Source organism: Zootoca vivipara, chromosome 6, assembly GCF_965207765.1.
Source record: "Zootoca vivipara chromosome 6, rZooViv2.hap1.1, whole genome shotgun sequence".
Classification (NCBI taxonomy): Eukaryota; Metazoa; Chordata; class Lepidosauria; order Squamata; family Lacertidae; genus Zootoca; species Zootoca vivipara.
In genome coordinates this window covers 52,876,382-52,945,025 of record NC_142589.1, presented here as the reverse complement: position 1 = coordinate 52,945,025, position 68,644 = coordinate 52,876,382, and the positions used below count along the sequence as shown (strand labels likewise).

The following is a 68,644-nucleotide window of genomic DNA, read 5'->3' as shown; positions in this document are numbered from 1 at the left end:
ATAGACAAGGGGGCAGCACAGCTGGGCTGTTTCTTTTCTTTCTTTTTTTTAAAAAAGTTGTAATTTAAATATCAAGGTTTGCTTTAAAAAAAAAAAGAGAAAGCAACACCGTGAGACAAAAAGGGGGTTCTAATCAACCAGAAGAAACATCGATGAGCATTTCCTGATGGTTATTTTACACATGATGGAACAGCATCAGTGAGGCTGGCCAATCCAAGGTGGGCGTCTGTTGCCGATCAGCTGAGAAGGAAGGAAGGAAAGAAGGAGCAGCTGCTGCTGCCGCCGCTGCCACAGATTGTCCCCATCAACATCATCTGAGCTGAGCTGAGCCAGGAGAGCTGGGCAGTCTGGGGTGGGAAAGAGCTGGCCTTGTGCTTATTCAGTCTCCTGATGCGGACTGGGATTTGGGGCGGGAGGCAGACAGGCTCTTGGAAGATTCAGCATGGAGGCATCTAGTAATCCTGCAGCAGGAAAGAAGAAGGTGGCAGGGCATCAGTACAGCTGCTCCCACAAACAGCTACTTCAGAATCCCACCACACTCTTTGCATTCAGTGTGCGGGGAGGGAGGGAAATTTAGCTCAGCAGGGGCGATGTCAGAGAGAAAGGCAGATTTAAACGCTGCCTTTGGTGAAAACATGAGAACGTAACAGCCTGCTGGTTCCGGCCAACGGCCCACCTAGTCCAGCACCCTCTTCTCACAACGGCCAACCGGATGTTGCAGTGGGAAACCAGCAAGCAGGACCCAAGCATAAAAGCAGCCTTCCCTCCTACGGTTTCCAGCAACTGGGATTCAGGATTACTGCCTCTAACTGTGGAGGCAGAGCACAGTCATCATGGCGAGGACAACCCTTTCCATGAATTTGTCTAATCTTTTAAAGCCACCCAAATTGGTGGCCATCCCTGCTTCCTGCTGAAGAGAGTTCCATAGTTTAACTCTGTTTAGCTGGGTGAAGAAGAACATCTTGAAGCTTAACCACTTAGACCAGGCATCCCCAAACTCGGCCCTCCAGATGTCTTGGGACTACAATTCCCATCATCCCTGACCACTGGTCCTGTTAGCTAGGGATGATGGGAGTTGTAGTCCCAAAACATCTGGAGGGCTGAGTTTTAGGGTGCCTGACTTCGACACATTGCCCTCCATTCATTAAATGGAGGATGAGTAGAGGAAGGATTCACCCCTTAGTGAAAAGATGGGATTTGTCTTAACTCCTCATCCACCCTCCCCATCCCAGAATTCTGCCCCTGAAAGGAGAACTGGGTGGAGAGGGAGGGCAGGAGATTGAAGGTAGGCATTCCGAGGTCAGAGGATGATACTTACAGCTCGGGGCTTTTTGTTCAATTTGAGATCAATCCTGTAAGGAAAGAAAGAGAAAGGAGCTTTCAGATGAGATTCAGGGAAAAGTCAGATCAAAAAACCAAGCCACAGAACGTGGTTAATTTGTCCCCAGTTGCCAATTCAGCCAGGCCAAAGCAGAATCTGCCCCCACCCCAACAACATACCCCAACCCTGCACAGAAATGCAGTTTCTACCCACACAATCAGAAGGAAAAATGAATTAGAGAGTTAGCCAGCATCCATAGACTGAGTTAACATGTCATGCGCTATGTTAGCATGTTAAAGAGTGCAGCTCTTTTGAGGAGAGAGCGGATGTCAGATTGAAAGAGGATTTGGGCTACCCCAGCCAAATCAAGGCCTTGTTTCTCTGCAGAGGGGTGGAAAAAAATGCCAAGTCCAACATGGGCCATTGGCTTCAGAAAGCAAAGCAAGAAAAATCAAGTTTTCAAAACCCCAACAGAAGTTTATCTGCTTTTTTAAAATGATGTAAAGGAAGCGGAAGAAGGAAGCCGATTGAATATTGCCAAGGCTATTAAATAAAAAGTTACCTCCAATGCGCTTTTGTCTGTATTTTAAAAAACTTGCCAGCCTAACCTAATATACATACCTACAATTAAACAGATAAACTATGGGTTAGAATAGCTTTGACCAGGCATGGCGGGAGGGAGGAGTAGGGGGTGGGGAAGGGAAGAGATGAAAGCGGGGGGGGGGGGTTGGTGTGGAGAAAGGTCTACGGACTATGAACACAGCACAAGAACTAAGTCAAGTCAAACTTACTCAAAGTCATAATCAAACATGCCAGACGGGCTGAGGGGGGCAGCATTTGAAAGGAAGAAAGCAACAGACATTAATATACTAAGGAATTAAAATTAATTAGTCGATTAGCCACCCTAGCAAGTTTATTCAAAAATAAAAACAGAGCCAGTGGCAGATGATCCGAACCTCAGAATAGGGCATCTGATGACCAAGCACCAGCCTTTAAAATCCCTCCCTCTCTCCCCCCACCCCACTCTCGGCCTCTCAGCCTGGCACCCCAAAGATTCCACCTCCCACCCCGCAAGCTCTGTGGAGCATTCCTATGGGGCTCAAGGGGAGAAGAGCTGCAGGGGGAGGGAACAGGCAGGTGAGGAGGAAGGATGATTGGGGTGGGGGGAGGTAAAGGCTGCTCTTAAGGGCAGAGTAGCAGTGGGTGGGAGGGTGCTGACACGGGAAGGTGGGAGAGCAAAGGCAGGAATAAGCAGCACCAGAACAGATTCGGTCCCATTCACGCACATGCCAGCCTCACTCACAAACCCCAGTCTAGAATCTCGGGGGGGGGGGTGGGATTTTCAACAGACCGGTCAAACACAGCATGGCTATGAGACTCCCGATCCAGAGCACTCAGGAGGGAAGGGAAAGCCTGAAGCGCCCCACAACATCAGTGGTTTTTAAACGGAGGTCGGAGGGCCATCATCTGTCGGGGACTCCTACATTGCAGAGGGCTGGAATCCTTGGGAACCTGTCCAGCTCTATTAACTCTGTGAATCTTTGATTCTACCCAGCTGCCAGATATTCTGAATGATGTGAAACTGTGGCAGACTCCCATTTTCCACCCCTCGTCACCCTTTCCCACCACCTTTCCCACTTTCCTAGATTGCAACCCCTATGGGGCAGGTTCCTGCCCTCTCTTACAGAGCAGATGGGGCTATGCCAATAGCCATAACATGCTGTAGTTAGAGGTGACATTTCACCTGCATTTTCCATCTGACATCTGAGCTGAACGAAGGCCTCTTTCCTATTTGGAGTTGGGCCCTTGGCAAACCCCCACTAATTTAGGAGCACCCCTTGCTGTGGACCTGAACTGCGGACCTGGGGCGGCTTCTTTTTTTTACCTGCAACCCAGAAATGGGTTTGCTCAAGAGGGTCAGCATGGAGCAGTGGTGAATCAAATGCCCGGCTCCGAACAGTGAGTCGCCGGGTGAACCATGCCTAACCTACTCCCAAGAACTGCTGAGAGGATAAGAAAGAACCATAATTGTCACCCTGAGCTCCTTGGAATGAAGAATCAAAATTTACTAAAATAAAGCTACATCCCTCTACTTTACTGGTGGGGAACTTTTAGTCCACCAGGTGACCCACCACACTGTTTTGGGTGCCGTTCCAGCAGTGGGAGAGCTGAGAAGCAGAGAATGATTGGCTCTGCTGGGACAGGCCAGCCCTATCGGGCCTCCTCTGCCCTCAGCTGTCACCTGCAGGCAGCCATTCCCCCCAGGCTGCCTCTGTGGGAGAGATGGGTACCAACAGGGCTCATTTCATCAGCTTTGCTAGAGGCCTAGCTCCATCAGGCACCTCCTGCTCCTGAACTGGGCCAGCTGGTCAATATAGGAACGGCTGTGCAGAAATCAACCAACTTGATACCAATCACTGACCAATGTCCTCCTCTTACATTGCTCCAGTACATAACATCAATGTGACCTGATTGGATGATTGCCAAAACAAGATGACACCTGATTGGCTCTCTAAACACTCATGCTCATTGGCTACATTCAAATGAAGGAACACTACTGCATATCAACCTAACAAAGTTGTGCTTCCCTTTTCTGGTTATTTGGGTATAACTTTTGATAGAATACAGGTAAGTGAACTTTGTTGCATTACATTCTTTATTAAATTATCTTTCCGTTGATATATAATTTCATGGTATTACTCAAAAAATAAATAAATAATGGTGTTATGAGCCATCAAACCTTGGAAATACACCTTTTCCAAAAAGGTTTCCACAATTTTGGCCACTAGTCTACGCTGCTCTGGGAGCCTTTTGGGCTGAAGTGCGGGACGCAAATGCTCCAAACAAAACAAATAAAATAAACCACGAATACCTTTCCCAGCCCTGGTGGCAGGTGAATCAGGTGTAAGAAAATTCAAGGCAAGGCTTGAGACCTAAAGCTGGAACCCCCTCTAAGTGCTCTGAACCCCAACTCTTCCTTTACAGGCAAAATGGGCTGGTTTTTTTAACGGAACATCATCTTCTATTGCCCTGCACAGTAACAGGAAAAGGGCAAGATTTTCCCTGTAAAGGAAGAGTTAGGAAGGCACCTTCTCCTGCTTCCTCTTCCTTTGCAATCACACCTTGAACATCCTATGACCTGACATGTATTTTTATTTATGCACAACAGTCCCACCCCACCTCCTTCCATCCAAGGAATTCAAGGTGGCATTGATTGGTTCTCCCTCTGCACATTTTATCCTCACAAGACCCCTGTGGGAACAGTGACAAGAGCACACACACACACACACCCCAAGGTAACCCAGTAGGAGCTTCATGGCTGAGTGGGGATTTGAACTCTGGTCTCCCAGGTCTTAGTCCACACTCTAACTCTGTGGTTCCCAAAGTAGTGCCCCTTGGGGAACAGTGTGAATCCTTAGGGGGGCACTAAGAGGCAAAGGGGTGGCGGGGTGGCGGCTAGAGGTGTAAATTACTCTCAGACTTTGAAAATCTCATATCAATGTAACAAGTTCATCAGTTTTCTTGAAATAAGCTAAATAGCATTAACTGGATTTTGAATAAATGTGCAATTAACTGTTACCGTTTTGAATTCTAGTGTGTTATTATCTATCTTAATGGGTCATGCAAATCACTATTCTGAATAATTCTTTTTACAGAGTAGGGGCACTGGGGATGAAGTTATGGAACCAAGGCAGCGGTGGCCTAAAAAGTTTGGGAAGCACTGCTCTAACTGCTGCACTGCACTCCCCCTGCCCACCTGTCAAAGTGACCCGAAAATCCAGTCCCCCAGCCCTGCTCTCTGCCACCAAGAGTCCTCTCCAACACCCACCTCAAAAGAAAGATTTGGTAGGATGAGACTCTCCTTCGTGGGAGGTTTTTAGCCAGAGGCTGGACGGCCACCCCGCAGGGGTTCTTTAGCTGTGATTCCTGCTTTGCAGGGGGTTGGACTAGATGTCCTTTGGGGGTCCCTTCCAACTCTACAATTCTATGATTCCAAGAACAAAATATGTGCCAAGCCATAGGGGGGGAAATCCTCTGGCAGGGTATTTGCCCTTCAAAAGGTGCCCTCTAAACCCCCCAACTCCAGCTCAGCCCACACACTTGGCCCTCGCCCACCTCACCTGTGTCGATTTTTGTTCTTCCGTTTTTTGTGGCTACTGTGGTGGCTGCCCGAAGTGGAGGATGCTGCCTTCTGGGGCTTCACCCCTTGGACGGAGCCGTCCAGCTCTTCCGCTTCTTCTTGGCTCGGTTCATTCTCCTGGTTGTGGAAGTCTGGGGAGGTGTCGCTCTCTGTCCCGCTGCCAGGCTCCCCTAAAGGAGGAGAAATCCAGGCACGCTTCAGAGATCTGAGAAACAGCTGCTCTCATTGGCTCTGGCCAGAAGGCCAGTCCCCAGGGGCCAGGAAGGAAGCCCCCACAGCAGGGGGGGGAGGCGCCTTTTGCACCCACACCTGTATCAATTTACTTTTCTTTTTTAAAAAAATCATTATATCTCTAACCTATTCTTATCTCAGAAAACTCAGAGCAGGATGGAAGAGTAAATAAATAAGAAACATGAGCAGATTTGGGTGATGCAAGGGTCGCCCTTCTCCTTGATGCACTAGCTTTCCACATGAAAGGCCTAGTGTCAGCTATATGTGCCAAATTAGTAGATATTCTCACTGGTCTGTTTTACTAGTCCTTATACTTTACACAGCAGAAAGACCTGCACATGCAGACAATGGATTCTATGTGCTATGGTCATCCAAATGATATTAATCAGCCTCGACTTACGTGAGAGAGCGTTCTATAAAAATCCTATGCAGATGGTACAACGTACCAGTGCAAATTGCCCATGTGATGTCAGAAGTGTTAGTGGGGATGTGGGGAAAGAGGCACCTTCCTCCACGCACGATGGGACTGCCCACAAGCATTCAAATGCTGGACAATTGGACCAAAATCTTCAAATATCCCACCCCACTGCAGCTTTATTTACTAAATCATTGGGAAGCTCTCAGGAATTCTTGATGCTAGCCCCCAAACCAGAAAACCTTGCAGGACCTGTGTCTTCTACTTCGGTATAAAAATATGTGAAGTTTATGGTTTGATGAAAAAAATAACTCATAAATAACTTGCTGGCAAATGCTTGGATGACCCTGAAAAACTGTACGCTGTTTGGTGGGATATTATATTCTCTTTAACAAATACAGGCACACGAGACTCTCTCTCCACAGCACAACATGAAATTCAGCTTTCTTAATGGTCTTAAGTATTCTACCAGTCTAATATTGGGTCTCAACTAGATATACTGCACTTTTTTTTGATACTTCTATTATTTTTATTGTATCGGTTTTTTTATAATTTACTTCAATAAAATATTTAAATTTAAGAAAAGCTTTCCACATGCAGGAAGCTTTTGGCATTCAGTCCTGCTCTCTTCCCGAGTTGGATTTCACAGCATCTGCGAAGTAAGCAGTGTGGGGACAAGTTCACAAGAGAGGAAGGGGCCGCAGCAGGAACTTACGTTTTTCAATGAGCTGGTCCTGAACTCCTGCCAGTGCGCTGACCGCCTAGGAAACCGAAAGAGACCAGATTGAGGAGGATTGTGGGAACTTCTGGGAGACTCCACCCCATCGCCGCCTTCTCAGGCCACTCAAAGAGGTGCCACATTTGGCTGGACTTCCGAGATTATGCCATAGGACAGGCACAGGACGTGAATCCCACCCCACTCCAAGTACCTGCCTACTTTCTATGCTTTGGCAGTTATCTCCCTTGAAAGGATCTCAGGTATCTTGGTGATGGGGGAAAGCTTCCTCTGCCCCAGGAGGGCTGGCATTGGTCCTCCCTCAGTGCTTGGAGGACAAAGAACAAACTGCACCTCAATAAGACAAAGTGTGAAGGAAGGAGACTGGGAGGACCCAAATGGTGTGTGTTGTGGGAGAGGGCTGGCCAAAACTGGGAAGGAAGAACTCCAATGCTTTTAAAAATAACAAATAAACGCAGAGTTTGCTCAACCTAAAAGATGTCTAGAGAAGTTGAGGAATCAGTTCAGTGATCTCTTACTTCAATAGGGGAGGATACAGGGAGACTACCTAGAGGAGGACCAAAAGTTGGGAGGCAGCAATGCTTCTGAGTACCAGTTACTGGAAATCCTGCAATATGCTTTCCACATGTTTGGGTGGAAGGAAGGACATAGGCCTCAGAGAAACAACACAGGCCACCCTCGCCCCCAGGTTGCACTCACAGCAGCTGATGTGACTGAAGACTTGCTGAAAAGGCGCTCGGCTTCTTTGAACTTGCGGTTCCGTCGGTCATTCTTGCTGTTAGAGTTTCTGGAAGCAAGAGAGGAGAAAGTAGAAGATAGAAACAAGTTTTTCTCCCTGACTCAAAGCACTAGAATTTGTGTGCCTTCAACTGAATATTTAGGACAGCTACACAGCACATTGTTAAACTATGGAACTCGCTCCTGCAGGAAGCAGTGCTGGGCACCGGCCAAGATGGCTTTAGAAGAGGATTAGGCAAATTCATGGAGGAGAAGGCTATGCACGGCTACTAGCCAGAATGGTTATGCTCTGCCTCCATGGTCAGAGGAAGTAAATGCTTCTGAATGCCAGTTGCTAGAAACTACAGGAGATGAGGGGGCTCTTGAGCTTGGGTCCTGCTTATGAGTTTCCTGTTGGGGCATCTGGTTGGCCACTGTGAGAACAGGATGCTGGACTAAAAGGGTCATTGGCCTGATCCAGCAGCCTTCCTATTGGCTGGTGTAAGTCAAGGGCAGATCTGTGAAATGGCATCTCCCCACCACCACCACCTCAAAGGGGGAAGCCACCCCCTCTCTCTTTTCAAGAAGAAGTGCCCTTTTGCAGGCTGCCTTCTGGACTCTAGAAAAAACTGTGGCTGCTGTATGACAACAGATTAAAGCCCAGGCCCAGTGGGTGACCCCCCTGGACCCCAGAGAGGTGGCTGTAGCCCCTGCCCAAAATCAGGGAAGGAGCACTGGTGAGGCAGGAGATGGAGGGTGGGGGGAGGAGAAGGAAGGAGCAGCTCAAAGTGGAAGGGGGGCAGCAGTCCAGGCCATGGGACACACACACCCCCAGAGGAGACCTATATATAGGGTTTATCGCTTAGTGCAGGGCAACCGTGGTGCAGTTGCAAAGCGCTTTGCTAGAGGTCTCCTGTTGCTACCCATGACGCCGGTCCTCTTTGAGGGCAGCTTTCCGTTTTGCACCCCGCCCTCCACTCACTTCTGGTTGGTCAGGTAGCGGTCCCAGCCTCGGATGATGTTGCCGTACATCTGGGTATCTTCCAGGTAGCTGCCCTCGAAGGCGTAGATCTGCCGCTCCAGGTTGGCCAGCGTCTCCTGCAAAAGGGCAGAAGGAAGAGAGGAAACATCGAGCGCGCGGTGGGGAGGGGCAGCAAGGCGAGTCCCAGGGGAGCCTCGCGGTGGGTGGGGGCGTTTGGAGGAGCAGGGGCAGAGAAGACACCTCTCCCCGCGCGCGCGCGCTGCCCGAGCCAGGGGCATCAACACCATCGGCCAGGCCTAGCCCGCCCCTCCCCTCCCCTACTACTCACGGCCAGCTCCTGCTTCCGCTTGACCAGCTCGGCCAGCTCGCGACGGGTGTCCGGGATCTGCGGCGGGGCGCCGGCCTTGGTGGCCGCCCCGTGGAGCGCCGCCATCGCCCGCGAGAAGGAGGAGACCGAGCGGCAGGAGGAGAGGCGAGAGGAAGGCCCGACCCAGGCAGGCGAGCGGGAGCGCGATGCCGGGCGGAGCCGCTGGGAGCAGCAGAGGCTAGTGCCTCCGCCTCCTCCTCCTCCTCCTTCCCCGCCGTCGGGCCAGCCCTTGCGCGGAGGCGGAGGCAGCCAAGCGGCGGTTGGGCGGCCCGCAGGCTGCAGTCCCCGCCCCGCCAGCCCGCGCCTCGACTCCGGAGCTGCACGCCCGCCCAGCCTCCTTCCCTTTCGGCGGGGCTTCCACTCCGCGGAGCCGCTCTCGATAAGCAGTAGCAGAAAGGATGGAGGGGCCGGAAGGCTCGGCCGCGCTTCCCTCTTGGATCTAGAAGCGCCTGCCGGTCCTAGACCCAGCCGATGGGTGGGCTGGGAAGGGTCGAGGAGACGGGGAAGGGTCGAGGAGACGACGGACACAGGGGATGGAGAAGAGTTGCACTATCGCCTCAGTTCAGATATATTTACGGAATGTCAACAGGCGAGAAGAACCAAATATTTGTTAAGAAGGAGAAAGCAATTAAATTTTGGACCAGGTCGCAGCGGCCCCTCGGTCTTAGGGAGGGAGTTATGTGTGACCTTATATCCCTTTTCCTCCAAAGAGTTCAAGATGGTGCAGATGGTTGACCTTCTTCTCATTTTGTCCTCACAGCAAAACTGAAGTCTTCTTCTTTGGCGATCACTCGTAGCTGAGTAAGATTGTCTTCCATAAACACAGTTTTAACTATGAGTCCGTGTCTGTGGAGGCCAATTCTGGATCCACACTTCCATCCACAATGGGGACATTGGTTTACGGGTGGGAGTTGATCACAGGTGTGGATTTGCCAAGCATGCCTTCCTCTTAGCATGTTTCTCCCTTACGTCCCGAGTTTCAGTGTCTTCAAAGCCCATGACACCTTTGGTAAAGGCTGTTCTCCAACTGGAGCACTCGCAGACCAGTGTTTCCCAGTTGTCCGTGTTTATACTACATTTTTTAAGATTTGCCTTGAGAGTCTTTAAACCTCTTTTGTTGACCACCAGCATTACACTTTCCATTTTTAAGTTTGGAATAGAGTAGTTGCTTTGGAAGACGGTCATCAGGCATCCGCACAACATGACCAGTCCAACGAAGTTGATGTTGAAGAATCATTGCTTCAACACTAGTGATCTTTGCTTCTTCCTGTACACTGATATTAGTTTGCCTGTCTTCCCAAGTGATGTGTAAAAATTTTCAGATACACCATTGATGGAATCTTTTGAGGATTTGGAGATGGCGTTTATAAGTAGTCCATGTTTCACAAGCATATAGTAAGGTTGGTAGTACAATAGCTTTGTAAACAAGTATTTTGGTTTCCCTGTGAATGTCCCGGTCCTCAAACACTCTGCACTTCGGCGATGCTGCATTTCGGCATCAATCTTGGCCGTTGTGGAAAGATAACTGCCTAGGTTGAAGAGCTCAGATTGAAGAGCTTTCCATCTGTTCGATATATGATTTCTACTCCGGTGGGGAGTTTCCCTTCGACAAAGTGTAGGATCATGGCAATGAAAATAATGAATAGTTGGGGCAATAACACAACCCTGTTTAACACCTGACCCCATTGTGAATGGTTCACTTTGAGAGCCATTGTTATCTGCGATTGTTGCTGTCATATTATCATGGAGGAGCTGAATGATGTTTACAAATTTATCTGGGCAGCCAATTTTCAGAAGGCCAGTCCACAAGGCATTACGATTTACAGTGTTGAAAGCCTTAGTCAGGTCATCGAAAAAATCTGGGAAAGAGAAGCGATCCCAGCAGACTTTAGGGATGCCAAAATTATCAATCTCTTTAAAAAAAGGTGACAGAACTGATTGTGGAAACTATCAAGGCATCTCTCTATTAGCTGCAGCCAGCAAAATTCTTGCAAGGATCTTAGCAAACCGTCTCTTAACAGTATCCGAGGTGATACCCTTCCTGAATCCCAAAATGGTTTTCAGCCTTCTAGAGGGACAGTGGACATGATTTTCACCGCTCGACAGCGTCAAGAAAAATACAGAGAGCAAAACCAACCCCTGTATATGGCGTTAAAACTGAAGTAGGTTAGGCTGAGAGGCAGTGACTGGCTCCAGGTCACCCAGTGAGCTTCATGGCTGAGTGGGGATTCGAAATCTGGTCTCCCAGGCCCTAATCTGGCACTCTAATCATTGTGCCACACTGGCTGCCTTATATCTCCTCTGTGCCAGTAGCAGGTCATCCACACCTAAGCTCATGGTTTCTACACCCCAGACAAACTATAAGCCAGAAACTGAGAATGCATTAGGACAACACATTAAGTGAAACAACAGCTAAGCTGACAGCAATTGTGATCTCCTTGGGGAGTCCATACAGTTGGGTTTGGCATTACAAAGTGGGTCATTCTGTTGAATGTACATGGGCACAGAACACATTCACCTGCCCATCTCAGACCAGGTTGTCTAATATGTTCTTTCATGGATTGGTTAAGACTAGGCTTCCTCAACCTCGGCCCTCCAGATGTTTTTGGCCTACAACTCCCATGGTCCCTAGCTAGCAGCACCAGTGGTCAGGGTTGATGGGGAAACATCTGGAGGGCCAAGGTTGAGGAAGCTTGGTTAAGACGATTCTTTCATGCTCTTCCTTTTTAAAAATTGGGGCTGTATGTGTTATCCCAATTTCATGATTTCGCTGCCTGCAGTGTTAGAAACTGAGATATGAAAGCTAGGAGCTAAATGGCACCTTAAACCTAGGTTATGGGAGCAACAACAGAATGTCTAGGTGCACTTTGTTATAACAAGAATGCAAAGGCGAAAATAAATGAACTGCAGCTCAAATATTCTGTTCATTTTTCACATAGTTTAGTCCTTCCCCTGTTCACCCCCCCCAACATTCTTAAGAGGGTCACAATGGCACTGTATTGAAAATAAATATTTTGGTATTGGGTTATGGAGCACTGGTTCTAAACAACAGCTTATAGTGAGACTCCTCAATAGTACAAGTTGCAATAATAGAATGGTTTGCAGTGCTTGCTGAATTTTTTAAAAATACACAGAGAGCTTTGTAAACTCTACTTTTGTTGCTTATCTGTAATATCACACCAACCCACCTGTTTTTAATTAAAAGTTAAGGAGGAAATAACATTATCAATTTGGAGAAAGGAAGAAAAAACCCACAGCAATGTTCAAGCTAAATTTACAAATCCTTTATTTAAAAAAGAAAATAGGGACTTCTGCGAAAGGCAATACTGCTGTCCAAAACCATCTCCATCACCTAAAAGCTTGAAAATCTGCATTTTGGCCCCATATTTACATGCTAAACTTTATCCTAATATTCTTCTAGACATGCACACAACCCTATGCACATGGTACATTTATGCAAACAGGAGGTGCTCTCAGAAAGTGTGGGGCAGTAGGAAAAGTTACTACCCCTGCACACAGCAAGTTGTGTTTCCTTTATTGTAAGGCAGCTACACACAAAACTGCAGCTACAGAACCTGTACAAAAGTTTTCAGAGTGCAAAAGGGTTGTGGGGGGAGGTCTCTTCCACCTCCCCTCCTACAACACTAATACACCTTCTGCCTCTTGCTATCAGTAAGACAAAAATAGAGTAGCATCCACATTGAAAGAAAAGAAACTAAACTTACTTAAATGTTTTTTTGGAAACTATCCACCATGCTAAGTGCAAAATTATTCATGGGGTAATACAGGTGCCTGAGAAACAAACTTAATGCTCCCTTCCCCTCAGTGGTAAGAAAGCCAGACAGAGGAGACAGGAAACTTCCTTTTCACTCCAGATTCAACTGCCAAGGATCTGGAAAGTATATCCCTGAAAATATATTTTGATGCACAATTTCCTACATGAATCTCAGAAATCTACACAATTTTTTGCAAGTTCTTTTACCTCAACACATTAATAAATTGAACCACTAGAGACATTACAGAACATCCACCAGGCTTTAAACCAAAATTCTACTTTTTTTAAAAAAAGTTGCATCTATCATTTTTTTTCAAAACAGTGTGCAAGCAAAAAAAATAAAGGGGTGCGGAGAAGCAAAATAACCTGTTTGTTTGGAAAAGGCAATTTTTGTACAGGGTGTTTTCTTGTTTCAGAGTCTTAAATTAAAAGAAACATTGAGAAACTCCAGCAACACAGCTGCGATGTCAGCCGGGTATCAAAAGTGACCTCGCTTTCCTAGCACCTTCTGATTAACCCGAACCATTTGAAAAGCAACAGTTGGCTCTACTTCAGTGCCCATAACCATCAACTGAGTGTGTGAGAAGCTCACAAAATAACATGACTAGCCAAAGGCAGCAGATTTTAAGGCAGTGAGAGGCATTGGGGCAGCAATACTTCAGTCCACACAAAGGATCTGAGGCTCAGTTGTAGAGAAAGGTCAAGTCCACCCCCTGATGGGCTGTCAGGTGGATTCTTCCTCCTCTTCCTCCTCCTCCTCCTCCTCCTCTGCCTTCTGGTCCACCTCTGAGGTATCTGATGACTCATGGAGCAGAACGTACTCCCTGCTACTGAACCCAAATTTCAGGACATCCTTCTCTTTCAGTTCGTAGTAGCGCTGAGGCTCAATGCGCTGGTTGTTCAGAAATGTGCCATTGCCTGAGCCAAGGTCAATAATGTAGGGTTTTACCTTCCGGCCCACTGTGCCATCAGGGCGGGTGTATTCCACAAGCCTTGTAAGAAACAAGAGATTTGTACTGATTAACAGCAAAATACATGGGAGCCCAACTTCGTTAAGATTTCTCCCAGCTTCCAGCATCCCACAACAACCCTGTAGAGCACATCTTAAAACATAAAACTCCTTTGAACATAACTGACAGCAGAGACCTGTGTGCTTATTCAGGAAGAAGAGCTATTTAGTTGTGACTGCTTTGCTCAAGGATATCAGCTGTGGCCCTTTCTGCCTTGAACAAATTTGCAGCTGCCCTAATCTTTAGTGAAACTATTGATAATGAACTTAATGCCCCATAAGGTCTGCTCTGGTTTTAAACCTTCAACGTGCCCCATAACTGCAATTTCTGATCACTCCCAGTCCTCACACTATTCAGCATGCCAGGGATGGGGAATAGGAACCACCCATTGAGCTAGATCCTTAGACAGGAATGCAAAGTCACGCTCTTATGACTGTTCAGTCAGCACAAATAGTTCTGCTTGCCAAGCTGCACAACCCCATGTCTCCTGGGTGCTGCTCTGGGCGTTCTCCTGACCCTTAAGAGATCTGGAGGAGGCACAGGGAGGTTAAGCTCTGTTGCATTGGCTTCCATTAGCTTACCAGGTTTGTCAAAGCTGGCCCCTAATTCCCCCACTCCCTGCCAACATCATAATACTGTTAGATGACTGGCACATGCATATGTTGAAGTTCAAAGGAGCATGCCTTCAAAGGGACTTGCTGTAACCACTGATTGGCAGTTAGAGGGATCTTCGAAGTCAAATTCAAGAAACTGGTTTGGGTTCAAGCTGCTTTCTCCATAAACAAAGCACTTTCCCCTCTGCAGAGGAAAAAAATTCCCTGTTTTGAGAAGGTTTGAATCCATCCCCCCTCCTGCAAACAATGCAAGCCCCCTCAGCTATGCTAAGGAGTTCCCTGTGGGGTTTCTATCAGCACCAACAAAGAACCCGCTTGCAAAGGAACAATTGGGGGCTTAAGGTAAATCCTTTATAGCTGTGTCTATACCTGCCCCAGACTTCACATCCTCTATGTAAGGCCAAGTGGGGGGCAGGTGACTGTAGTCTGTGGGGAACAGTTTCATGGACCAAGCTGGGATCTGTGCCAGGTTTAATTAGGTCCTTGGGCTAGAGGCTCCCCAATGCTTGTTTGGGACTTGTTGCTTGTTTGTCCCAAGTTGAGAGAGCTACATACGGTAGTGACATAGTGTGCTAGGAAAGAGGAGCTACGGTCAAAATGACAGCAGATAACTGTACAGTATTTGGCATAAATTTGCTGGAGAGGGGTAGGACAACAGGGAGGTAGCAATTACACAGCATACTCGTCAATAAAATGATGTAGCCAAAGTCCTTAATACTGTCTCTTGCTGTATGCTGTATAGATCCCAGCCAGTAAGTGGGGAGTATTAATAGATAACTTGGAACTAACAACTACTCATAGCAGCTACATATCCACACCCACACCTGCGCCAAGACTTACCGGTACTGAAAGACAGCGTGTTGTTTGGAGCAGGATGGGTGGTCAATAGGGATATCAGCAATGCGTCGGTGCCTGCCCAGCAGGTAGGCACTCTGCCTGTGAATGTACATAACTGGGAGAACCTCATCATTCTTGAAAGGATACAAACGCCACCGCTTCTTGGGGATCCGTGCTTCCGGGGGCTCACTGTATTTGATCACGACACCACGGAACGTATTGGAATCCTCCAGAAGTGCCCCAGACAGTTCAAAACTTGGTTTCTCTTTATTCCCTGGCTCTTTGTCTGTGCTGTGTGACCCCTCTGCCCCTGGATTCTCTTCGTCACCACTGGCTTCTGCCTGCTCCCGGCGCTCCCGGCGTTGCTCATTATATAATTCCCTCTGTGCCTGCTGAACCTGGAAGCGATGACCGTCCCTCTCCCTTTCATGACCCCCAGGCTGATCCCGGTGGGGCTTCCTTCTGCCAGAATGGTCCCGATGTCTGTCTCGGTCATTGCTTCTTTCCCGCCTGTGGCCCGGCTCAGAGTGGTCTCGATGTGGACGCTCCTCATGCCCCCTCTGGGAACGATCATCTCGCTCCTACATCAGGGCAATAGCAAAAGGCAAGTTTTAAAAAGTTCTATTCATGAGTATATATAAGTAAAATAGTTTCAGCTTTTCATATATTTTCTAAAACTGCAAAACTGTTATCCCAGCTTGCTGAATTTAATAGCCACACAACAAGGTCTGTTTGGAAAAAATAAGCAATTGCACAATCTAATGGCAGGCTAATGTTTGTTTAGCATTTTTAAAAATACCAGTAACTTTTGTTTCCTCAAGTTGTCCATACTTGCTTTAATCCCAAGTGTGCAATACAATACAAAGCTTCTGTCAGTTTTATCTGGAATGCCCAGTTACCTGCTTTACTTTAGGTATCACATGATGTGGACTTCGGCTTCTCTTCTCTCGAGGAGATTTGCTTTTTTTGGTTGAGGACTTGTTTTTTCTTTTTGACTGTGACCTTTTAAAGATATGAAACCAAGGTTAAGCACATGCATTCCCATCAGCAGAAAAAGGCACATGCAAGGCAACACACTTGATCTACTGTGGTCTGGTATACAGCAATTCAGAGGTGAGTGGGGCATCAATAAGGAACATATACCCGACATTTGCAGAATCATACAAGGCAGTTTAAAGTTAAATCAACAGAGTACAGAAGATAAAAACGCATTGAGGAAGCAAAGCAAAACAGCAAATAAAGGCAACAACCATTTAAAGAGACAGCAGGTGACACAAAGACTGGGAGCCGTGAGGGCTTCCTGTATCTTTCCACTGTCTGCAATTCCTCCAATGCTTAACCAAGATCTGAGATGAAGGCCGGTGGGATAAGGAGACCTTCACAGTTGAGGGGGCATACTGTACCTGCTGGGAGTTGCAATGTGAAACGTCCGGAGGGCACCACACTGGCAAAGGCTAGTATGTGTAGCACCACTCTCACAGTCAACAGGTGAAACTCAGTTTCCCTAATGTGTGAGCTATCTAGTCAAAACCCAATGCCACTACAGAAACACTTAACCCACATTTCCCATAACTGTCATTCTGCCCTACCTCACCTTCTTGGCTTGCAAAGCCCGTCAAGCCAGACTTGAATGGCAAAAAGTTGCCAGACCATTGTACTATTCATTGTCTTCATATCCCACCTTTTTTAGGCATGGAGCTCAAGGTGGCAAACATGGTTCCCACACACCCCAATTTAATCACCACAGCGACAGGCAACTTAGGTTGAGAGAAGGCAGTGGCTGGCCCCCAAGGTCACCCAGGGAGCATTATGGCCGAGCGGGGATTGGAACCCCAGTCTCTCCCATGTCCTAATCCGATACTCTTAACCAGTACAGCACACCGACTCTCGGTTCTTCAAGGCTCCTTTTTATAAGACAAAGGGCAAATAAAGCTAGTCGGCCCACGGCCTCGCGCCCCCCCCCCTTCCCCACGGAGCGCCAGTGGAAGCGGAGGCGGCGCTGGGCCCCTCACGAGACACTGGAGCTTCTGAGCCCATCTCCGCCACCCCCGGGCATCATCACCTGCCGGCCCCCGAGTTCCCCGGCGGCGGCGAGTGGCTTCCGCGCGGGCTCCGCTTCCGCCGACGCTGCGGCTCCTCCATAACACCACCGGCCTCTTCTCCTCCTTCTTCTTTTCTTCCCGCTTCCGCTTCCAGGTCGTCGCCGGAGTCACTATCCATAAACCGGACTCGATGCCGCTCTACCTACTGTGTGCTCTGTGGTTTGCTCTGTGGGCGGAGTTGTCTGCAGGACTAGTCGTGGTCAGACGCCCCCTGGCGGCCACTGATAAGACATTTACAGTACAGTACAGTACTTAATCATGCAGTGATGGCCAAACTTGGCCCTCCAGCTGTTTTGGGACTACAGCTCCCATCATCCCTAGCTAACAGGACCAGTGGTCAGAGATTATGAGAATTGTAGTCCCAAAACAGCTGGAGGGCCCAGTTTGGCCATCACTGAATGGGTTCATTTATTGCTTTTTCATAACAAACGAGAGAGAGAGAGCAGGAAGCTCCCCCCACCCCTAGCCGTGTGTAAAGCGCCGAAGCGCTGCAGCCGGAGGGAGGCGCGGATAAATACGGAATGAAAGGATATGCTTCTCAGTCCTTTCCAAAACAGCTCTACACGTGACTCAGAAGTGAGGCTGGCGACTGCGGGGCCACCACGCAGAATGCCCCGGCCCCCGTCGCCTGTGCTCGCCAGACGCGCTTAAGCTCACGGGCCGCCAGGCGCTTTCCATGACTGGCAGGGACAGTCGGGGGCGGGGGTTGAAAACCAGGCCAGGCTTATCCTGAGCAGGTGACACTGAGCAGCACGGCGCCTCCGCACCTCTCTCTCCCCTTTTCCTCTCTTCCAGTCCCAGCGTCAGGGATTGTTGCTGCTAAGCTGTTTTGCAGGACAGTTTTCGTGTGCAAAGCAAAATAACAAGAATACCCGCACCGGACAATGTTAAGAAGGATTCAAGCAAGAACCCCGTGCTTTCCTCGCGAAGGAAGGCCCAAGGAGCCGGGAGCGGCTCTTCTCTACTTGCCTCCGAAGCTTCCTCGGAAGGGCAGCTCTCGGAAGCAGCAGGGCAGCGGTCCAGTGTACCCGGAAGTCGGCGCAGGGTGCGCTAGTCTCTCTAACCTTTTCGGCTCCTGCGTGTCTCTAGGAGTTGGGAGCGGTGGGGGTCGCGATGCTTTTCTGCGCAGGCGCGGGCTGGAGCGTGTCATGTGACTGGGCTTCCTGTCCGAGCACGGTCGCCGTCGCTATGCCAACCTTAGCACAACAGCTCCCGGGGCGAAAGCCGGGCCCGCCCGGTGGAGGAGAGGAGCCGCCGCCGCCGCCGCCATCATGATCCCGCCCGCGGACTCCCTGCTCCGCTATGAGACGCCGGTGCTGGTCAGCCGCAACACCGATAAGCGCTCGCCCAAGGTACGTCCCGTGGGGATGGCGGCTGGGTCTGAGCTCCGTGCACGGGGCCCCTCCGCTCACCCCAGCCAGCCCCGCTCCACTCAACTCTGTCTCCGTCTCCTCCTCCTCCTCCGCAGGCGCGTCCGCTGAAGGCGACCCCGCAGGTGGGGCCTCCGCCGGGGCCCGTCCCGCCGCCGAAGGGCAAGACCCCACCGCCCACTGTGGACGCCACCAAGCAGCCCGAGGAGATCCTCAACGCCATCCTGCCCCCCAGGTGAGATGCAAGCTCTGTGAGCGGGGTGGGTCTGAATTCTTCATTCCAGGCATGGCAAGCGCCCACTGCCCAGCTGCCTCGCTCTGCGTGAGAAGCAGCCTGCCTCTTTTCTATAGTGGCAACAGCAAAAAAAAAACTACACCTTGCTCTGCAGATACATCCTGAACTGGCAGCTTTATAGGGTTATAAACACCCACACCCACCCCAAATACTGAGCTGCGGCTCCATCCTGCAGTTACAGGTCTACTCACAGTGCACTCAGATCCAAGCAATTCAAAGAGTGGAGGCTACAGTGTTCTTAATGTGGGTTATGTGGATTCCCCTGTGACCCCTTTAATTCCCCCTCCTCCACGGGCATAGCCAGGATTTCTATTAGGGGGGAAGGCTTCGTGTTGGAGGGACCTCAGTTAAGTATTTTTATTGATTTCTGGGGTCAGCTGCCCCCCTGCCCCCCACTTGGCTATGCCCATGTCTTCCTCTACATGTTTTCCTCCAACTACTTCTGTCACTCACTTTCTGTTCCCTAAATCAGGAGTTTCCCTATACAACTGATGTAGCTCTTGTATTCAAATCAAAGCATGGGAATTACTATTTAGGGAGGACTAGGTATGGGACAGCAGTAATTTGAAGAGGGCACTTTAGGGTGGGAATTATGGAGGAACGAGGAATTCACAATCCATGATAAACTGAGGTATGAACAGGCTTTGGGTTGCTGTCTCCTTTCTAAGATTCAGAAGCCACTGGAAATGTCTTTTTCTGTACCAAAACATAAAGTGAGCCTGCTTGGTTTCCTTGAATCCTAGCCTCTCTCTGCTTGCTTTGGTGTAGAGAATGGGTGGAAGAGAACCAGCTATGGATCCAGCAGGTGTCAAGCACCCCCAGCACACGAATGGATGTGGTGCATTTGCAGGAACAGCTGGACCTCAAACTCCAGCAGCGCCAGGCCCGTGAGACAGGCATCTGCCCTGTGAGGCGAGAGCTGTACTCCCAATGCTTTGGTGAGTGAGTGAACAAAGTCAGCCCTCTCTGCACACACAATCTCATCCAGAAAATGAGGGCATGAGTCCCAGGTCCTCGTTTCAATGATTTGTCACATTCCCCATCCCCAGTTCTAGTCCTACACCTCTTCCAATTAAAATACAGTAGCACCTCAGGTTACCCTCGGGTAACGTAAACTTCAGGTTGTGAAAGTGGTAAACCCGGAAGTGTTTCGCCGCACGCTCATGCGCAGAAGCGGTCTACCACCACGCACATGCAGTGATCCTCGATTTGCAAAAACCTCAGGATCTGGTCAGACCTCCGGAATACATCCCGTTCGCAACCGGAGGTACCACTGTAACACACGCGTGTTATTTCCCATCCCACCCCACCCCCCAAAATACACCCCTTTCTGCTTATCCATTTCTTCTTAAACCTGCCTCCTAAATAACTGTAGTTCATCTTCCTAGGAAAAGCCTCCCTCATCAATTTTGTTGCTGCTACAAGTACAGCTTTGAAACCTAAGATAGAGCCATTAACTTGCACGCTGAAGAATTATTGTCCTTTAAGGCAGTCTTGAGTCCCTAGCTTCCAACCTCTGGAGGTGGGTGGGAGAAAGAGCATCAGTCCAAACTTTTCCCAGGCACAGCCTCATTTGCAACTCTTCCCTTGCAGATGAGCTGATCCGGGAGGTGACCATCAACTGTGCAGAACGGGGACTGCTGCTGTTGCGAGTGCGAGACGAGATCCGGATGACGATTGCTGCTTACCAGACCCTGTATGAGAGCAGTGTTGCCTTTGGCATGAGGAAGGCACTGCAGGCTGAGCAGGGCAAGTCTGATATGGAAAGGAGAGTAAGTGTGGAGGCTAACAACTCCCACCGCTGCACGATCTTAGTTGGTTTGGGCCTCTAAAGCTTCTTGGCAACCATGAAGTCCACCACTTCCTTAAAGTTGTGCAGATGTGTGTGCAGTGCATCTTACTGCGACTTTGCAAAGGAGCTCTGAGGCTGAGCTGCCTAGGGTGAGCAAGCCGTGGGGACCACCTGAATAGTAATTATTGTCACACATCCTGCCTGCTTCTACTAGGTGACAGTAAAGGCACTTCCAGGAGGCCTGGAGAAGTAACACTGCACTTGTTGTGGCCACTCATTAACCTGGTGGGTCTGTTTTTTGCCCCAAGATTGCAGACTTAGAGGATGAGAAGCGGGACTTGGAAAGGCAAGTGAACGAGCAGAAGGCCAAGTGTGATGCCATTGAGAAACGGGAACTTGAAAGGCGGCAGGTGGAAGAGAAGAAGCACACAGAGGAAGTCCAGTTCCTGAAACGAACAAATCAGCAGCTCAAGGTTGGTTGGAGGGAACAGGGGCTGGATTGGTGCATAAAGAAACCACTTTTTATTGGACATCCAAATTCTGTTGGACTCTCAGCTCCAGTCGGCGATGATGGAAGTTATAGTCGAGCAGGTTCCCCACTCCTAACAGGATTCTGTTTTTAGACTTTAGGAACCTTCCCTCCCCATCACCTATTGATTTCTGACTTCGGAGGGTTGCTACATCTTTCCTGCTCATCTGTTATACACAGGACACACCAAACTTGATTTGGTCAGACCAGTTTCTAGCTCCAATTTACATGGCCACCCAGTAATGTATGTTTGGTTAGAAAATACCGGAGCCTGGCTTTATGTAGGCATGTCCCTAGTCCTTAACGTCTGGAAGGCCAGAGTCCTTAATTCTAATCTGTTAGCCCTTTCCTGACCTGCAGTGGTATCCTTAATCAGAGGACTTAAGACTTGCTGAGAGGATCAGCAAGTTCAACATGCTCCACTAGTAGTAAGGGGCATTATTAGGGGCCCCAGAAGTGCAACTGTACTCTTTAATCCTAGCCTGTCTGATCAACATCAGATCATACAGAGCTGAGCATGTCAGTTGACAGGGTGGGATATTTTACTTGTGGGAAACTGAGGCCTGTTTGAATGCTTCACAATGGGTATTGTGTGCTTAGAAGTCTTAACTTGTTTCCTTCCACCTGTCACTTAGGTAATTTAGGGGTGTTATGATTGGGGTGGAGGGACAAAAAACACTTTCCTCTTACCAAAGATTTGCCTCCTTGGTGGAGCCTGCTTCTGGCATGAAGAGAAACCAGCAAGAAAATTGGATGTGGCCCCCACTAACCCTTCCTTGTTCAGTGGTAGCCAGTGGTGTTTTTTTTCTAATAGGGCATAAAGTTGCTTCTAGTCATTGTTGTGAGCCTGAGTCCCAGAAATGATGTTTATAGCACAGCCGTCAGACAGCCAAGGGCTTCACGGCCAGTCATGAAAGCAGAGAATGCAAACCACTGTTACAGCAACTTTGATTCAATTTCCTCTTTAGTGCTTTTACATTATGAAATGGGACTTTTGTAGCCAGGAAACAGTGCCAGCTCTCCACTTTCTTCTCATAAAGCAACAGATTTCCATGCCAAGAATGAAAGAAACTTAATTTATAAAACATGGGATGAGGAATGCAAGAACAAACAACACCCCACTCTCCACTCCAACTTGTTTCAGCCCCCAGCACTGCAGCAGCCTCCAAGTGAAGCAGTGGATTGTTAGATGTGCACCTTCTGGCAAAAGTGAGAGACTAATTAATTACTCTGTCTTTTTCTGCTTTTCAGGCGCAGCTTGAAGGCATCATTGCACCAAAGAAGTAGTGGACCTTTCCAACAGCCCAGGGCTGGAGTGGGGAGTGTCTCCCGAGTGGCAAACAAAAGAATATCTTCCAAGAGTTCTTTAAAAAAGGTTCCAGAATTAACTATTTGCAAATTTTGCACCCCCCTCTCTCATCTGGATCAGCTCCTCTTCTCTGCTTCTAGTGATTTCTCAGCTGGCTTGGGATTTGCCTCACCAGTTTTACCCTAACTGGAAATTTTTAAATTATTTTTTTATGCAGTAGTACTTCAGTTTGGTAGTACTGGGCAAGCCTCAGCCCCGCAGCAGGACAAAGGCTCTACAAAGTCACATTAAACTAAACGATTCTGAAACTTGGTCTGTTTGTTTAATTGGCATGAGTTTCCTTGATATTTAAATATCCAGTCAGCCTCTTTAAGAACATGAGCCTGCTGAATCAGGCCAGCATCCTGTTCTCACAGTAGCCACCTAGATGCCCCAGTAGAAACCCATCAAGTAGGATTCCAGCACAAGAGCCCTCTCCCCACCTGTGGCTTCTTGCAACTGGCATTCAGAAGCATTGCTGCCTTGAACTGTGGAGGCAGAGCATAGCCATCATGGCTAGTAACCACCAATAGCCATCTCCTCCTCCATGTATTTGTCTAATCCTCTTTTAAACCCATCCAAGTTAGTGGCTATCACTGCCTTGTGTTTGGGTGAGCTCCATAGTTTAACTCAGGAAATGAGCAGTTTTACTTGCTGCTGATTCATTTCTTAATTTCCTAGCCAGAGGTTTAACATGGGTCAAACTCTTCCCACTGAAGCAGAGCTAACTGATCCCATCTCCTTTTATGGCAGGTTTGTTTATTTACATGCAGGTATGTGCTCCATCAATCATTTGTAGCTCCAATTACAGGAGCATCTGCAAGTTCAAGGTTCTATATAAAATTTTCTCCATCTGGTAAAAACACACAGGAAACATATCCCTTAACATTGGACAACCTATAGTTTGAGAGCACAGGAATACCGCATAAATGCAACTTATGTGGGCTAAAGCTGAAGCCCTATTTTCAGTCAGAAAACTGGACAAAGGCGTCTAGATCACAAAACTATTACTTGTGTTTATTTCTCTTAGTTTTTGATTTCTGCCCTGCTGAGTTGGGTTTCTTCTTGTTCCTGTTTTTGTTTTTGACATTATGTGTGTCATAGTATCGGACGCCGACTTTCTTTGAGTGCTGCTGCCGCTCTGCTCTTCTCCTCTGTGAAAGAAGCAAAAAAAGTTTGTGCTACCCTCTTTAGCAATTTGTTTTTAATTGGACAATCTCTTCTTCCCTGCTCACCCATCAGACGCAGTGGGGACATAGGAGAACCTCTTTGCACAGTGTGACTGTGGAAGAGGGAACATTCCTTGACCCCTCCCCACTTTAGTCAGCCAAATGAAAGCATCACCACTGCTGTCACAGCCTATGCCATTTTGCCATGTGCAAATGAATGGGCAAATTCTTGTTAAAGAGAACTAGAAACTTGTTATTTAAAAGGAACAAATGGTGGGCAGTGAATATTTTCCCTTCCATGTAACATGCTGTACAGATTTTTGTGCATAAGCTGCAAAAGCCCCCCCCCTTTGAACTTTGCCCTGAAACTGGGGGAGCTACAGAAAGATGCTGTTGGCACCTACCTCTTTGGAACTCTGTTTCTTGCAAACCTTCTCAGGAGAGGCACCCTGGTCCTGTTCACCATCCTCTGGCCGTCCTCTTTTCTCAGCTTTCCTCGGGCTCCCTAAAAGCAGCATTTCAAGAACGTGTGAGGCAAAAAGCTCCAGAAACTTGTGGTTCTGCTTGGGCCAATGGCTGGAGCTTTTTCAAACTGCCAAGCACTGATGAGGGGCTAGTGGTTGCCCAAAGACGTAAGGTCTTCCTGCAACTGCTTATGCTGAGGACAGCCCAGTCCACAGAATATAAGAGGTCCAGAGGGTGGCAACACGAGAATGGACCTTTTCTGCTGTGGCTTCCCATCCGAGGAATGCTCTTCCCAGGGAGACTCTCCTAGAGCCTTCATTATATATCTTTAGTCGTCTGGTGAAAACATTCCTCTTCTCCCACGCCTTTGACTAAAGAAACAATTTATGGCCTTATTAAATGGGAGTGGGTGGGTATTGTTACTGTAAAGTGCCCTGTGATCCTTGGAAGAAGGGCACTATATAAATTTAATAAATATTATTATTAATAATTGACACCTCCCTTGATATAGAGCTTCCAGTGTGTTTCCCAGACACTCAGGATTGCGTAGTGGAAGAAGGAGCACAGCCGGGAGCAGGCCATCCCCTCCCACCATGGGATTACAGGCAGGACGGGCCTCTTGTGGGTGAGCTCTCAGATGGAGACCTCCCAGTGCTAACAGAGCCAACCTACCTGCAGCTTCATCACTTGCAACTGCACCAGAATCCAACTGTGATTTTGCAAAGACTTTTTCACTCAGTCCTTTGGGGATTCTGCAAGGCAAGGAGGTGGGCATTTAGGCTCTTGCAAAAACCTGCACACAGCTGACATTCTGACACAGACACACACAGACCTTGCCATCTAAGCAGTCACAATTTAGCAATACCATCCACCTCTGCAGGAGTCGCACATGTCTCATACTCTGGGAGAGAGATGCACTGAAGGTTGTGGCACAAAAGCACACTAGCCTTGTCGCAAATGCAATTTTGTCCCCAGAAGAGTACTCGCTGATGGAGCAAAACCACCTCCCAAAATCAAGGCTGGGGATAGGGGGGGCCAAGCAATGCCTGGGACAGCACAAGCCTTCCTCTGCAGTATGTGGCTCGGCCAAGTCATCTAATCTCTGCTCATGGCATGTTGTGGCCAGCTGGACTGCCTCAGCTGCTGCTGGGTAGGAAAGGCAATTTAATGACTGGACAGAAGCTTAGCCTCCACTTTTTGGACTTTTACACCCATGTAACTATCAAGCTCAATCCACTTCCAGGGACAGCGCAAAAGCCACTACCTTATTGCCGAGAACCTCTTGGCCTTGGCCTTGTCCAAGAATTTCTTGTACTTTGCAATCTTCTCATCCAGGGACTTCAGCACTGCCTTTGGGTCCTGCCTGGCGCTTTCCTTGCCAGAGGGCCTGTTATCTGTCTTGCCGAGCTTGAAATGCCCTTCCTCCTCATCTTCCTCCTCCACCTCCTCCTCTGGATCACTGTCCGTCCCGTCAACATCAAGCACATCCACGGGGATCAGGTCCTCCTTCAAGAACTGAGGGGCCACGTGGAGCTTCCCAAAGTTCTGCCGCACATGGGACAAGGGCCATTTCGTTGCCTGCGGGGGGCCCTCCTCACCCCTGGGCTCTGCTGCAGCTGTCTCCGTCGCAACAAGGCTCTCCCCAGGGCTCTCGCTCAGACTGGGAGCTGCGGGCACTTCCAAAGCAGCACCTGTGGGCTGGAAGATGAAGGGAAGGAAGCATCTCTGGGAGCCACAATTACCAACACTCACATGCCAATGTGTCAGTTCCACTCCAGAACATCTTACTTCACACTACTGGGTCTATAATTGCACCTCAGCAGGGTCCAGCTTCAAAAAGTGATCAGAATGCAGATTAGAGATGCTCTTTGATTTTCCTTCCACATTAAACACTACCAAGTGCTTCCCCCACCCCCGGTCTCTAGGATTAAGAGCCAGGGATTCCAGATTAGAGAATTTGGCTTGACCCAGATCTCCTTTTAGAAACCATCCCTTTATATTTGCAAAAATCACCTGAATTTATTTTATTTTGGGGGGTGGGGTGGGGGAGGTCTTATTGTCTTCATGGTTTTGGTTTGCAGCAAAGAACTAGTAAACAAAACAGCAATGACTTCTGTTAGAATTAAAGAAAGCATCACCTTCAACTGTGATTTTAGAAGTGGAAGTTGTTTGATGTAGGACCCCTCCCCCCCCCAAAAAAAACACTGAATCAGTGGGACTAGCCTGGTCTTAAGTGCTGTCTTATTTTCATTTGTCCTGTCCTTTTTACCTTGAGGGCAAATGGGAACGTTTTGCCCCCCCCCCCTTTGAGTAAAATCACTTGGCCAGTAAGATCACCCTGTTTTCTGATGCTTTATTAGTCCAAGAATTGCTTGCCATCCAAATGAGGACCGGGAAATCAATTCTGCTCCACTTGCTTAGATATTGCTCACTAGTTTACGTTACATATTGTTCAAAATCAATGTATTTTTTTTGAGGATTTATATCCCATCTTTTCTGTTTTCCAAAGAAGAATTCCGGGTGCGACCGCTCTGGGACTGAGAAATCAGATGGCACCTTTCCTCACCCACCTTAAACATGCAGCTCTTACCTGGGGGCCCTGCTCCATATTTGGGGGCTTCACAAAGAAAGGAATTCGGCCTCTCTGCCAGTCATTCAGCACCATTTTGCTCACTGTGCTCACATCAGGCTCTCCTCCCTGAAATGGCAGTGGGACAGTTCTTTCAGACCCACAAAGCTTAAGACATTTGTGAAAAAGGGGCCTCTCTGCTCAAACTCTCTAAAAGGAAAGGTGGAGTCTCATTATTGAGATCGCAAGAGGCAGGTTCTGGCTACAGCAAGGTGGGGATACTTATGGGGGATAGATTGCAACCCCATTTTCTCTAGAACCCCACAAGCATACCTTTCCCCATGTAGCCATCACCTGTCACTTGGATGGATGGATTCCTGGAACGAGAGAAGTCACCAAAGAGTGCCTGCCTGCTCTTCTCATTCTTCCTCTGATGAAACACTTTCCTATTATTGGCATCGCTTCCCAAGTATACGCCTACAAGGAACCTAGGAGGGTGCCTTATATTTATTCTAACTAGCTCAGTACTGTCTACATTGACTAGCAACGGCTCTCTGGGATTTGAGAGAGGACATTTTTCCCATGCCTACTTGGGAGATTCCATTGGGGATTGAACCTGGGACCTTCTTCTTCCAAGACAGATGCTTTGCCACTGAGCTACAGGGTTTCCCCAATCAAATTGCAGTTCAGCAGCTAGCTGGCCCAGGAAAGTGACTTCCTCCATGACAGCCTGGCCGTATAACCCTCCACCCACAATCCCCAGGAAGGAAAGGCAGGCTCTCCTCCTTCACCTTGAGCAGCTTCCCCATCTGAAAGGCCAGCTTCTCGAGGAAGTCCTCTGCATTCTCCCAGAAGTCCACTTTGTACGTCTTGCTGACGTATTCCGGCTTGGCCCTTTCTAGCACGGCAGCGATGTGGTCTTCCGGGCACTTGATTTTTTCCACTTGAACCTGGAGATGAGAAGAAGCTCATTACCACGGCATTTGGGTTGGGGCACAGCTGCAGCAGTGAGAACGATGCCGGGTGGCTCCAATGAGCAAAGGCAGGGGTTCTGATGGGCCTGTGTGTCCCCTCCACCAGATGTTAAAGAGCCAGGAAGCCTCTGCAAAGACAGTTCAAGCATCCTGATTTTCAGCACCTTTTTGATAATGAAATATGGTAGACAACAAATATGGAGAGTCAGAGTAGTGTAGTGGTTAGTGTTAGACTAGGACCTTGGGTGACCTTGGTGGCCAGTCACTGCCTCTCACAGGGTTGTTGTAGGAATTAAATGAGGAGAGTGAAAGCCATATATACGCCACCTTTAGCTCTTTAGAGAAATAGGTGGGATATAAATTCAGTGACATAAATAATAGACCAGGGCTGGGCTGGGAGAGAAGCACCTGCTCCTTTCAACGCTTGTCCCTTCCACTACTCACCACTCCCTTCAGCACAATGTCCGTCTCTGTGTCACCGGAGGGGTACACCACACCTGGGCAGTCAATGAGGAAGATGCGGCGCATCAAGGTGATGTACTGCCACACCTGTGGGAGGAAAGAATGGCATCAACTTGGCCCTCCTTATTTACTTGAAAATGAACGTAGCAGCAGCTACTTTGAACCGGGGCTGCTCAGCAGAGATTAATTAACGCACTCTCCCTCTCCCACCTCAGCACTGCTGGGGGAAGGAGAAGCAAACACCTTCAGGGGTTGTTCCCTGGAGATTAAGAGCCAGCATTTCCTCCTCGATGATAGTAGGTATTGATTGAAGGAGGAAGGGGAGAGCCACCTTTAGCAACTCGCCCTTGCCTTTGCCTACTGGAGATTAAACACGAGCCCCCACCCCCACTATTTGGGGATGGTGAAGAAGGCCACTTACCTTGGTCTCACCAGCAATGGGAGCCACATTGCAGACCTTCTTGGAACGGAGTGTGTTGATCACAGAGCTCTTTCCCACATTGGGGTAGCCAATGAAACCCACACTGATCTGCTTCTTGTCCACATGCAGCTGTTGGGAGAGAAGGACATGTGTGTGGGCATAACATCCACTGGGCCTCCTCAAACAGGAGACATCCGACCTGGAGAGGGGCGCTGGTTTTCTGGGGACAGCTGCTGCATGATCAAGCCACTGGCCCATCTAGTCCAGCATCCTGTTTTCAACCAGATGGCCCCAAGGGAAACCTGCAAGCAGGATTTGAGGACAAGAGTGCTCTTCCCTCCTGTGGTTTCTAGCAACCAGTATTCAGAACCACTGCTGCCTCTAATTGTAGGGGCAGAGCTTATCCATTGTGGCTAGTAGCCATCGGTAGCCCTCTTTCTCTTAGAGGACACAGCAATCCTTAACTTCACCAAAGAACAACGGAAACCACCCTGAACAGAATCAGCATACTCTACACTAAGTGGCTGCAATGGCTCTCCAGGGTTTCAGAGAAGAAGCATCCCCCAGCCTTTCCTGGAGCTGCCAGTGACCTTCTGCAAACAAGGCAGATGCTGTAATGCTGAGCTATGCCCCTTCCCCAGTTTACTCTGGAGAAGAGCAAGGCGAGAGGCCAAACGGGTGCCACCTCCTTTGCTGCCGCCGCCGTTCTCTTCCAACAGAGAAGCAGCACATCAGGTTCTTTGGGGCATCACTGCTTGCCTAGTCACTGAGAGAAGGGGCTGCTATAGAGTTGGAAGGGAAGGGACCCCAAGGGTCATCTAGTTCAATCCCTGCAATGCAGGAAACACAGCTAATGAACCCAACCTCTGTTCAAAAACCTCCAAGGAAGAGGAGTCCAGCACTTCCTGTTCCTCTGCCAAGCAACTCTTACCATCAGAAAGTTCTTCCTCATGTTTCACTGGAACCTCCTTCCTTGTTCGTTTGAATTCACTGATTCAGGTCTACCCTCTGGAGTAGCAGAAAATAAGCATGCTCCAGTGCAAGTGTGCAAGAACAGAGGCTTCTGGGCTTTCGGCCCGAGGGGAAGAGGTTCTCAATGACAATGGGCACACATAAACACCTACAGTCATCTGCTAGCCTAGCCGTTCAAGTAATCTACTTGCCCCACCACCAGCAGCCGCCATACCCATGCAGTGCAGTCCCCAACAGTGGAAGATGGTACCTGCTGGCATCTCTCATGTGAAACTTGATGGCTTCCTCCTGGGGAGACGGAGGACGCTCCCAGGAAATCAGACTTCCTAGCACAGCAGGAACCAAGTCCCCACCACCACCACCCCCAGACCCCACAGGGATTTTTGAAACTGTATCTCCTGCCAAGGACTGCATCTCAGCAACCCCTCCCCCCCTGAAAAAAATGCAAGGCTCTTCACCGACAATGCACCAGTGGCGTGCGGTGAAATTTTTCATAGGGGAACAGTTAGGACCAGAGGCGCCAGCTTGCAAGGGAGATGGGGGGGGGGCGGCAATGTCATGCATGTGACATTGTGACGTCCTGATGTCATGCACGTGAGCATCATGCCTCCCTCCCTAAGCCAGTGAGAAGATTCCCGGGCTTTGCAAAAGAAGTACCAGGGCTCTGACAGGATGCTGGAACCCTCCAGCCTACTTTCAAAAACCGGATGGGCTTTGGGAAGATGGCAAGATGGATCTTGGACCCATCGGAGCCTCACACCTGCCTCCCTAAGCCAGGCAAAAGCTGCCTGGGCTTTGGGAAGGAGGCACCAGGGGAACATTTAGAAGACTAGCCTAGTCCCCTTAGTCCAACAACCGTGCGGCACTGCAATGCACCTCTGAAACAAAGATGTGCCTTACCTTTCCAAACTGTCTCAAGAGCTGAATGAAGGCCCCCTTTCCGAAGGGGTTTGTGAGGCTGGCGTGAAAGGCCAAAGTTGGGTACTCCTGGGAGAGAATAGCCACCCAGCGTTTCTAGAAGGGAAGAGTGTTCCAATTAGCATCCCACCTCATGAGGCACAGCTGCTCTTAGAATCACAGAATCATGGAAGTGTAGAGTTGGAAGGGACCCAAAGGGTCACCTAGTCCAGCAGCCCTGCTACGCAGGGATCATAGCTAAAGACTCCCAGACATGAAAAGCCTGCTCTGCAGGTCTAGCATTTTGGAAAAGTCCAAATCCCACTTCCAAAATTCAAATCCCACTTCCAAAATTGGTTTCCTTGCCAAGGAACCCCCACCCAGGGGAGCTGTGGCTTAACCCTTCACTCCACTCCAAGGAACTATTTCAGACCTAGCAGCTTCCGGGGGTTGGCAGGGCCATTTTCAGGGGAATTTGGCAGGAAGCCATCAAAGGGCAGCCTTCTTTCCTGGCTCTGCCAGCAAGCGCCCCTCCTTCATGAGACTCACCGTGGCCCATGTGGGCACAAGGTCACACTTGTTCAAGACAAAAAGTAGGTGCTTCCAGGGCTTCTCCTTCTTCAGGTAAGTCTCCACGTGTGGGGAGCGGGTTCCCAAGGGGTCTCTGGCATCCAGCACTTGCACAACAACATCTGATGAATCAATGACCTGGAAGGCAACAGAGAGGGCAAGGGACACACATCAGACTAGAAGGAAACTTTCCACAGAATCTCAGCGACTAGGGCTAGGCAATGTCTGGTTTTCAACATCATGATATATCACCAGCTAAACTTCACAATATCTCGACATATCACAATATACACCTGCAGTGGTGGAGGGCCTTGCTGGGCCTCCCTTCAGCAGCAGAGGGTCCCACCATACCTCCATGCAGTGGCGGAGGGTGGGCTGTGGTTCCCTGCAACAGCAGAGGGCCTTAAAATGTAAGGAAGTAGTAGATTTAATAAAAATATTAAGTCAACTTCCATATGATATGAATATATTCAATCTATTTTCAACTAATTTAAGAGTAGTCTAAGTGATCTTACTAGTCAAGTTGCATGCACTTCCCCACTCAAAGGTCTAAGTGGAATCTATGCATGCACAAACCCCACAGAGTTCAACTAAGCTTATTTCCACTTTCCTGGGAGTAAGCCCTGTTGAATTTGCTTGCACCGCTTATTGAAAAACACCCTCCTCCATCATTCCCACATAGTACCCAACCTCCCATTTCAGCATAAGGCAGCCAGATAAATATTATCCCTTTCATTCCCCCTCATGCAGGGCTCTCTCAAAAGCCCCCATCCCACCAATCTCTCCCGTTTTTGTTAACAGAGGGAGGGAGGGAGGGCAAGCAAGCAAAAAGATAGTCTCCTTTTAAAAAAAAAATTAAAAAAAACAAACCCCATCCTTTTTAATATGGAGGAAAGCTATTTAGGGGGAACCAACAACATAAACACCACCAGAAAATAAAAATTAAAAACTCTCCCCCCCCTTTTTTTTCATGGTGGGGGTGAGTATGAGTGAAGAAAGAAGCCTTCCCAGTTATTTGTTTATGCTGGATCTTTGGTTGTCTTGAGTGTTGCTCCTGAATTGTTATAGCAGGCTCTGCATAATTAGCTAAGCTCTAAGTGGAAAGATACCAGTGGAGCTGAAAGAGTGAAACACTGCCTGCAAATTATCTGTAAAGTATAGGTTCAGCTGAGGTGCCCCCCTGGGAAGCCTATTGCCTGCCATGTTTTAACACTTATTTATTACACAGCCCTATCAGCCCAGACCCACGGCCACAGACTGGCTCAGGCCACCAACAGGCCCCGCAGTCTAGCTACCTCCGGCAGCCCTCATGCTCTTCAAAACAGGAAAGAACACGGAAGGGGAACTCATTCAGACTGCTGACTTTTGCAAGTCCAGCATTCACGGCCAAGTAGGGATTTGAGCTCTGGTCTCTCGGGCCCTTAGGGACCCAGGTGGTGCTGTGAGCCTAGGGCTTGCTGATCAGAAGGTCAGCGGTTCGAATCCCTGTGACGGGGTGAGCTCCCGTTGCTTGGTCCCAGCTCCTGCCAACCTAGCAGTTTGAAAGCATGTCAAAATGCAAGTAGATAAATAGGAACCGCTACAGCGGGAAGGTAAACGGCGTTTCCATGTGCTGCTCTGGTTTGCCAGAAGCGGCTTTGTCATGCTGGCCACATGACCTGGAAGCTATACGCCGGCTCCCTCGGCCAATAATGCGAGATGAGCGCGCAACCCCAGAGTCGGTCACGACTGGACCTAATGGTCAGGGGTCCCTTTACCTTTACCTCCTGGGCCCTAGATTGAAACCACTACGCCACACTGGCAGTTCAGGGCCAATTGCCATCACGCCTCCCCTGTATAAGCCTGAAGGAAGCATCACAGCAGGGATTACCTCTGCAAGGCCCTTCCCAGAAGCAAATGGATGGAGAGCAAGTGAAGGGAGCTATTGGGTCACGTCCTGCCCGAGAGATGGGAACTGCCCTCCTTCCCACACTTCCACAGCACCTACCTTGTACAGTTCTCCCCAGATGCGCTTGGACTGCCCCTTCTTGTAGATCTCCTCTCGCGCCTCCTCCCTGCAAAGAAGCAGTTGAAGGTGTCATAACAAGCCTGTGAGGTAGGTTAGGCTGAGAGGCTGTGACTGGCGCAAGGACACCCAGTAAGATGGATGGGGATCTGAACCCTGGTCTCTCAGGTCTTAGTCTGATGCTGTAACCACTAAACCACACAGGCTCTCAGCTAGTGAATTAGCTAGCCTGTTCTGACGGAGCGATCCAGCCCAGTCCATTGGACAGGAAAAAAACCAGTTAGCCCTGCCTTTGAATCGGGGTTAAAAGCTCCATTTCCTGTCTTGCTAACTCAGCAAAACAGGGCCCATGAGGGGAGGGGAGGAGAGAAAGAAAAAAGAGAAGGGAGAGGGAACCCCTTCCCTAGGAGGGGCTCACCTCACTCCAGTATCTTCTGTCACCCGATCCCTGTCCTTGTCTTGGTCATAGCTGCTGGCTCCAGCTGTGGCATTTTCCACCAGGGACTGCACATCACTCGCCGAGAGGTTGGGCCGCTTCCTTTGTGCTTTGGGACCAAATGTAGTTTCAAACGTTTCTGTGTCGAGAATGTGGACTTTGGAATTCTGAAAGGCAAGGGGGAGGGAGAAGTCACACCCCATTTGCCCTGGCTCAGAACAAGACTACCAAGTTAAACTAATGTGGACAACATACTGCCCCTGTTCTGTTGTTGTTTGGGGTTTTTTCTGAGAGCAGCAGCCCAGCAGACCTGAGCCACAGCCCTGGAGCTTGCCACAAAGACCTGCTCCATTTCTCTTATTAAAATTACCATTCTCTCAGTCCAACGCAATTAAAGCTACAAGGGTGCAAATCCCACGGCTCTCTCTGCTCGGTTCCATCGAAGAGGGCTCCAGATCATGCCAGGGCCCAGATTTGTCAGGGAGAATCTGCCTCCCATTTTGCTTTGTTCTTTGAAAGTCCAGCTGCAAGGGCCAGCCCTTTTCCTGGAAGCGAGTCTCCTACAGAGAGCAAGGCTTGCTCATTTAAGTGATGTGCACTCAAGTTACAGAGAACCCTTTTCTTAATTTAGGATGTTTTCCTTTTATTGGAGACACATGGAAACTCGTGAGAAAACAAAATTGTCCGGCGAGAGCTTAGTATGCGTAGAAGAAAGAGCCCTGCTCGTGGGCCAGAGCAGAGGGAATGTTGGGCTTGAGATGAAAGGCACAGGCTGTGGGGCGGACCTAAGAAGCCAGAGGACAGAGCCAAACGGCCTCCTCTTCAGTGCCAGGCCTGGGCAATGGCCCGGAGTTGGGAATTGGCACCGTAGCCACATCTGGCTACCAGAGAAACACCACAGACCGCATACATGTTCCACATGAACACACCTGGCACGCAACAGAGGGCAGCAAAGGCCTCCAACTTGGAGGGCTTTAAAAGATTAGACAAATGCATGGAGGAGAGGGCTCTTGGTGGCTACTAGCCATGATGGCTATGCTCTGCCTCCACGGTTCAAGGCAGCAATGCTTCTAAATGCCAGTTGCAAGAAGCCACAGGAGGGGAGAGGGTTCTTGTGCTCAGATCCCACCTGCAGCTTTCCTCTTTGGGCAACTAGGCGGCCAGTATAAGAACACAGTGCTGGAATAGATGGGACCTAGAAACGCACACAAACACCAAGCACACACACACTAAGTTTACTGAGCCCTTGCATGTTGGGCACATCCTGGCAAAAAGATAGCAGCCATGCTGCAGCTCAATTTACATCTATAAGTTGCAAATGTAATCATATTCTACAGGGCCCTCCTCCAGCCAATCAGGCTTGCAACCAAAGGAAGGCTCCTACTCACTCGGAAGCAGCCCACAGGCACTGGGGAGTTTTGCAGGAAGGGAGAAAGGTCTAGAGGGGGGTTTACAGAGACAAGCAATTCAGCAGGTGCGAATCACAAGATGACACACCGTTTACATGAATGGACTAAGATGAGGAGGGACATGGACACTCAGGTAACAAAGCCTAACAAAGGCTGCCCCCCCTTTTCTGGGCATGTCGGAAGTCAATTTGCACACCTTCACTAGGCCTTTAATGGCACCTACTACAATTACTGCTCTTACGCCTACTGGAATATGCTTTTCTCTGCGAATGGGTGGGAAATGCAACCCAGAAGTCTTCCCCAGAGTCCAGCATGCATACAACCACACCCAACAAAAGAACAAAATTGGGGCCCTGGATGCTGTGGGGACAGAAGAGTCCCCACCACAAGGTGGTAAGAGGAAGACTTACATGAGGCTTAATTCGGTCATGGAGGAGAGAGAGTGGCAGCTTGCTTTGCTTCATGACGACTCTGTAGGGGTCCTTCATCACCGTCTCCATCTCCTCTTGGAACTTCTGGAGGGACGACTGCTTGATCACCCTCGTGTTTCCTGCATTGAGAGAACTATAAATTGGGGCACCCCAGGCCCAATATGGTGCCTCCCACACCTTGGGCTTGATGAAATAAGCAGTTCTTTAGGAGCAGGTGCAAGGTGGCCTTTATCCAAACCCAGCTCTTTGACCAGGGTCCCTGCACATCTGCCTTTCACCCAAGGAAGAAATCCTAATAAAAACTGCGCCACAGCACAGCCAAAAACAGCCTCACCAAACCATTTGATGTTGGGCTCCACTCTTGCCACCGTGCCGGGTGCCACCGTGGACTGGAACTGCAGTGGCCGGATCACTTTCCCACGATTGTTCCTGCAGACAAAGAACAGCCACTGGAGAGCTGGCCTGTGCTTGATCCTGTCTGAGGGAAGCTAGTCCCTTCCAGCTTCCGTTTCCCCAACTCTGAATTGAAAACAGCAGTGGCAGTCCTCAAGGAGCCAAAGGCTCAGGAGCAGAGGACACACTTTGCATGCCAAAGGTCCCAGATTCCTTCCCTGGAAGAACTCCAATCAGCTGGTGCCAATTAGTGTGGGCAATAAGGAGCTAGATGGACCACTCAGCCGACTCGCAGATTCCGATGTATTAAGAGGGCAAACACAGCTAAGATTGTAAAGCGTGCTTGGAATTGGAAGACTGCAGAAAATGTACTTGACAGAAACAAAACCGTACCTATAAGGGCTCCCAGGGGAGTAATAAGATGGTCCCTCCATCCCACCCCTGCTCCTTGGCTTGAAGGAAAGGGCAAACGCTCAAGTGAAACACAAGACGGAGCAGAAGGGAGCTGATTGTACGGCTCCAGGTGAACAACTGGAAGCAATAAGGGCTCCTTGGCTGCATGTCAGGCAGGAGGGCAGGGGGTTACCGAGGCGGGGGCAAGAATGCCTGTTACCCAAGGCTGACACTTTTCCACAGGCCGCGCCAAGCAATGGAGCAGAGCCTCTGAAAAACACATCACTAAGAGGTTCCACATTTTACCCTTGGCCCCCTTTCACAGGCGGAGATGTTTGGGGAGACACAGCAAGGCTGTTTCCATTTAGCACCTGCTCAGGGGTACAGAGCACATGCCGGCTGCACAACGGGGCATGAAATCGACTTGTTTACAGACAGTACGGAAGCAGGCGCCAAGTTTGAGGAAAACAGGAGGCAACAGTGACTTCAGCCTCGCAGCTGAGGGAAGGGCAGCTTCACCCAGATCTAGGTTTCCGACAAAGCGGCTGTGACTCTCCTCGGCAGCACCGACGTGATGCTTGCCAGCCAATCCCATATGTCGGGGAAACAGGTGAGGGAGCAGAGGGGATGGCAAGAGGGTCTTGAGCCCTGCTTATCCAGAACCTGTATCTGAATCAGATTACAGAGAAAGAAGGACTTTCAAAAGCAGTGCCTCCCCGGGCTCAGTGATGGGGGAAAGACCTGCATGTCATGTGGCCTCTTCTGAAGTGCTGAGTCAGCACAAAACCCTTTCCTGCCAAGTGCTGAGGTGTTGGGATGGGCAACAATAGGTTAGTTGCTCTCAAGCTCAGCTCAGAAGCAGAAAAGCATGAGAACATGATCTTGAGGGAAGAGCAGGCAAAAATGGCATTGAGGAAAGGTGGGGTAGCAAAAGTTGTGTCTCAACTAAGTGGGGTGGGGGAAGTGCCCTTCCAGCAGTGAATACCTGACCAAAGAAACACACATACTACAGTAACTAGCTTGAAGGAGAGAGCATCACAACCACTTCTGCTTACTAATCTCTTGCTTTGACATAAGAAGGATGCTAATTAAAGCAAAGTCTGGGAATAACTATTAATGCTAATGGGCCACTTTTCATTTTTACTTTAAGAAGAGAAGAAACAGATTGGGGGTCTCCAGCTATTCAGCAAGTTATACAAGAAGTAGATTTATTACTTACAGGATTTACCAGTAAATAAAAAAAACTAACAGACTAACAGTTGGGCAGACAACTTCTTTTCACGGAATCATAGAAACATAGCTGGAAAGTAAAAAAAAAAGTCATCTAGTCCAACCTCCTGCAACAACAGCTCCCTGTGATGCACTGCTGGGTGTTGTAAACTTACAGGGAGAGTCCGTATGCTGAATATTTTCCTTGTTAAAAGTTTAAACAAATCTATAATCTTTTATCCTGAGTATGTATGTGCTCTTGCTTAAGAGGGCACAAGGATCTACCTAGAGCAGCCTTTTAAAACAAACACACACACACACACAGAGAGAGAGAGAGAGAGAGAGAGAGAGAGAGAGAGAGAGAGAGAGAATCCCAGCAGGAATGAGGCAGTCCACCAACAAATTGTGCTTTAGCTTATTGGATTGAATTCAGACTCCAAGAATCACAACTTGATGTGCACATGCAGTTGCTTGCTTTTATTTATTTGCATAACCAGCACTGCTTCTTCCAGGACAGCATGGCTTTCATAGGAGGCAAAACTGAAAAATCACAGGGAGAAAACTGGAGGAATGGCAGGCTTTTTGCTTCCATAGGTGGCAGTAAGGGAAGCTTGTTTTGGAGTGGCCACTATTGTTCTCTCAAAATCAGGGAAGGACTTGGTTGTAAATATTTATTTATTTTTGTTTCATCATTTGCTTTGTGCTTTTATACTTTGTAACCAACAAGACCTAATGAACAGCCTCACATGGTATGAGCAAACCATACATGGTATGGCAGGATATTGCAATATTCTTATATTACAAAAAGCAACCCCGTGGAAGAGAGAATTTGGATTCGGGTCATGCTGCCAAAGGCAGGAAGCAACCTAACCTAACTCTCTGCCCTATGTCACAGCCCTGATCAAAATTCTATCCCAACCCAGAGTTTCTATCAACCATGGAGAAAAAGACTTAAGGCCTTAAGCTCTTAAGATTGTACTTTTTCCCTTATGCATGTTATATCAGCTGGCAAGAGAAGGTGATTTGGATCTAGGCCGCTGTACAGGGGCAAAGGGTTAGAACTTCCTTCTTCCTGCATAGACCCAATCCAAACTGTTCCCTCCTGTGGCTGCCAACAAGTTTTTTTTCCTTTCTTTCCCAGAAATGTCCATGGAATTTGCTTTGAAGATGTAACGCAAAACTCTAAAAAATCATTTTTTCAATCAGGCTTTTGGTAAGAGGGGATTGCTGAGCAAAACCTTCACTAGCTTCTAGTGCTGCTCTGCTGCAATCTTACCACTGCATTATATTTGTTCTACTTTTATCTTGTTAAAATAGCACTGCTTTATAGCGTGTTAAAATGTGGCTGGGGTATAAATTAATATGAATATTAATATTTTACCTGCTCTAAGATCAATGGAACTGATGAAGTGTAAGATGTAAACTGAACCAACTAATAAATGAATCCCTTTCCTTTTACTGAATTTCTACATCAAGCTTCCTCATGAAACATGATTGTGAAACATTTGCTGGTCTCAGGAAAAGTCCTCTTTAAATGCCATTTTACACAAGAACATATGAAGAGCCTGCTGGATCAGGTCAATGGCATCTGTCCAGCACCCTAGTTTCACAGTGACCGAACAGATGCCACAAATGGGAAATCCCTGAGCAGGACCAGAGCACAAGAGCACTCTCCCCTCCTGTGCAACTAGTATTCAGAAGTATTGCTGCCTCCAGCTGTGGAAGCAGAGCATAGCCATTATGGTCCTCTCCATGAATTTGTCATTTCAGGAACCTCAACGCCCTGACTAGGAAACCCTCCAGGCAGTACTGTGTTTATTGCGGTTCATGGCATACACACACACCCAGCCTCACCTGCGTTCCTTCTGCCTGTACATGTTGAGGCGCCGGATGGTTGCCCGGTCCCGCATGTTGTGGCCTCCAGCGCCATTTGGCCGATCTAACATGATGGGGATGGGGGAGAGAGAAAATGAAAGACATGGTGACTAAACTGTGACCAAAAATTAAAAGAAGCATCAGTCAGTTCTAGTGTAAGGGAAGAATTGTACAAATGAAGGAACCTGTGTCAGCTTACGTGGACAGAAGTAACCAAAAATGAAGAAAAGGAACTGTTAAAAGAAAAACATTTTTCCCCTGTGACATCTATGCTACCATCTTCTGTCACCATGGACCTAAGTGGCTCTACAGAGTTTTTCAATGTACTACTTCACCCACCTGGTGCCTTCCAGATGTTTGAGGCTATAACTCCCACCCACCTCAGCTAGCTGAGGCGGATAGGAGTTGTAGTCCAAACCTCTTGAGAGTACCAGGTTGGTTAAGGCCATACTATAAAACCTTGTAGTGCAATGCTCAGACAGTGCCTGAACAGCTATGTCAAGATCCATAAGAATAGCTTGCTGGATCAGGCCAAAAGGGTTCCAGCTAGTACAGAATCCTGTTCTCACAGCAACCAACCATACAGGTGCCTATGCAAAACCCAAAAGCAAGATTCAAGCACAAGAGCACCTCCCTTCCTGTGGAATACTAGCAACTGGCATTCAGAAGAATTGCTGCCTCCAACTGTGGAGGCACAGCATAGCCATATTGGCTAGTAGTCATTGGTAGCCCTCTTCTTCGTGAATTTGTCTAATCCTTTTAGAAAGCCATCCAAGTTGGAGGCCATTACTGCCTCCTGCGAGTGTGAGTTCCCAAGTTTAACTCTGTGCTTTAACAAATACTTCATTTTATGTGTCCTGAGTTATCCAACACTCAGCTTCTTTGGATGTCCACAAGCACTAGTGTTATCAGACAGGAATAAAACCTTTTCTCTATCCACTTTCTCCAGGCCCATGTATACTTTTATTAACTTCTATCATGTCACCTCTAACTTACCTTTCCTAAAGTCCCAAATACTGCAACCTTTCCTCTTGGGGAACTGCTTCATCCTCTTGATCATTTTGGTTGCCCTTTCTCTGAACCTTTTCCAGTTCTACAATATCCTTTCCGAGGTGAAGCAACCAGAACAGCTCACAGTATTCAATGTGAAGTAGCACCATAGATGTGCATAATGGCATTATGACATTGGCGGCTTTACAGTATTTCCAATTCCTTTTCTAACGATCATGGAATTTACCTTTTGCACACCCGCAACACACTGCGTCGACATCCTCATCGTGCTAGTCACTACGATCCTGTCACTTTCCTCCAGTTCAGGAGAAATTAATACCTCTTTTTTTGCCCCCATATGCATCATGAGGCATTCTTCCAAGTGCAGCCTCACCTGCTCACTGGCAGCTAAAAAGAGAAAAGCTCTCGCGCTGCAGGTGTCCCGGGGAAGGCCTCCGCCTGCAGCTTTGCTGCGGACCAGTGCCGAGGCTCAGCACCCCGTAGGGAGAGCGCAGGATCCAGCCCGGAGGGGCCACTACCGCCTCGCGACCTTCCCTCCATTCCGTTGCCCGCCCACCCCACCCCACTCACCGGGGTTGGTGCTGGCCCGCGAGGGGTTGATGCTGGCGCGGCCTTTGAATCCCGGCTTCACCATCGCGGCGGTTCCTACTGCGGCTCAGGCCACGTTCAGACGGCCGGAAGAGACTCCGCAGCAACTTCCGGGAAATGCGGTGACGCACTTCCGCCGCCGGTGACTCGGGCACAAGCTGAGTTTATCAGTTCGCTGCCTTTCTCCAGCACCGCTCCGAAGCTGGCCGTGACGTCACGGCGAAAGGTTTGGTACGACTCCCCTCACCACACACAAACTCCCGCTCCTGGCGCTTGTTGGATGACGTCGGTGAAGCATGAAGGCAGCGTGGCGTTCCACGCCTCTGTCCACTCAGGAGTAAGTCCCCCGGTTCGTCCGTCCAATGGGCTTCCTCCCTGCCTAGCACGTGGGTAGCGCTTGAGGAAGGGGCGGGAGGGAAAATGCGATTGGACTCCAATTCCCATAAGCCCCTGCAGCCACCGTGGGCAATTGTCGCGGCGGGATAGGTGGGGGTGATGAGAACGTTTATGGGGAGAAGAGCCAGGGGGTCCTGACTCTGCCCTGAAGCTCCCAAAGCAGATTCGCTCCGCTTTCCATCATTCTAAGCCGAAGGCCGGGAAACAAACGTGATGCAAGCCATAGTTCCTCTGTGCCCCCTTAAGATCACCGTGGACTTCTATGCAGAGTCAGGCCAACGTATTTTGGAATAGCCATGCTCACCAGCACAGACCGGATGAGATAAGAGGCTGCATCTCCACCACCACCACCGCTCCCCTTCCGTTTTTGCTGTTAAAGGCGAATTTAGAATGTGGAGGTAGACCTCACTAATTGCGGAGCCTTTAGAATGGGGAGGGTTATAATTCGTTTCTGTAGGTCCGCAGTGGTCTTAGGAGCATCACAGCATTCCTTTGAGCCACTGCTGAAAGCATCCAATCTGCTCATAATTGCCTGCTTCCTGGAATTGCACTCTCCCCACCCTCTTTGATGCCAGGTACAGGGTCATGGCTGATGCCAAACATTTTCACATTAGAGGAGAGAAGTGGTGCTCATGGTATTTGCTAAAAACATAACACTCCTCAGACTTTGATCTCCAGGTGATGATGGAACTGCAACTCCACCATCCTTGACCACTGGCCAAGTGTAGTAGGTTAGATTCCAGCCATGCAAGTTTCTATAAACGCACACGCACACACACACACTTTTCCATCCAAGCAAGCATCCCAGTTGAGGACTCTATTGAATGGCTGGTAGAGTGGAGGGCAGAGAGACCAACAGGAGGTGGAGCCAAAGCTGTGAGACACAGAGACTCCTCCTCCTCCTCTTCCCTACTCAGTTCTGCAATAGCAACACTGAGACATGAATGGCAGTGGCATCTGCTGGACTGGATGTAAGAAAGAAGACAAGCAGGTGTGGGGTCTGGTTTGCACTAATAGATCAGTGTGATGTAGTGGTTAGAGTATCAGACTAGGACCTGGTAGACTAGGTTACAAATCCCTACGTGTCCATGAGGCACACTGGGTGACTTTGGGCCAGTCATTGCCTCCCAGCCTAACCTACCTCACAGGGTTGTTGGGATTTAATGAGAAGGGGAAGAACCATGTACGCCACCATGAGCTCCTTAGAGAAACATGTGGGATGAAAATTTAACAAATCAGTTATGGTTCGATGGACCCAGGACTTCGGCTATAATATCCAAATGGATGTGTGGGAAAGACTGGAAGGTAGGCATAAAATTCACCGCATGTTATAATCTGAAAGAAAATCTGATGAAAATGTTTTACCAATGGTACCTGACCCCAGCTAAATTAGCCAAAATGTATTATATATATTTTTTTAAAAACGAATGTTTGCTGGAGGTCAGAAGGTACAATGCTACATATGTGGTAGAACTGAAAGTTAGTATTCTGAGACATTATATATAATTAACTTAAAAAAAATCTTTAAATGTTAATTCCAAAAAACCAGAAACCTTCCTGTTGGAAATCATGTACAATGAAATCCCGAAAAATTCTAGAAGAATTTTCATGTATGCAACAACGGCGGCTAGAATTTTGATAGCAAATAATTGGAAAGGAGAAGTGATACCCACCAAAATAGACTGGCAGGTGAAGATGATAGAATACTGTATATAGAACTAGCCAAAATGACTGGAAGTTTAAGAGATGATTCAAAACAGAGATTAAATAAAGAATGGAATGTCTTTAAAGAATATTTACAGACACATTGTAAAAACTTAAACGCTTTGAGGAATTTAGACTGAACCTTGCAGGATAATATGGAACATTAAGGAACATTTAAGATAATTAAAATTAAGAAGTGATAATACAAAGTGTGAAATCGAAAATGAAGCCTAGAAAACATAGTGGGATGAATGGAAGTCAAAAGAATATGTGATTTTTGTTTGTTTGTTTGTTTATTTTTTGGTGCTGTTACTGCATTGTTTTGTTTTGTTGTTTGTTTATAAAATATTCTTTCAATAAAGTGGTTTTTTTAAAAAGGAAAGGAAATTTAACAAAACTTGCTGGTTCAGGGACACATTCCAGCCAAGCAAAAATGGGTGTGGCCTGGGGAGAGCCCTGAGGGTCTGGTGTGACCACCCTCTGCCTCTTGGTCCACACAATGACTAGCAGCCACTCTCCAGGGTCTCTGGACTGTTGCCTCTTCAAACCCTACCTGGCAATGTTAGGAATTGAACCCAGGATCTTCTGCATGCCTGTTGTGTGTTCTACCACTACAAGCAACAGCCTCCGATCTCACCAGTGAGCACCCTCTCTGGTCTGAAGTTGGTTTCAATTAGTGGGAGCTCAGTAGCAAAATGTAAGAGCTGCAATTTTCATTCTTCTTTGGAGTCTGTCTCCCAACCCCTTCCTTTTATCGTGATAGATTTATCTGTGCGCAAAGCGCTCACTCCCCCAGTGGGATTTTTAAAGATTCAAATTGCAACTAATTATTTAAGCTCTCAGACTAGAGGCTTAGACAGAAGGCCTCTCCCAGCCTCGGTGTGGTTTCTATTAAAGGCGATATCCATCTGTCAAAGGGCTCTTTTGATTTCTGAACTCTCAGACTAAATAGTTGAGTAATACTTGCTCTCTTCACCCTACGCTCGCTCTCCTTTTCCGTAGAAAAACACACTTTGTGTGTTGTTTAAGGGAAGGAGGGCGGAGAAACTTGGGATCTTCCCAGGAATCTGATGTCCAGGCTCTGCAAGAGCAGAAAAAGTTAGCTTCAGGAATGCAGCTCAAGCGGTGGCCAAACTGGCAAAGAGACTACAAAGAGCAGGACATGTAAGATGACTCCTGTGCTCTTTTAACGCATAAGAAACAACAAGATACAGCAACTTGTTCCAGGGCAGAAGCACACACACAATGGGATGGAAGCGAAACTAATGATGAGGGGCAGGTATTGAAAGAGATCCGAAGAACCAAGAAGTCCCCTTTGCTTCATGAGCGGTGTTCTCCTTTGATGTTTGGTGTCCTTTTCCACCTGTGCTCTCTATCTGCTTCTACTAATTTCCTTCCTACCCTGTCGTGTGGGTGCTGCACCCTCTCAGTCAGTTTACAAGTTCTCTCTGGGCAGAGTCCTCTTTCTCCCCTGCGTGTTGCACACCACTGAGGCAGAGTGCCATGGCCTCATCATGCCACATGTCTTAATCTGTGCTTTCCTTTCACAGCCCCCAAAAGAGTTGTGAAATCATTTCCATGGAGGAAATGAACATTTCCCAGCCAAATGAATGGATTTCAGTTCGGAGTTTTGCCCCTGCTGCTTTTTGACAAAGCAGAGGCTGCCAAGGCGAAATGGAAAGCTTTGACCTTTTCCCCCTTCACCCCTCCTCTTCCTCTCCCCACTCACCTTGGCTGTGCCTGCCTGGCAGATACTGGGAAGGCATACCTGCAGTGACAGCCGCTAACATGGACGACTTTAAAAGAGGACTAGACAAATTCATGGAGGAGGGGGCTATCGGTGGCCACCAACCACAATGGCTATGCTCTCTGCCTCTTACAGCTGGAGGCAGCAAGCTTCTGAATACCGGTTGCCAGAAACCACAAGAGGTGAGAGTATTGCTATTGTGCTCAAATCCTGCTTGCAGGTTTCCCACAGGCATTTGATTGGCCACTGTGAGAACAGGATCCAGGACTAGGACTAGATGGGCCATTGGCTTAATCCAGCAGGATTTTATGTTGTTTTTATGATTTCCAGTGTTCTCTGGGAGCCACCACGTTTTTGCATTGGGTTCTTGATGTCATGCATGTGCACTCATCCCAGAGTTGCCTCTGGCAACCAGGTGGACATGCATTTGCATTATTTCCATCCAATACAGGAGGCAATAAGCACCTACGCACACCATGGGAAGTCAAACCTATATCACAACAAAGCTTTGGGTTCTTTTGAACCCTGTTCTCTCTCCCCTGCCCCCACCTTCCTTCCCTTGAATGCCTCCCCACCCATCTACCCTGCTTCTCCAAATGAGTGCAGAGATCTCAGGCTGCAATATATTATTCTGTGTATAAATACCATCAGAGTGATTAATCTGGGGTAGCTGCTTATATAAATTTGGAGTTTCTAGTACCTCAAAGGAGACTCTTTTTTTAAAAAAAAAACCCAAACCCACAATAGCAACATTATGTTTTCTTGTTCTTTTGATTTCACAAATACAGTCACTTCTGCAGCATTCTAGAGAAAGACCATGAAAGAATGAAGGGCAAAGGATGCCTCACACTTCTGAATGTATAAACTGGGATTTCTTCAGAGCAAAGAGTCATTTTAATGTAAACATTAACAAGCAAGGTATATACATTCTCTAGGTTGCTATGGAGGCAGAAGGCTAGTAAATTATTATTGGGGGGGCTACACACGAGCAAGTTAAACTTGGCTTGCCAGGGAAGCTGGCGAAAGTTGGGATTTATATTAAACATGGGAGAGAGAAGATAATCCGCACCATTTGTCACTGTGGTGGGGGATATGCTGGACTTTCAGCTGAGCTCTGGGTGGGTTTCTTTGGGAAGACAAGAGTGGGCAGAGAGACAGACAGCCTGGTGTTGTATGTACAATATTTTTCTGGCAACTGTTAATTCTCCACCACTCAATTTTTTATCACTAGCCTTGCTAAATATACCTGGGTATGACTGCTTGTTCTTTCCTACTTATTTGCCATGTTTATATTACTTAACTACTCTGCAGGGCCCTTTGCGCCTTGAGATCATGGCTTTGGGTGGCACAAACTTCCCATAACAAGGGGCTGGCCTCTGGGTCCCCAAAAAGAGAGAACATGGGGTGAGGTCGATTCCTGATCTTGGTAAAAGCAAAACTCTTTGCTTCTGCTGGGGCTCATCTCAGCTGCAGGTTCCAGGGGCTTTCCATTTGATGATGATGCCAAGGTGCCAGCAAGGAAGGGCTGCAAGCAGCACCACTGACAACTCCCCTTCACAGCATATAGAACAATATTTCACCTACGAGATCACCTTACCCCGTATGGGCCCACTTGACCACTTCAGTCAGTGGAACTGGCAAGGTTAGAGGTGCCACATAATACCTATTCCACATTTGTAAGAGCTCTTTTATTTTTTAGTGTGGCGACTGCTACACTTTGGAACTCCCTGCCTGTTGATATCGGGCAGGAGCTTTCACTGTACTCTTTTCGGCACCTGCTAAAAACAGTTATTTAAACAAACCCGCCCGGATGTTTAGAAAGGCGATACGAGTTGTCATCTGTTTTTTGGCCATCATTATTTAACTTTTTGGAAGTCTTACATTATTGTTAATTGTTTCTTAGTGATAATTTTATCTTTTTTTGTAAACAGCTTTGAGGGTTGTTTTTTAGGAAGAAGAAGAAGAAGAAGAAGAAGAAGAAGAAGAAGAAGAAGAAGAAGAAGAAGAAGAAGAAGAAGAAGAAGAAGAAGAAGAAGAAGAAGAAGAAGAGAAGAACTTGCTTTTATCTGTCCTGAATCATCCAACATTTAGCTTCATTGGACATCCATGAGTTCTAGTCCACGGGAGAGGGAGAAAATCTTTTATCTGTCCACTCTTATCTGTTGCAAAGGCAAAGGGCAAGGGAGTGCTCTCCTAAGGTAATTGTTCCGACAGAGTCAGTCTCGTAACAGAGCATCTTAGCAATTTGAGGCCCCACTCAGACAAAGGCCCTTCTTTTGCCAGGAAGCTCTCGGTTCTGGAGGGTCACGCGGCCCACTGCTGAGATGCCGCAGCAGAAACAAGCTGCTTATCTCTCACTCGCTGGGGGGAGAAATTTTAGAAGGAGCCGAGAAGACCTCCTTCGGCTTTTGCCTCAACATAATCTCTGTGCGGTTCAAAGGCTGAGCCTGGAGGAGCTCTTGCCCACTTGTGGCCTGGTATGCTGCTCATTTATCATCGTGGTGAAATGGAATCCCCTCCGAAAGATATAACGGCACAGTGTTTACTTAAGTGCAAAGTGGATGATGGGCCTGGCAGCCCTGCTGTGAACAAGCAGTCCGGGAGAGCTCGATGCAGCTCTGGAATTGACACAACTATTCCGCTCCCACACCCCTGCTGGAGCCAGAAAGACAATCCGGTGAGCCTTCCCTAGAAATGTAACTGCCCAATCCCCATGGCTGCAAACAGAAACCAGTGTGGAAATTCCTAGCAGGACAATAGAACAATAGGGAACTGGACTTGTCTGGTGTACACCCACAGGAGAAGCCTTGTGTTCCCATGCTGCTGGCCTGACACTCATCCCTCCAGGGCTCATTGCCCAAAAGCCATGTCCAGTGCAGAATCATAAAATCATGGAATTGTAGAGTTTGAAAGGACCCCAAGGGTCATCTCGACCAACCCTCTGGAATGCAGGAATCACAGTCATCCAACCTCTGTTGAAAAATACCTGGTTTTTCAGCCACCTTCCAAGGAAGTCTGTCCCCTTGTCAAACAGCTCTTACTCTCAGGAAGTTCTTCATTGTTTTCCGCTGCTCCAGAGGGTAGGACCCAAACCGTTAGATTCAGGGCTTATCCACACTTAACTTTTCTCCACTATTTCCAAGCACAGTCTGCACATTAAAGCTTCATTCCCAGAGCTTTTTCTGCAAAAACCTGCTCTTTACAGCTAAATTGGCACAAGCAGCAATCCGCTAAAAACCCAAATTAATTTTTTCTCTGATTGAGTACTAAAGAGTGGGGTAGCTGTGGGGCAAAACCAACAAAGCAAAACAACACTTGGAAACAGAGCTTTTAAGTGCGGACTTGTGCCTGAAAAGAGCAGGGCAAAAGGTAAGCCTGGATAAGCTCTCAAAATACAGGAAAGGAGATTCCACCTAAGAAGAACTTTCTGACAGTAGTGTGACAGAGGAGGTCTCAGGATTGGGGGCCTCCAGTCTGGGTGATGTTTCACGGGTGCAAACAGCATTGAAAGCACAATCACATAAAAATGCCATGGTAGCATCATAAGCACCAAACATCATGAACGCACAATAGAAAGAATGTTAAAGCAGACCTTTTATGTACCCTGAAGGATGAGAATACTCTTTTCGGAGTTACTACTTTGAAGATGATCTGCAGACATAAGAATGGGACTAATTTTGGGGGGGTTTTTAATCTGAAATTTTGAAGCAGTATCAGGGCAAACACCCCTGGACGTTCATCACAGATATGCAACACATATTCTCAGTGATACAGGTTGAAACACAATGGAGAGGACTTGAAAGCCGCCTTTGTGCATTTCCAGATTTTGAGAAAACTCATTCCAGTCTTGTCCTTGGCATTGGGAACTGTCTCCTCTCATGCCGTCTGTCCATAGTGACTCCAGCTGGAGATGTTTGCTCAGTGGCCCTCCTTAAAGCACATGCCTTCTTCCCTCTCATCTTCCCAACATCAAGTCCGGGGCACTCTGGTCAAGAGCACCTTGTTGAGATAGTCCCCTTGCTAAGGAACCACGAGGAATTTCCATGTTTCTGATACACTACGCCGGATATAGGTGGGTCTGCATTTTTGTACGTTATGCCCGTAGAAGAATCCTTCTGTCTGTCCAGCCATGTCTTACGTCATCGTGGTGCAGTGTTTTGGTTCAATAAAGCTTTCATATACATAGCAGCAATGGAGGTTTGTCATCGCACAGCTGTGGAGGGACAGCTACGGAGCAGAAGTCAAAGGCACAACTGTTCCCCTGGGCTGGCCTTTCCTTCTCCTGACACCAGACCGGCCGTCTTTCCGGCTTCTGTCCTCATTCGCGTTGTCTCGCTTTCCTTGCTCTTCCTTTTTCTTTTTCCGTCCTGCAAACAAGCAAAAGGCCAACAGTGAGACGGAGGAACAGATTGCCTGCTAGTTGAGAGGAGGTTGTCCCCTAACCTGCACCTGCTGTTCAGCAAGAGGACATTAGACACTCTGAAATGGCACATAAATAGTCAACACCACGTGCTACCTGTGCGTAGGAAGCTGTCTTATATGGAGACTGGCCAGGGGTCCACCTAGCTCAATCTTATCTACTCTTGAGTCACAGCAACGACTCTCCAGGATCTCAGGCAGAAGCTTTTCACAGCCCTATGTAGAAATGCTGCAGGTTAGACCTGGGGCCATCTGCACCCAGAGCAGGTTTCCTACCCCAGGGCCTTCTCAACAGAGAGAGATCGCCCTCCTTCTCCAGGCTATAATGTTGTCTCTAAGGGACAAAAAAAGATCAATTAACGCAGGAAGCTGCCTTATACCAAGTCAGACCACTTGTCCATCTCACTATTGTCTACACTGACTGGCATTGGCTTCTCCAGAATTTCAGGCTGTGTTCTCTGTCCTCTGTACCTGGAGATGCTGTCAGGGAATGAACCTGGGACCTTCTGCATCCAAACCAGATGCTCTGCTACTGAGCTATGACCCTTCCCCTGGATGCAAAGGCAGGGGATGGCTTTTCACCTAGCCTTTGAGATAGACCTAGGGACTACAGGCTCCTGCAATGGCCTTGGGTGAGTTGAAGAAGTGATGATGCTGACACTCAGAAGTTGTTGGTGAGGGAAAGTCAGCCTGGAGGACAGGCAGGAGGGGAATGGGGGATGGCACTGAGAAAGTTCTGCTGAACATGCTGAGAGTCTGAGGGTCCTGCTTCTGCCTCTCCACCAGGCCTAGGGCTTGGCCTGATAGACTACAAAAGGACTGCTGCTGCCCAGCAGAGAGTACTGTTTACATTCTTTTAAACTGCTTTTTATTTTATTTTAATTGAAATGGTTTTTGACTTCTTGTGTGTTTTGAGGGGGTTGATTGGCTGTTTCTGTTTTGATTCTGCATTTTGTGTTTCTATATTGTAATTTTATCTTGTGAACCACCCTGAGACCTGCGGGTATAGGGCAGTATATAAATTTTATTATTAATAATAATAATATGCCTTGGTCCACGTCACAGTATTTTTATTCTAGGTGTGAAGCAAGAGGTGCCTCATGGGATGGAGTTCCACACAATGCAAAACTGTCTTTTCACAGGAAATGTAATCTTATCCAAAGCAAACGGCACCACAAATCAACAGGTAGCCTGATACATTTTGAAAACAGGGCTAAAGGGTCACAGCCCGCATTCTTCCTACCTGCACACCCAAGACAACCACGTTGAAAAATGAGGCAACAAGAGCGCAGTTGCTCCCTTTGACTTAGCTGGCCGGTTTTCAGCTTGAGCACCACCTGCCCCTGCGAGATACATCCCTAGCTGTGTGTTGCTTATGCAAACCTGAACTGCATCGGAATTGGAGAACTGCCGGGCACAACGCTGAGCTGACTCTGAAAATGGCCTGGGAAATTCAGCCGGTCAAAAATGCAGCAATGAAAGTCCAGCAGAGCCTCCACTGGATTGACCAGCTAGCCTGATGAAGAGAATGCTTACATTTCGGGACATAAACCAACCGTCTCTCTCTCTCATTCTTTGCCCTGTGCTTATGCCAACCAAGCAAAGGGGCTAAGTGGAACTCATAATCCATTCACCTTCTGGGCACTGGTTCCTCTGCACTGTGCATCTCCGGAGCTCGGTGGTGGGTGGGCACACGGACACGTCCCCCGAGGAGGGCGCCTGAAGGACCTTCCGAGAGCGCTCCTCGTTGCCTCTCCGGAAGCCGCAGAGCTTCTTTTTCTTGGAGCAAGGGCCCCATGGACCCCACTCACTCATTTCACATTGTGCTATAAAAAAAACGGGGTGGGGAGAGAGGGAGGTCTATTTGTAACAGAGTCATAGAATTGTGCAGTTGGAAGGGACCCAACGGGTCATTTAGTCCAACCCCCTGCAATGCAAGAAACCACAGCTAATTGTGTCAGGTGTTTCAGCTTTGTTACACAACCCTGTCACATTTTGGAACATTAAAGGATTTGTACTATACTCCCCATTCTTCAGTGAAGACAAACCTTAGAGATTTCAGATTTCCAAACAGCTAGGAGAATGGCCCTCCTCAGCTTGGGCAAATTGATGTTTTGACAGATACTTGTAAAAAAAAATTGCATGGGGAGAAGGTTCAGTATTTCAGAGTAAGAAACTTCAGAATCCTATAAATTGTAGGTCCTCTCTTGTTAAAAACATCAAAACCTTGGGGTAATTTTTTGCCCCCGTTTCCGTGGAAACCAAAATATACATCAAGGTGCTTCAGTGAATACACTAAAGCAGTGTTTCTCAACCAGTGTGCCTCCAGATGTTTTGGGACTACAACTCCCATCATCCCTAGCTAACAAGACCAGTGGTCAGGAATGATGGGAGTTGTAGTCCCAAAACATCTGGAGGCACACTGGTTGAGAAACACTGCACTAAAGGTTGAATAATCCTGGGAAACATGGTGGCCTCTGACCAAAGTCCCCTGCTGCTCTGGCACCTCCAGGGCCCCCTGGGCCTGAGCTACTGGCTGCCCTGGGCAGGGTAAGCAGGGAGACCTCCTCAACCCCACCCACCCCCCTTGACTGTCATGCTCACCAGGACTGCTGCATTCCATGGTGCCATTGGCAGCAGAGTAACCCTCAGGGCAGGTGGCGTAACATCTTCCTTTGTGCAAGTACAGGCCTTCTTTGCACTTTGTGCAAAAGTTTCGGCTGAAACAGTCCTCACAGTTGTCGATTTTGCATTCTGTGTCCCGTGGGAGAGAAAGAAAAATGACCAGCCAGAATTACCGCCTCAAATGGAACTCTCCCTACCCCCCACCCAACATTCCTCCTGTGAGTAGATCCCAAATTAGGTGGCCAAGAGGGTCCCACGTGGTTGGCAGGGGGCGGGGCGGGTGGGGGTGGCAACAGAGCTGGCACTGAAGTAAGATGGAATTGGCACCTGCCACTAAAAGAAAACAACACTCAGGAAACAGTTTGTGCCCTGCAAATGTGTTGGGCCCTCATCAACCAGGGGCTTGCTAAGGGGAAAGAGAAGTGTCCATTCTCCGCCTTGAGAACTGAACATGGCCCTGGTCAGTCCCCATCTGTCTTGTCTAAAATTCGGGATGGCTAAAAGGAAGTCCTCCACAGAGCACATAGTTCAACTACGTAACTTGCTCCCATAGGACACTGTGGTGACCTTCAAGCTGGATGGCTTTAAAAGAGGATTAGGCAAATGATCGAGGAAAGGGTTATCAGTGGCACAGTCGAGGCAGCAATGCTTTTGAAACCACAGGAGGGGAGAGTTGCTCTGCTCGAATCCTGGATGCAGGTTTCCTACAGGCATAGTGACATGAAAGGGCAGCAAAGTGGTGTTGCTGCTATATTTTTACTCCCAGGGAGTGGTCCTGCTTGTGGGGTTGCCTGCCTCAGGTGCCAAGGTAACCTGACCAGCCTTGGGTGCTGTGCCTTTTGACTTGATGAGGGGGGTCCCATTTGCTCTCCTATGCCAGGCAGCCAAAGCTATTGGGCCATCCCTAACTTAACCTCCCTGCAGGTGTGATCTTCTGCATGCTTTCTCCTCTTTGTCCATACTTTCTAAGGGATCTTTCTGTGCACACTCACCCAGCCCTGGCACTAAAAAGAGGCATGCTTCCTTCTGCCGCACTGTCCCGTTCCACAGGAATGCAGCCAAGCTTGTAGCTTACATAGCTGTTCTTGAGGAACCAAGGAGTTCTCTGGGATCCCATCTACACTTGATTGATTGCATTTATACCCCATCCTTTGCTCCATGGAGCTCAAGGTGGCCTACATAGTTCTCCCTCTCAACCTGGTGAGGTAGGTTAGGATGAGAGGTAATGACTGGTTTAAGGTCACCCAGTGAGCTTCATGGCTGAATGGGGATTCAAACTCTGGTCTCCCAGGTCCTGGTCCAACACTCCAACCACTGCACCACTTTGGCTATGGGGGCAGAGGACTTTCTTCAGCCATTCTGCTGATGTACGCACTGAAATGAGTTCTTGGAAACCCACGATACTTTCTGTTCCAATGGAGTGCCAAAAACATTTGCCCTAGGTGAAAATGCATTTCCTAAGTTAAGAACCTTCCTTATAGGCGTTTAGATGGCTGGCTTACACCTCAGATTACGTATCAGTTGTTCAAAAATCAGAAATCACACAGAATATTACCAAGACACCATTATATGGTGGGAAATGGCATTCAAAAATGGCTGAATTTCACAAGAAAATAATGTTGGGCTGCTCCCTTATCCCCCCCAACCCCCATCCCAAAGACTCACTCATGCACTTGTTCATGTCTGGGTTCCGCACATCAAAGTAGCCCGGTGGGCAAGAGGGCAGGCAGATGCCAATTTGGCGAATGTCGTTCCTCTCCAGAAGGATGAAGAGTTTGGGGGAGCATTTGAGGCACCCGTTGAACTCAGAGCACAGGTCACATCCCTTCGCACAGCCTTGAGTCATCTCAGTACTGACTGGAAGGAGGGAGAGAGAAGTGAGCACAATAGAGCAAGATCACCTGCCTGCTTCTATGAAGGGACATAGCTCAGTGCCAGCAGGAGGTCCCAGGAGTTGGGAGCAGAGACCCAAAGCATCTCCCAAACACCCTTTGGCATGTGGTTGCCCATCACTGCTAGCTAGGCCCTTGAGAAGCTGGAGATGTCCACAGAATGCACAATGGACAGTTGAAGCAATAAAGCAACTAAAACAACAACAATAGATTCTGCCTAAACCTTAGGAAGAACTTTCTGCGGGTAAGAGCTGTTCAACAGTGGAACGGACATCCTCAGAAGGTGGTGAGTGCTCCTTCCTTGGAGGTCTTTAAACAGAGGTTGGGTGGCCATCTGTCAGGGATTCTTGAGCTGTGATTTCTGCATTGCATGGGGTTGCACTAGATGACCCTTGGGATCTCTTCCAAGTCTACAATTCTATGATTTCTTGCTGTCAGACTCCCCTGGCATCTCAGGGATATGGGGCATCACCACATGGCCCTGGGACTGGTTTGCTTAAGTTTCTTAGGAATGACTTCTAAAGTCGCTATTTCCACCTTTGTCAACAACAGCTAGAGATGGAGGACCAGCTTCTTGTACCTTCCCATTAAAGCAGTCTGTGGTTGGGTGCAGAGGCCCATCTCCCAGGCAGAGCAGAAGCCAGCTTTTGAGGGGCAAGGGAAATGACACATCTGTCCATGTATGGCTGTGGGTCTGGACCATTCAGGATTTAAACTGCACATGCCAGGCAGACTGGTCTGACCCAGAAGAAGCTTTGTTGAATCATAGAATAATAGAATCTAGCCCAACCCTCTGCAATGCAGGAATCACTAATAATAATAATAATAATAGTAATAGTAATAATAATAATAATAATCCCTGACACATGACCATCCAACCTCTGCTTAAAAACCTCCAAGGAAGGAGAGTCCACCACCTCTGAAGTGGTCCGTTCCACCGCTCTTACCATAAGTTCTTCCTAATGTTTAGGCAGAATCTCCTTGTCATTTGAATCCATTGGTTCAGATCCTTCCCTCTGGAGCAGCAGAAAGCAAGCTTGCTCCATCTCCCATGTGGCAGCCCACCAGATCTTTGAAGATGGCTATCCTATTAGCTCTCAGCCTTCCCTTCTCCAGGCTAAACAGACTCAGCCCCCAAGATCCCTTTGGAATCGCTTCCTTCCCTCACTTAAATTCACACAAGGTTTTGGGAAGAGGAAAGGTTTGCCCCAGCAGAACCTACAAGGAAAAGTCGAGGCTCCCACAGCCTTGTTCTCTACTCTGCTCTCCTCCAGGGAGGCTTCCCTCTCTGAACTTGCTTGGATGGAAGCAGAAGTCCAGATCTGGAGAGGACAGAGACTCACTCCTCCTGGGCCCTCCTTGGCTCAGGCCAACAAAAACATCCCCTTTTATGTCTGTGCTGCTTTCTGGTATCAATTATCATGGACAACTCAGCCAGGTTTTTAAACAAATCGTCACAGGTTATTTATATTTATACTGGTTAATTATGCAAGCACTGGCTTTTGTTTATAGCAAGTCTACATCTTTTTTGACTTTATTTTAAACACATTATTTATTCTTCCTCCAAAGCAAGTGCTCTGACATTCCTGAGAGTCAAAGGCCCGGCTTCTCAGTGGTGGCGAGATAGGCAGAGGCTGCAAAAGCTTCCAGTGAGGCTGCGAGATCGGGAGAGCAGCAGCAGGACCAATTTGTCAACTCAGCCCCAACTGGATTTGCAGGGGGAAGCTATTAGAAGCGGATCCTGTCTTGAGAAACTGGGAGCCGATTCCTTCTCCGAAGTGAGTCCACTCCAACCACCATGGACCACTGGGACATCAGTTTTCCCCCCGTCTTAATATATTGAAAGATTGAATTTAAGTCTCGCTTATCACACTTGTGTCTCAGGCACAGTTTCATGACCGCTTCAAATTGTAGAGTTGGGAAGGGCCCTGGGGGTCATCTAGTCCAAGCTCCTGCAATGCAGGAATTGTACCTCTGTTTCCCTCTCACATCCTCCAGGGTCCACAGAGATGACTGCTGTTGTTTTGGCACAATAACTTCTCTACCATTTACAGGTGGGCTCCCATTTGCTCCAATACCTTTTGTAAATGGCACACATAGGGACCCATAGTTACATACCGGTAGTTACAGGTAGGTAGCCGTGTTGGTCTGACATAGTCAAAAAAATTTTTTAAAAAAATCCTTCCAGAAGCACCTTAGAGACCAACTAAGTTTGTCATTGGTATGAGCTTTCGTGGATCTGGGATGCAGCAGACCCCAAGAAGTTAAGCCCCCCACCCCCACCCGCTGCTGCCTGCCAGTCCTGACTGATGCACATCCCTTCCCCATGCTGACCTATTGACAAAAGAAAACCACCCCCTTCAGGGCAAACCATGCAGTTCATGTCACATGTAGTTTGATCTGCAAATAATTATACATACACATCTCCCATATCTATTCTGGCAGAAGGTATATTGCAATATGGTTATTGAAATGACACTTCTGGCAGCATAAAAGTGAGACATTCTTTATAGCCACATTCACACCATACATTTAAAACACTATGGTGCTACTTTAAACAGTCACAGCTTCCCTAAGGAATCCTGGGAACTGTAGTTAAGGGTGCTGAGAGTTGTTGCGATACCCCTGTTCCTCTCACAGAATGATTTAACAGTCAATCCCTCTTCCTTGGGAACTCGGAGAGCTGTCACTCAGGGAGGAGAATAAGGGTTTTCCAACAACTCTTGGTAGCACATATGTCAGATAGCCAGAATGTGGAAATATGGAGTCCAAAATGAAAGGCCATGAAAGCTTATGAGGATGCTACAGGTGCTGGACTAGATGAGCCTTGGGGTCCCTTCCAACTTTACAATCCTAGGATTCTATGACACCCCACACTACACAAATGGGCAGGAAGGTGTCTAGAAGCTCAGTTTCCTTTGTTCCATAAGAACCACTCTCCAACTAAGACACCTTTCAACCACACAGCATGCTGTTTCCTGAATCTAGGAAACATGGCTTTTCTCACATCTATATTAAGGCCACCCTCCCACCCAAAAGGAGTGAATGCCAAAATATGGCAATACTAGGATCTAGGAGAGGGGAGCTTGGCTTGAGTCTGGCAGGTGGAGGATGGGCTGCTATTTTTTATAAAGAAGCTAAGAAGAGCCTGCTGGATCAGGCCAATGGCCCATTTAGTTTAGCATCCTCTTCTCACAGTGGCCACCCAATGGGAAACCTGCAAGCAGGATTTAAGCACAAGAGCCCTCTCCTCTCCTGTGGTTCCCAGCAACTGGCATTTAAAAGCATTGCTGCCTCCAACTGTAGAGGCAGAGCAGAGCCATCTTCATCAAAACAAGGCCAGATCACCCTCCTAGAGAAAATTCCTGTTAGCCCCAAGCCCTATGTTGCCTGAAAATGCAATGCAAGAAGAATAGGTCAATGACGCAGGTCTGCAACTTGCCATTTCAAAGGGCTTTCATACATACTTCGTCTTTGCCTCTTGCCCTTCAGTGCTTTGCTGTTGCTGCTGCTGCTGCTGTCTGCAAGATCCGCCAAGCTCAGAAAAACCACCACTGTGCACAGTCCAAGCTGCATAGTAACTTCCCAGCAGCTCAGACCCTCGAAGGCAGAGTGACTGGAGGACTCCGGCCCACAACTGGGTCGTGGTGTGTGAAGCTTTTTCCTAACGTGTTCGGGACTTGATCAGAAGAACGAGTCTGTACACAACGCCCAGTAAAAGACCATCTTCACAAACCAAGGTCTTCACCCCGAAAGCATTAGGTTGCAGATAACATGATTCTGTTTCCAACCCCATAAGGAGCCTGAGAGGTGGGAGGCAGCAGTCCCATTGGGCACAGACAGCGAAGATGAGCTTGGAGCGACTTGAGTCGTCTGCTTGCACCAAGACACTGCAAGGAAGGGAGAAAGGAAGCTGGTTAGGTAGCTAGTTTATTGCATTTACATCCCTCCCTTTCATCCAAGGAGCTCAAGGTGGCAAACATGGTTCTCACCCTCCTCATTTAATCCCCACAACAACCCTGTGAAGTAGGTTAGGTCACACCCTGTGAGCTTCATGGCTGAGTGGGAACCGGAACCCTGGTCTCCCAGGTGCTAGTCTGGCACTCTAACCACTACTCCCCACTGGCTCTCCAAGCCTTCATTTCACAGCCTTCCTTCTCAACTGCTCAAGAGACCTAGAAGGCTCCCGGGAGGCATCTTTTGACATTTTGCCTTTCTGAAAACAGTCAAGACTGTTGACAGTTTCCAAATCTGCCACCACTTAAGGTTGCGACAGTCAGGTGCTGCATGCAACAGAGAAAACGAGGAGGAGAGGTCAAGTAACAAAGGGGGTGTAGTATTTATATATAGGGTGGACCACTTCCTTTATCATTCTGTGGAACCTCCCACTCTGCTAAAGCTGGAGAGGCCCATAATTCAGAACACATCTGTGGGCGCCCCTCCTGCTTGTAAGACCACTGTGGCAGGACTCCAGTGAAGAGGAGGAGCAAGCAGCTGAAATACTCTTCTCAGCATTACACAGACCACAGGCTGGAACAGCACCACACATACCACGGAAAGGGCAAATTCCACACCAGGGATCATTAGGAATGGAACTGAAAATAAAACTGCCAGTATCATAAGGCCATTACACAATTCTAGGGTGTGGCAGCATTTAGGACTTTTTAGTTTAGAGAAAAGACAAGGAAGAGGTGACATGATAGAAGTTAGTAAATGGAGAAAGTGAACAGAGAAAAGGTTTTCTCCCTGTCTAGAACTCCTGGGCATCCAATGAAGCTGAATGTTGGAAGATTCAGGACACATCCTAGGAAATACTTATTCGTGCAGCGCAGAATTAGACCATGGAACTCGCTTCCACAGGAGGTAGTGATGGCCTCCACCCTGGATGGCTTTAAAAGAGGATTGGACAAATTCCTGGAGAACAGGGCTATCAGTGGCTACTAGCCAATATGGCTGTGCTCTGCCTCCCTGGTCGGAGGAAGGAATGCTTCTGAATACCAGTTGCAAGTATTCACAGGAGAGGAGAGGGCTCTTGTGCTTGAATCTTGCTTTGGGGTTTCCCACAGGCATCTTGTCAGCCCCTGTAAGAAAAGGATGCTGGACTAGATGAGCCATTGCCCTGACCCAGCAGACTCTTCTGACGTTCTTATGCTCCGAGTCAAGTTTGGTAGTGGCATAGCTAATTGTGGGCCTAAGGAGCCAGGTCATTGTTGGCCTTGACTGAGAGATAGAGCAACTGCAGTTCAAGCCCTTGAGCCAAACAGATGGAGCCGAACCTTCTCTCCACGCTTCTGCCGTCACTCTTCAGGTCGTTGCCAAGGCTGCCAGATTATCTTGGTGTCAAGCATGTGTTTGCACTTACGAGGGACACTGTATCATTAAACTCGTCTGCGTCGTTTTTGTGTGTATGCCTGTGCGCGTGCACGCAGATTTCAAATAAACAATTAGCTGCTTGTGTAAATCCTGCCTGCCTCTTGGCTTGGAAGTCTGTTTGATGCACTCGGCGTCGCACTATCAAACCTTTTAAGCTTCTCTGACCAAGCGTGGTTTCATCTTTAGTGAGGGTGGAGGAGAGAGAGACTAGGAGCACCCAAAACTGTTTCCCAAGTTGAGAATGAGAAACAGCCTTTGAGAAATGTATTCAGCTGAAAGGATCCTTTGTTAAACCCCAAACCACTGTTGAATGTCACAGGAACACAGCATGAGGTCCTAAGAGCCCGCCTGGATCCAGCCAAAGGGAGCCCATCTAGTCCAGCATTCTGTTCACACAGTGGCCAACCAGAAGCCCGTGGGAATCCCAATTTCTGCTGCTCAGCAACTGAAAGTCAGATACATACTTCCTTTAACAGTGGAGACAGAATATAGGCATCAACAGCCTTATTCCCTAGGAATCTGTGTGGCCATCACTATATCCAGCGGGATCAAATGCCATAGTTTAACTGTGCACCATGTGAAGAAGTACGGTAATTTCTTTTGTCTGTTCTGAAATCTTCTGGCATTCACCTTCATTGGCTGTCTTGAATCTGGACACCCCAGCTAGGGATGGAGGAAAAATCTGATTCAGTTTGCATTTAACCTTCCTGATTTGCACTTTTCAAAACAATTCCTGGCCTAGACCAAAACACAGCCAAATTTGCCCTTCTCCAAATTTTGCAATGCCATCCTCCAGCCAACTAAGGTGTTCAAAAATGTATATGCTGGTGTAGAGTGTTCACAAAAACGCATATACTTATGGAAATGACACAAAATTTGCACTAAAATTTGCACTAAAATGTGTGTGGATTTTCACAAAGATGTCTTTGTTTAAGAAATTGCAAAATGATGTGGAAATTTTGAGAACTTAAGATGGGGGGGGGAGCGATAGAAACTGAGAGAAACAGAAATAAAAAGTTTTGCTTGTCCCTCACCTTACAAGGCAATATTGGTAATTGTGTGTATCAAAAATGCTGCTTTGTCTACACTGGGAATGCCAATGTGTGGCATAAGTGTGCCCTGTGTGTATGGTGTGGGTGTTGACTAACATGTGAGCAGAGCATTCAGGATGTACAGACCATGTGATCAAGAACAGAAGTTTAGGCCACGGAAGCGAAAGGGAAAGCTGTGATTCCTGCATCGCAGGGGGTTGGACTGGATGACCTTTGAGATCCCTTCCAACTCTACTGTTCTATGATTCTAGGTACAACTCATTTATTAGTAGCAGGAGTAGTATTCCATCACTTACTACATAAATTATCTCAAAGTGACTACTATAAAAGCATACTGTACAGAATACAAAATTGAAAGTGAGTGCAAAACAATATTGAATGTTTGCACCGGGCATTTGACATCACAGCACAAATCAGGAGTACTGTCCATGTCCCACCCTCCTTCCTATCTTCACAGTTAGAGATTTATTTTAGACCTGGTATCATGGGTCTCCATTTTTTCCCATTCTTTAGAACTTCAGCATTGCCTAAGGTCCTCTTGCTGGAGCAATTCAGGATCTCGTGGCTGCCTTGGCAACCCTGGGGCTCTCACAGAATGACATGTGGCAACAGGTGACCCATACAGTCTGATGGTGTGGCTTGGATGGGGTTCTGGTGGCCCATGTTGGGTGGAGGTGTCAACAGGGCCTTCATCACTACATCAGAGGGTTTGGACTCACAGAGTAACCTTCAGAGGTTGATGGTGTTCTGAAAGCCCTTGGAGAATTTCCTGTTGACCTTGCTGGCTCACCTATCAAAGCCTGGCCAGTCTTTGTCCATAAGAACATGAGAAGAGGCTGCTGGATGAGGCCAATGGCCCATCTAGTACTGCCTTCTGTTCTCGCAGTAGCCAACCATACACTTGTGGGAAACCTGCAAAGGAGGATTCAAGGACCAGAGCCCTGTCCTCTCCTGTGGTTTCCAGCAACTGGTCTTTGGAAGCATTGCTGCCTCCAACCGTGGAGGCTCAAGGGACAATTGTGGCTTAAAGTGCTTCTTACCGATTTCATTTGACCCATGGGAAAAAGCAGGATCACTACAGTTATCCACGCTTTACTAAACCCAGATTAGATTATGCAGTATTTTTAGTGAAGCCTGTGAATAAAAGGTTTGGAAACTGCAACTGGTCTAGGTTATTAACAGATGCTGGCCAGCTGGCCAGATTTTGCCAGTGCTGAAACATCTTTTCTGGCTTCCAGTTTGTTTCTGTGTGCAATATAAGGGATGTGACTTTTTCTCTTCCTGGCCTAGGCTCCACAGGGATGTTTCCAAGCAACTTCAATAATATCCTTTCGGCATCAGGGGGAAACTTTTTTAGGTCTTCTGCAAAGTGCAATTTTGGGATTTGCATAGTGGATTATTTGGGGGGGGGGTTTAGAGTCAAAAGAATAAACTTTTATGAAAGCGGTCTTAGATGTGTGTGTGTAATATATTACCGGAAGAACTTTCTGATAGTAAGCTATGCAATCATGGTACAGACCACATTGGAAGGTGGAAGACTCTTCTTCCTTTGAAGTTTGGTAGCCATCTGTCTGTGATTCTTGGGTTGAAGGGGGATGGACTAGATGACCCTTGAGGGACCCATCCAACTCTACACTTCTATGATTCTATATAGCAAATACTAGGGGCTCTGCCCCAACTTGCTTTGTTCACCAACCTCACCTACTCCTTTGGCAACTCCCTTTCTGCCACATCGGACCAAACACCTCTCCCTTTACACCTCCCCACTCCTTAGACCCTGTCCCTCCCAGCTCACCCCAGTCACTCCTTTTTAAGTGAGCCACGGGAGGGGCATTTCACAGAGCAGCTAGCTATGTGGGTGAAGCCCCGCTTCCATTAAACCTCACTCCAGGTTCCTTTAGCATAGCAAGGGCAGGTGCGTCAGCCAGAAGCTCACTATATCATTGAGTGAATGGCCTCTTCACTCACCACCGAACCTTGCTGCAGGCACATTAAATGGGCTCACCATTCTCATGCTGCAGTTTATTATTTATTGCATTTCTTGTGTTTATATCCCACCTTTCCTCAAAGGAGCCCAAGGTAGCAAACATAGTTCTCCCTATTTTATCCTCAAAACAAACCTGTGAAGTAGGTTAAGCTAAGAGACAGTTACTGGCCCAAGATTGCCCAGTGAGCTTCATAGCTCAATGGTGATTTGAACCCTGGCTTCCCAGGTCCTAGTCCAACACACTAACCGCTACACCAGCTCTGGCTCCTATTGGTGGCCACGCCAGCATGATGACATTATACCTTTTTATGTGTATAGGAAGATAGGTAGATGATACAGTACATAGATCTATCTATCTATCTATCATCTATCTATCTATCTATCTATCTATCTATCTATCTATCTATCTATCTATCTATCTATCATCTATCATCTCTCTCTCTAGTAAACCTGTGTCTCTTCAGTATTCTGTGTCTGTCCCAGGGATCTCCCATTGCCTTCACCAGGAAGAGGGGTGTGGTCTGCAAAGTGAGAATGTGCTCATGCTGCAGCCAACCTTCTTGGCTGCCACTTGCAGAGTGAGGATGGTGCAGTTGTTGAGGTGACTTGTGGGACATTTCCTGGTCTTGGGGTACCAGTGTTGCCACCCTTCTAGAGTCAGCCCCGACCTCAATTTATCACCCTTTGCAGAGGATATATCACACCATCACATGGGTCTTTATTTGTTTCACGGTCTATAAAACTACCCCTCCCCCATCATTCTCTGTCAGGTTTTGCTGGTGAGTAACATGGCAGCGCATGCCAGCAGGCTGCCACCTTTCTTCTCCATGTTGCGCCTTGGGCACCCTGGTTTTCCTTCACCTGCCATAGATCTTGCTTTCCATTAATTCTGCAAGTTTAGAGGGCTTGCCTGGCACACGTTCAGGACCGCCTACCTCTGCCTCGGGGGAGTTGTGCTGCCATCCATCAGGATGCAATGCAGCAGCCAAAAACCAAGAGCAGACGAAACGGGCTCATCCCTGCCAGCAGGTGGGTGTTTCCTTTGGCTGCAGCTGAAGAACGAGATCAGGGAGCGATGGTGAGGCCTTCCTGCTTCATGATCCTGTCAACAGGGAAGAGGGTGCCTCTGGGAAGCCACCAAGCAGGGTAGATGGCCACTTCACCCCTGCCCCACAGCAGCAATTGTTATTTTTACTTTTACTGTAGTTCTATATTTAGAACCATACATCTGTTGCAATGACTAGTAGCTACTGATAGCCTTACCCTCTGTGAATTTGTCTAACTCCCTGTTAGATGGTGGTGGTCACCATCCCTGCATCATGTAGGAGCAAAGCCCATATTTTAACACTGCACTGCATGAAGAAGTCCTCCCAGTCCTGAATCTTCAGCTTTGTTCGAGTTCAAGGTAGGGACTACTGTTCTGTTGTTGTCTTCCAGCAGATTGTGCTCTTGTGTCACATCACAAAGCCAACTCCCCCATCTCTATGAAACCAAAAGTATAAAACTGTTTTGGTATGGGGGAAAATGCAGATCAGATCTTTGAACAGCAAAAATGTTGGAAAAAAAGCAAAACTCCCAAGTGGGCTTTGCAATGAGATGTGGGGTGCAAAAACTGCCTGTCCAAATGGGGACTGGAGGTAAGAGCAGAGCTCACCCAGCAGGAGAAAAGCCCCCAGGTACTCCTGCCTTCATCTCAATACTATACTTCTGTTGATTCAGCCTAGAATAGCATTAGCCTCTTTCACTGCTGTATCACATGGTTGATTCATGTTAAACTTGTGGTCTACTAAGACCTCTAGATCCTTTTCATATGTTCTACTGACAAGCCAGGTTTCCTACATCTTATATTTGGGGAGATTTTTATTCCTGTCTAAGTGCAAAACCTTACATTTACCTCTATTAAAATTCATTTTGTAAGCTTTGGCCCAGTTCTCCAATCTGTTAAGGTCATCTTGAACCCCAATTCTGTCTCCTGCATCATTAGCAGCTACCCCTCCCAGTTTGGTGTCATCTGCCAATTTGATGAGCATCCCCTCAATCCCTTCATCCAAGCCGCTTATAAAGGCATTGAACAACAACGGGCCCAGGACACAATGCTGCAGGACCCCATTTGTCACTTTTTTACAAGATGATGAGGAACCATTTATGAGCCCTTTTGGGGTTCAGTCAGTCAACCAGATACAAGTCCACCTAAAAATTACCTTGCCCAGCCCATATTTTACCAGCTTCTCCACAAGAATATCATGGGGGATTTTGTCAAAAGCCTTACTGAAATCAAGATACACTATGTCTACAGCATTCCCCTGATCCACAAAACTTGTAACTCTATCAAAAAGAAAGAAAGAAATGAGGTTCATCTGGCATGGCTTGTTTTTGATAAACCTATGCTGGCTTTTAGTAATCACAGCATCTTTTTCTAAGTGCTCACAGACTGACTTTAATTATCTGTTCTGGTATAAGGAAATAGATGGTCTAGATCAGGCATCCCCAAACTTCAGCCCTCCAGATGTTTGGGACTACAATTCCCATCATCCCTGACCACTGGTCCTGTTAGCTAGGGATCATGGGAGTTGTAGGCCAAAACATCTGGAGGGCCACAGTTTGGGGATGCCTGGTATAGATGCACCTTTGTTCTGATTAATCAGGACTCTTCTTATGTTCATACTGCCTTTGAACCTGGAGAAAGTTGCACCACTTTGTGATAGGGAATCCAAAGCCCACCTGACAGCCCAGACACATGGCACAGCAGCAGCACACAGATCTTAGCCTACTATAGTCCTGGGATCTGGCAACAAGTTGCCCCAATAACAGCTGGCCTGACTCAATGGGCCTGCAGATGAGAGAAAATAGCAGTAGAGGAACAAGGGAGGAGGAGCTCCAATTGCCTATAACTAAGAGTGCGAGGGAGGGCCAGATAATGCATAAGAACATAAGAGCCTGCTGGATCAGACCAGGAGGGGGGGGGCACATCTAGTCCAGCATTGTGTTCCTACAGTGGCCAACCAGATACCTGTCGGAAACCAGCAAGCAGGATCTGAGCATGAGAGTACTCTCTCCCTCCTGTGTTTTTCTAACAACTGGTATGCAGAAGCATTACTTTCTCCAACTGTGGAGCCAGAGCAAAGTCATCATGGGTAGTAGCCATCAATAGTCCTCACTTCAATGAATTTGTTTAAACCTCTTTCAAAGCCATCCAAGTTAGTGGCCATCGCTGCCCCCTGTGGGAATGAGTTCCATAGTTTAAGAGAGAGTTGGGGAGGGAGGCTCCACTGCCTCCATGCAAGCCCAGATACTGACCTCTACCTATCTGGCTGGGCTTCCAAACCTATTGAGTTTCCGCTGTTCTCGTCCATAAAAAATGCTCCCAGGGTCACTCTTGTGATGGGTTGACACCTCATAGTTTACTTAAGTGACAAGTGGCTTTAGGAGCCCTGGTCCCAAAGCCCATTCCAAAGCAACCCAGGGGCTGCTGCAATGCATAATGTCACATTGTACATCAGAAGTGATGGAGACCTGTCCTGTTAGCAGTTACAATTGTGGGCTGATGAATCCTCCCAACCCATTAAGTTTCCATGTGGCTCCACAACTGAGGTGCTTAACTCCTGCAGGCCTCATTGCATAGAAAGTTGATTTGGTGCAGACGCGTGAACCTCCTCCAGCCAAAACAACCATGTCCTCAGCATCAATAAATAAATCTCCTTCATAAATAGAGATTTTAATAAATTCCTGCAAGCCAAACAAGGATTACGCCAGCTTTGCAGGGTGATTCATCCCCTGTTTACATCCTGTGATCTCCACTTTGCTGTGCTCTTTCCCCGAAGAGGGACGACTCAGAGAGTCTCTTCGTTGGTATGGTTCACACAGACCAGTCAAAGGCTGGCTGGCTTGTGAGGGGTCTTGAGACCAGCAGGACTCCTTTGCCAGCACTACCAGCATCTACTGAAGTGCAGTTCCCACTCCTGGTGCCAGCGTGCATAGGAGTGGAGGGAAGATGGAAGCAGGCTGGATGGCTGGTGGCAAGCCTTAGGCATCTCTCACTCCACAACAATTGTGGTGGGAGGGGGCAGGGCATGCCAATATAGCTGGCCCTTGTAAGCCCTGTAGCAACCTCACATTGCCTGTGATAACTACTACCCAGGACGCTAGACAGTGGCCCTGAAGCCCCTTTCCATCCTGCTACATGTGAAATAATAACAAAGCAGAAGATTCACCTGAGCATGTGCAGAGTGCTTTACCATTGCCACCCTACCAGGATTGGGGGAAGAAAAAATCCAAGGCAAATGGTGTGGCTGGAAGGCTGACTCAAGCTATGGCTGGTTCTCTGGCCTGCCCACCCCTGCCGCCACCCCAGAAGTTTGCAAGATATGGGTGGTTAGCTCATACATTAGAGTATGACACTCTTAATCTCAGGGTCATGGGTTTGAGCCCCACGTTGGGCAAAAAATTCCTACATTAAAGGGGGTTGGTCTAGATGTCCCTCGTACTCCCTTCCAACTCTACAATTCTAAGATCTAAGAAGGAAACACAGATCCGTTTGCCCTCTCCCACCTTCATGGAGGCATTCCCTGGCAGTGACCCTCTGACTGACCCCTTCCCACCCCTCTGGCCCACCATCATTTCCTGCCTGCTCTGGGGGTCAACATCCTGCTTGGCATGCTGAGCAGGGAGAGAGCCGCACAGGACAGAACTGCCATCTCTTGCCTCCTGTGGTGCACAAGGTCACTGAAAGCAGAGAAAAATCCGTGTGGCTGGCAGGGGGGGAGAGGGGGGCCGTCGCTGCTCTATCCCCACATGATGCTGAAAATGCACTTTGTTTTGCTTAATCCTCCAAGCCATAAAAACAGGCCGGGCTCTGTTGTGTTTCCTAACCAGAAGTTCAACATTTGGTTTTGATAGGAGTTTCTCTAATCCTGAAATATAAACTGAAGGGCAAGGAAGCCATGGAAGAAGACCACTGAAGTCTGCAGGAGCAGTAGCTTTCTCAAGATCTGTGTCCTCCTGCCCAATCCTGGCACCTGCTCAGCACTCAGGTGGGCTGTGCTAACCTGCAACCCCCTCCCCCTGCTGCCCACAGGAAGCCTCGTTTTGGCAGCCTCAGCAGCCTCAATTGCCTTCTCTTGCCTGTGCATCCCTGGCAAAAGGTCCCATCAAACTAGAGGTTCTGTTTTAGTCTGTAAAATTATGCATGGCATGGAGAAAGCCTTTCTCCCTCTCTCATAACACTAGAAACTCATGAGCATCCAACAAAGCAAGATTCAGGAGGAAGTCCTTCACTCAGGGCATACTTAAACCAGTGTTTCTCAATCAGTGTGCCTCCAGATGTTTTGGGACTACAACTCCCATCATCCCTAGCTAGCAAGACCAGTGGTCAGGAATGATGGGAGTTGTAGTCCCAAAACATCTGGAGGCACACTGGTTGAGAAACACTGACTTAAACTACTTAGTGCGCTCCCACAGCAGGGGAGCTAAATGGCTTTAAAAGAGATTTTGACAAAACTGGTGGAGGTGGTTAAAACTAACAATGACTACTAGCCTGAGTGGCTAAGCTCTGCCTCCACAGCTGGAGGCAGAAATGCTTCTGAATACTAGTTGCTGGAAACCACAGGAGGGGAGAGAGGTCTTGTTCCCTGGATGGCCACTATGAAAATAGGATGCTGGACTGGATAGCCCATTGTCCTGATCCAGCAAGCCCTTCTGATGTTCTTATTCTCACTTTCCCTGCTTCCTCACCAGTCCATTGGCCTATGCATTGCATGGAAGCCCAGCATGGGAACAAGTACACTAGCAAAGCGATCAGGTTTTAAAAAGTAGCCAAAGGAAATGGAGCCATGATGTTCATGCCAATGACAGTAAACAGTGACACCTTGAAGCTTTTCTAAAGATCATCACCAGCAACTCACACAATGCCTCTTGGCATTAAGAACATAAGAAGAGCTTGCTGGATCAGGCCAATGGCCTGTCTAGTAAAACATTTGGCTCTCACAGTGGCCAACGAGACGCCTATGAGAAGCCTGGAAGCAGGACCTGAGCACAGAGCCCTCTCCGCTCCTGCAGTTTCCAAAAACTGGTATTCAGAAGCATTGCTGCCTTGACTGTCGAGGCAGAGCGTAACCACCATGGTGAGATCAGCTGGTGTGGACTTCAAAAGGTTAGCTCTTTGGGGGTTGGGGTGAGGAGGTGTGGATGTTCTCACTGGCTGAGGGTTTCCAGTTCATCCCACTTCTGAGGCTCACTTGTGCTTGATCTTGTCTGGGCGAAGAGTCCTGAGGAAGGGTGCTGCCAAAGGGTCAGCAAAGGAAGGAAACGGGCTGTTGACAAACTCGTCTCCTTTAACATAATGTAATTGTGCCCAGATTTTACAGCTTCCCGTTATTTCTCAGGGAGGCATTGCTTTCAGAACAAAACAAAAACTCCTGGGTGCATTTCTTTCCTGCAAGAAGACGGTCATCACCAGCTTCCAGTCCTTTCTCTCTCTTTGTTTTTCTTCTTATTTGGCATTCAGCATTCCCAGTTTCTTATGGACCCCACCCTGAACCCCAACCCCAAGTGCAGTACCAGCCCTGCCTCATTCCAGGCAGATGGAGAATCCCTGGGGGATCGTGCTTCCTGCTGGGCCTT

At 48.1% G+C, this 68,644-nt stretch overlaps 5 protein-coding genes across 8 annotated transcripts in view; 1 reads left to right on the top strand and 4 right to left on the bottom strand.

Annotated features, from left to right (window-relative positions):
• Positions 1–9,050, bottom strand: part of MEAF6 (MYST/Esa1 associated factor 6) — a 9,256-nt gene extending 206 nt beyond the window's left edge. Inside the window, exons 1-8 of one of the 3 annotated variants that reach the window (XR_004692851.3) lie at positions 8,872–9,050; positions 8,544–8,659; positions 7,544–7,631; positions 6,824–6,869; positions 5,443–5,632; positions 1,884–1,942; positions 1,319–1,352; positions 1–461 (exon numbers count right to left, since the gene is read on the bottom strand). The exon at positions 1–461 is cut by the window's left edge and continues 206 nt beyond it. Coding sequence is in view for 2 of the 3 variants with exons in the window: in XM_035120539.3 (XP_034976430.2) it covers positions 453–461; positions 1,319–1,352; positions 2,113–2,142; positions 5,443–5,632; positions 6,824–6,869; positions 7,544–7,631; positions 8,544–8,659; positions 8,872–8,976 (618 nt within the window). In the remaining variant the exon portion in view is untranslated. Of the gene's footprint in view, positions 462–1,318; positions 1,353–1,883; positions 1,943–2,112; positions 2,143–5,442; positions 5,633–6,823; positions 6,870–7,543; positions 7,632–8,543; positions 8,660–8,871 lie in introns of all 3 variants that reach the window. The other 2 variants (XM_035120539.3, XM_035120540.3) reach the window with 2 other exon arrangements.
• Positions 9,051–12,172: 3,122 nt separating this feature from the next.
• Positions 12,173–17,334, bottom strand: SNIP1 (Smad nuclear interacting protein 1). Its single transcript, XM_035120811.3, has 4 exons — positions 17,209–17,334; positions 16,046–16,148; positions 15,150–15,727; positions 12,173–13,677 (listed from the first exon to the last, which is right to left on the bottom strand). Exons 1-4 carry the CDS (start codon positions 17,286–17,288, stop codon positions 13,410–13,412), a joined length of 1,029 nt encoding a protein of 342 aa, XP_034976702.3. The 5' UTR covers positions 17,289–17,334; the 3' UTR covers positions 12,173–13,409.
• Positions 16,633–22,851, top strand: DNALI1 (dynein axonemal light intermediate chain 1). Its single transcript, XM_060275880.2, has 6 exons — positions 16,633–18,600; positions 18,717–18,853; positions 19,682–19,851; positions 20,507–20,685; positions 21,014–21,178; positions 22,486–22,851. Exons 1-6 carry the CDS (start codon positions 18,520–18,522, stop codon positions 22,519–22,521), a joined length of 768 nt encoding a protein of 255 aa, XP_060131863.1. The 5' UTR covers positions 16,633–18,519; the 3' UTR covers positions 22,522–22,851.
• A 723-nt stretch (positions 22,852–23,574) lies between these two features.
• GNL2 (G protein nucleolar 2) lies at positions 23,575–40,926 on the bottom strand. The gene is made up of 16 exons (XM_035117175.3): positions 40,814–40,926; positions 39,212–39,296; positions 35,697–35,791; positions 35,342–35,481; positions 33,505–33,689; positions 33,069–33,135; positions 31,061–31,219; positions 30,515–30,628; positions 28,643–28,771; positions 28,204–28,308; positions 27,577–27,735; positions 26,807–26,914; positions 25,481–25,914; positions 24,889–24,968; positions 24,156–24,256; positions 23,575–23,736 (listed from the first exon to the last, which is right to left on the bottom strand). The coding sequence occupies exons 1-16, from the start codon at positions 40,875–40,877 to the stop codon at positions 23,590–23,592; spliced, it is 2,172 nt and encodes a 723-aa protein (XP_034973066.1). The 5' UTR covers positions 40,878–40,926; the 3' UTR covers positions 23,575–23,589.
• Positions 40,927–48,350: 7,424 nt separating this feature from the next.
• Positions 48,351–68,644, bottom strand: part of RSPO1 (R-spondin 1) — a 22,676-nt gene continuing 2,382 nt past the window's right edge. Inside the window, exons 2-6 of one of the 2 annotated variants that reach the window (XM_035117178.3) lie at positions 57,082–57,504; positions 53,388–53,579; positions 51,702–51,851; positions 50,732–50,923; positions 48,351–49,045 (exon numbers count right to left, since the gene is read on the bottom strand). In XM_035117178.3, coding sequence (XP_034973069.2) covers positions 48,906–49,045; positions 50,732–50,923; positions 51,702–51,851; positions 53,388–53,579; positions 57,082–57,190 — 783 coding nt within the window. In that variant the 5' untranslated portion in view covers positions 57,191–57,504 and the 3' untranslated portion in view covers positions 48,351–48,905. Of the gene's footprint in view, positions 49,046–50,731; positions 50,924–51,701; positions 51,852–53,387; positions 53,580–57,052; positions 57,505–68,644 lie in introns of those variants that run through there. The other variant, XM_088672167.1, reaches the window with a different exon arrangement.

Coding starts and splice junctions, on each gene's coding strand:
- DNALI1 (XM_060275880.2), top strand. CDS start 18,520: ATGATCCCGCCCGCGGACTCCCTGCTCCGCTATGAGACGCCGGTGCTG. Junction 18,601..18,716: donor CCGATAAGCGCTCGCCCAAG/GTACGTCCCGTG, acceptor CCTCCTCCGCAG/GCGCGTCCGCTGAAGGCGAC. Junction 20,686..21,013: donor AGTCTGATATGGAAAGGAGA/GTAAGTGTGGAG, acceptor TTTTGCCCCAAG/ATTGCAGACTTAGAGGATGA.
- GNL2 (XM_035117175.3), bottom strand. CDS start 40,877: ATGGTGAAGCCGGGATTCAAAGGCCGCGCCAGCATCAACCCCTCGCGG. Junction 39,297..40,813: donor GCGGGCCAGCACCAACCCCG/GTGAGTGGGGTG, acceptor CCATCATGTTAG/ATCGGCCAAATGGCGCTGGA. Junction 23,737..24,155: donor AGAAACAGAGTTCCAAAGAG/GTAGGTGCCAAC, acceptor CTTCTTTCACAG/AGGAGAAGAGCAGAGCGGCA.
- SNIP1 (XM_035120811.3), bottom strand. CDS start 17,288: ATGGAGGAGCCGCAGCGTCGGCGGAAGCGGAGCCCGCGCGGAAGCCAC. Junction 16,149..17,208: donor GGGAACTCGGGGGCCGGCAG/GTGATGATGCCC, acceptor TATCTTTAAAAG/GTCACAGTCAAAAAGAAAAA. Junction 13,678..15,149: donor CACGCTGTCTTTCAGTACCG/GTAAGTCTTGGC, acceptor GTTTCTTACAAG/GCTTGTGGAATACACCCGCC.